We start from the raw sequence: 60,985 nt of genomic DNA, 5'->3' as shown, positions 1-60,985 counted from the left end.
CTCATAGCAGTTAGTCTGTAGGACTCCCAGCTAAAGGGGCTCATCCTTAGCTCACATAGTGATTTACACAGTTTTACAGTGGAGTTACACTGGGTAAAGGAGACCACAATGAAGCCAGGGAACTAGGGATAGCAGACGTGGGAGCGTGCTTCATTTTCAGTTGGTGCATGACAAATGTTTAGCTTTGTTATTTTCACAGCTTACACACAGAGAACTTAGATAAAAACATAAAAGACTTTGCTGGATGGTTACAACATCACTGCGTTACTTCTTAGAATTCAAAACAATAAACACAAGAACCCCAAAACAGAGAAAGACAAAGCAGGCTGCTCCCTAAAACAGAGAGGCACAATGCACCCCACCTTGCTCTCGGTGGTCATCTGCAGGCTGACTGCTGCTTGGCCTAGATTGCCCACTTCCCTACAGAGCGTGTCAAGACAAGGAAAACCCTGGAAAGTGATAGGTCACAATTATTTCAATACACCACAAGCATCATATAAAATATTCAAGTCTTCATCTGCCTTTCAGGAGAAAGAATTGCTCAGAAGATCCCAGGCAAGATGGGACCAGCAGAACAAAAAGGTAAAGTAATAAAGAACAGATAATAACTGTTTGTGCTTGAAATACCAGGAGAGATTTATAAATATTTGGATGCACCCTTCAGGGCACATTTTTGTAAAGTGTTTTATTCTCAATGAGGAAGAGCCTCTCCCTGGTGGCCATGGAGGCCAGCTTCTACATGCCAAGCAATGATCCTACAAACAGGGAGTTAAGAACAGAGACCTCTTGGCCTGGATCACCAGATGAGAAGGCTCAGAGCAAGACATTACAGAGACAGACCTAACAGAATCAGTGATTTTTAGAAAAAGCCAGATATTCTGGATTTGCTGAATCAAGCCCTGTGTCATCCCTTCCTAGTTCTGTAAAATATTCCTTTTCTCCAACAGCAGCATTTGCTTAGGTCTTTCTTTTGACAGGTTGATTGAATCCCACAAGTCAATCACACCCCTCTGATCATAGCAATAGAGAAGGGTCCTCGTCTTCTTGAATTTCTACAATTTTTATTCAGCTTTAAAATCTCTGCCCCTGGTTGGAAGGCCCCACAAACACTCCAGCAAGCAAATATCAAGCAGCAGTCCCCCTGTAGGAAAATGCCCACAGCCAGTGAAATGAGGTCAAGTCAGTAAGCCAATGTTGGCTTGGTGGGAGCTGTTTCATACCATGCTGAATGTTCGCAACTATAACCAGGCCCTTGCTAACCCTTCCAAAAGAAAACCACAAGATGATCCTTATCATTCATATACAGCTAATGTCTTTGCAACAAGGCAGGGCATCTCCCCAGCTTGCTAAGGCCTCATTGCCACACCAATGGTCTCTTTAAAGCATATCCACAATCTTAACAAACAAAACACAGGTCTTCAAATCACCCTTTACATTTTAGGCTCTCTCGCTACCTTATCTCCTAGGGGACTATGTCAGTCCTGCCTCTTGCAGCTTCCGGGCTCACTCACTCTATCTCAGCCAGCTCTCACTCATTTGCTGTCTCTTTAACCCTTTATAGCCCCAGGTGCAGCCCTGCCCCCTTAATTGGGGCAAGTGGGAACACCTGTTTTGGCCCAGGAGCACTGGACCTGCTTCAGTTACAAGGGCCAGCCATCCTGTGACAGTTTGTTCCTGCAGGAAGGAAGGAAGGAAAATAATTCATTTGGAGGGGTGGGGAAAGCTCTGGTAAGAGGTGTAGAAGGTTGAATTTTTCAAAAGCAACTAGGGCATTTAGCCATGCAACAGCTATTGGTTTGGATAGAAGTTGTGAGGCTAGATTTCCTATGGCCTGATTCAACTCCCCTTGAAGTCAATAGAGAAGTCTTTCTACTGGCTTCTATGGGGGCTGGATCAGGACTCTACTCTGCTTTGAAAGCCTAAACCAGCAAGGAAGTTAGGGTGCGTCTACACTGCAAAAAATAAGTCCTGACATCAGTTTCACTGCAGTAAGTTCCCTCTCTACCCTTGAAGAAAGGGGCAGGATTTGCTGAGGCAAACACTCAGATCAGAGTAGGATGTTCAAGTAATATACACTCGTGTTCTCCCTTTAAGAGATACAGGAGACTCTGGACCATAGGCGTGCGTAGCACATTTCATTAGGGTGTGCACACGGGGAATTTTATTATTTTATTTTTAAAGGCGAACATTTATTGAATACTCAATCATAAAGGACATTATTTTTATTCATGAAACTAAAGAAACTAAATCTTAACTAAACTTAATATTTTTTAAATTAACAACTAAACTTTACTTAAAAAATGACACACAAAATACCAAATTTTTGCTGTAGTGATAACCAGGCGTATACAAAGATACAGTCAATTTTCATGATCTTTAACCAGATAATAAACTAACCCAGACTGACCAAAACAGATTAAGGTTTCTTCATCTTCCTGTCCTAGAGAATGAGACGTCACTCACCAGGTGTTATGGACTTAAATTCCTCAATCACATCATTGTAATTAACTGATGAAGCCAATTCTTGTTCAATGTACAAAATCATGAGTGAGGCGAGACGCTGTTGGGACACTGTACTTCTTAGTTTGTTTTTTACATGTGCTAGTTTAGAAAAGGCTTGTTCACATGAACAGCTTGTAACAGGTAAGACTGCAAAGCATTGAGGAGATTTGTAAAAGGCCTGGAACGTGGAAGACAGATCCAACTCCTTTAGTCAATCAAGCCACTCTCTGTTGGTGTTCGTAGTGCTACCTTGAGGAACAGATCAGTCATCACCCCGACGCAATTCCACTTTAGCTTCCAACTCATCCAAGGACACTTTACATTTGTTGGCAATGATTCTCATATCATCCCTGCCAAAGTCTAAGCTCAGCAGTTTTCCCATTGCAGTCACAATTTTACAAGTCTCCTGTTCAAATTGCTGGTCAATGCCGGTAATCGTTGAGTCTAGGAGTGGGGAAAATAAAGTTATTCTCTCCTGCTCCTCTTTGGTATCAAAGTGATGCTGGGACTCAAACGCGTCATCAGTACGAGTGGACGTTTTTCTCATCTTAACTGGAGGGATCGATATATCATTCTCTACACACATTTTCACCCTGTCATTGAAAATAGATTGAAAATATTCTGGGCCACTTCTCATCACAGCCAAAGTGTTACACAAGCTTTTCACCTGTGTCGTTGCAGTAAGTAAATTGAGATTTGGAGCTTAGCATCAGCAAGGCCAGTTGTTTTGATAATCTCTTGTAAAGCTTGTAAAATGATGGAGTAGTTTTTTTTTTACAGCAGCCACTGCTTCTGCTCTGCATGCCCATCTTATGTTTGACAGGGACTTCAAAGTCTTCAACTGGGATCCTACTTCTTGTGAAATCTTCTCCATTACTGCACGTCGCACAGGACTCCCCTCCATAAAGTCATAAATTGTCTGAATAACACCAAAAAAATCAAAGATAGTTCTGTTTTGTTTACTTGCAGTGCATGCATCTTCTAGGGCAAGGTTCAAACAATGAGCATAGCAGTGTACATAAAGTATTTCACTGTTTCTTTCTTTACATTTCATTTGAACTCCCACAGTACATCCAGACATAGTAGATGCGCCATCAAAACAAACAGACGTCACTGATGACCCGTCAATTTTAAGAATGCCAAGGACGTCATTTAACTGGTCAAAAATAGACTGAGCATTAACCGTTAATAGTCTCCGAACAGACACAAAATGTTCAACTGGACTATGTTTTTCATTGTCAAAATACCGCACCACAATGGACATCTGCTCATGGTGTCCACAGTCAGTAGTGTCGCTGGCAATTATTGAGACCATTTTTCCATTTAGTGAAGACACAATCTTTTGTTGTACAACGTTGTGCAAGGCCATAATTCAAACATTTTGGATGCGATTACTCCGGTAGGTAGCGTTTCGAGGAGATTGTTGCACATGCTTTGCCATTTCGGGATGATATTTTTGGAGTGTATTGACAAGATTTAGAAATAAACCTTTCTCAAAACTGTCAGCTTTTTCATTGTGACCCCTGAATGGTCTTCCACCTTTCGCCAAACACAGAACAATGTCAATCAGTCGCTCCATTACACTTTTGTTATGGCACCGTTCTTCTTCTTGTTTAGACAGATAAGTCTGCTTGTCCTCATCCAATAATACATCAATAGGTTTCCCTTCATTAAAACTTGATCATGAAAAACAGCTCAACACATGAGATTTTGACAGCTGGTGGTTTTTAAAACATTCGTTAGCCCTATGCCAGTTTCTGAATCCCTTATCAATAAATGCTGGATCAGTGTGACCTTTGTTTGCTGCATCATTAGAGGAGACGAAATGGCAGTAAAAGCAAAATGCTGAGTCCTTTGATGGGCTGTATTCTAACCACCTAGACTTTTCATACCAATCGGACTGAAAACGTCTTTGTTTATTCCCTATTTTACTTCTCAGAAACATGCTCAATCTAGGCTCATAAGGACCTCTAGATAATCGAGACTGGCGTTCTATTTTTTGGAATATCACAAACCGGGTCATCAGATGGAATGTTTGATGGCTTTGAATAGGAACTATACTGACCTGAACTAAGAGACAAAGTCTGTTTCCATTGGTTATTACTCAGTTTAGTGCACGCACTGGAACTGGTGGCAGCATTCTCTTCATGTAAGTTTTTAACCCAGGAGTCCGAGGTATTTGCACTACGATCAGCACGTTCATTATCACTCAGTTTGTCTGCTCCTTTTCTTATCTTAACAACGAACACATCCATATTTTAAAATTAAAAGGGGGTATCATACGATTGAATTAAAACGTAAAGCCACGGGCTTGTTGTGCTATTTCAGCAGAGTACACGCGACAAAGATTACAAACACTGTAGACACTGTGCTGGGCACGCCTGACACGGCTGCTTATATAGGTCAAAGAATGTTCTAGAATAGTAGTCGGAGGGGGAGGGGAGGACCAATGGGAATGTGGTGCTGCAGTCGTGGGGACGCATGCTGCGAGCGAACGCGGGCTTTCTATTCATGTCTACAACATCTAGATTACGCAATTTGGCGCTTATTGCATAATCCAACAAAATACAACTGCAAAACTAAGCATTTCTGATGGTATCTTCTAGACTGAGCACTGAGTCCCATTGGATAAATAGAAAGATTAACCTAAGTAATCTAGATAGAAGCCCCTGGAACCCCATAAGATTGGGTCCCTAATCCATGAACTATTAGAACTCATTTACAAAACTTTTCTTAAACATTACATGAATATATTGTCTCACACTATACAATTAGAATTTATAATCCCTATTCCATGATGAGATATAATGTATCTTAATTAAGACTATCTCTCGATATGTTTTTTCCTCAAAAATTCAATTTAAATAAAAAAAAATCCGATATTTTTGATTTTTTTTTAAAGTCATTGATTTTTATCCACCCTAACAGCTAGGCATGGTGGGGACAGGGGGAAGGATTGGTCCCCAGCTGGAGCGAGGCAGGGGCCGGGGCAAGAGCACAGCGGGGCATGGGGGGATTGGTCACCAGCTGGAGGAGCCAGAGGAGCACAGTGGGGCATTCGGGGAGGATTAGTCCCTGCTGACTGGAGCAAGTCAGGGACCAGGGTCAAAAGCACAGAGGGGCGGGAGCTAGAGTTGGTCCCTAGAGCAAGGGAGGGGCTGGGGGTAAACTACAAGTGCAGCAGGGCTGGGGAGGGTAAACAAGATCCCCCCAACTCCTGTCCACATAGAGCGGGTACCTACCTTCTCCCTGGTTCTAGCCCATTCTCTTTGTCTCTCTCCACACCGAGCTGAGGGTGGGGGTACACTGAGTACAGGGCTGGGGATGCAGGGTCTGGAAGGGAGTTAGGGTGCAGGAGCAGGCTGGGGGTTGGGGTGCAGGGTCTGGCCAAGAGCTAGAATGAGGGAGGGGGCTCAGGGTTGGGGCAGGAGGTTGGGGTGTGGAGCACTTACTTGGGGCAGCTCCCATTTGGTGCGAGGGGTGCAGGTGGATATGTGGGCGGGAGGGTGCAGGTGCTTCCTGTTTGGTGCTCAGGGTAGGGGTGGGGATGTGGGGGGGTGCCAGAGTCAGGGCATGGGGTGAGGGGGGGCCTGGGTATGTGTGGAGGTGCAGGAGTCAGGGATGGGATCATGGGTGGGTGCAGGAGTCAGGACAGGGTGTGCGGGGAGCGTGCAGGAGCCAGGGCTGGGGTTGGGGGCTGCAGGATTCAGAGCAGAGGGCTGGGGTGTGTGAGGGGGGTGCAGGGGTCAGGGCAGAGGGCTGGGAGTGTGTGGGGGGGTGCAGGGGTCAGGGCAGGGGGCTGGGTGTGTGTGAGGGGGTGCAGGGGTCAGGGCAGAGGGCTGGGTGTGTGTGTGGGGGTGCAGAGGTCAGGGCAGAGGGTTGGGGGGTGTGAGAGGGTGCAGGGGTCAGGGCAAGGGGCTGGGGGGAGGTGTAAGGGGGTGCAGGGGTCAGGGCAGGGGGCTGGGAGGGTGAGGGGGGTGCAGGGGTCAGGGCAGAGGGCTGGGAGAGGTGTGAGGGGGGTACAGGGGTCAGGGCAGGGTGTGGGAGGGGGGTGCAGGAGTCATGGCTGGGGAGGTGGACTGGGGTCGTGGGGGTGCTCCCAGCCCCCTGCTGTGAACCGATTCCACCCCCTTTCCAAGGCCCTGCCTCCACCTCTTCTCCATGTCCCCCTCTCTCTGCCCGGCGGACCGCGCCCTGGGGGCAGGGGGCAGGGACCTGAGGCGGGCCGAGTCCGCAGCGCGCTGGGGGACAAGGCCAGGGCTTGGTTGCCGTGGAGCAGCAGGACCGAATCCGGGGCGCGCAACCCCACCAAGCTTCTGCCCCCGCAGGGGAGAGCGGGGGCGGAGAAGAGAAGCCGGACCAGGGTCCCCCGCCCCCCATCTCCAGCAGTCCCGCTGCCCTTTTTGGGTTTTTTGTTGTATTTTTTTTTTTGCACTTGGGGCGGCCCTGATCAGGGTGTGCCTGGGCACACCCAGGACACCCCATGCGCACGCCTATGCTCTGGCCTCACCAACTGGAATGAGAGGTGAGAATATCTGCAAACTCCTTTAATGTCCATTTGTTCCACCTATACCTTTGTGAGGAATGACACAACTTGAGGTGAAAAGATTTTTCAGAGAACTTAAGCACCTCATCTTCCTTTGAAGTCAGTGGTGTCTAGAGGTACTTAAAAATCAGGCCGTAAAGTCTCTCTTTCTTGCTGGGGAAAGGTGCTAATGGGCAGGTGAATTTTTAGGGATGGAAATTGGACTGCTAAAGGAATCCGTACAGAGTAGCTGAAAGATTCCCCATACTCAGGTGTTCAAGATCCACCAGAAAGGGAAACAAAGATGGTGCAAATAGTTACTGGGACATGCTGAATTTTTAATTTCCACCAGGAAATAATGAACACAATCAATCACAGATATTTGGAAAACAACAAATACTTTGTCAATTACAAGTCATTCAAATGCATGCTGATTCTTGGAGGCTTTCTTAGTGGTGATACATATTCCGCCCCTTTCATAAAAGAAGAAAAAAATCCAAAGCAAAGAAAGATGTACAACATCCTGTGACAGAAGCAAAATATATTTCTCCTCATCTGCAACAGCTGCGTTTAATCTGTTAGGGAAAATGTGCAGGTAAACCATGAAATCAGTTTGAATTACAACATCTAGAGACTGAGCTCCATGCACTGTGCTGGAAAATCCCACCTGAACCCCTGAGGGATTAAAAGCTTATACCTTTTGCTTTGATAGCTTGCCTCCAAATCTCACTAGATTGTTTCCACAAGGGACATTTCAAAAGCATTTTCAGGATTTCTGAACCTAGTTTGAAATTCCACCAGGTTGCTACTAAAAGTTTGGGGCCAGAGTCTCAGCTGGTGTATATCAACATAGTTCCACTGATCTCCACTAGCTGTGAATCTAGTTTACTGATGTATTGTTACTTTATGAGCTCTGGAGAGGGTTAGAGGATTGGGCCAAAAGAAATCTGATGAGGTTCAACAAGGGCAAGTGCAGAGTCCTGCACTTAGGACGGAAGAATCCCATGCACCGCTACATACTAGCGACCGAATGGCTCGGCAGCAGTTCTGCAGAAAAGGACCTAGGGGTTACCGTGAACGAGAAGCTGGATATGAGTCAACAGTGTGCCCTTGTTGCCAAGAAGGCCAATGGCATTTTGGGATGTATATGTAGGGGCATTGCCAGCAGATCGAGGGACCTGATCGTTCCCCTCTATTCGACAATGGTGAGGCCTCATCTGGAGTATTGTGTCCAGTTTTGGGCCCCACACTACAAGAAGGATGTGGAAAAATTGGAAAGAGTCCAGCAGAGGGGAACAAAAATGATTATGGGACTGGAACACATGATTTATGAGGAGAGGCTGAGGGAACTGGGATTGTTTAGTCTGTGGAAGAGAAGAATGAGGGGGGGATTTGATAACTGCTTTCAACTACCTGAAAGGGGGTTCCAAAAAGGATGGATCTAGACTGTTCTCAGTGGTAGCTGATGACAGAACAAGGAGTAATGGTCTCAAGTTGCAGTGGGGGAGGTTTAGGTTGGATATTAGGAAAAACTTTCACTAGGAGGGTGGTGAAACACCGGAATGCATTACCTAGGGAGGTGGTGGAATCTCCTTCCTTAGAAGTTTTTAAGGTCAGGCTTGACAAAGCCCTGGCTGAGATGATTTAGTTGGGGATTGGTCCTGCTTTGAGCAGGGGGTTGGACTAGATGACCTCCTGAGGTCCCTTCCAACCCTGATATTCTATGGTTCTATGATTCTATGAGATAGGATACAAAATTAATACCTGCTCTGGGCTAGAGCCTCAGGTACACCCACTATAACAACAACATTGTATTGATACAACATAACAATTCTCAGAAGCACTGTCCCAGGAAGTGCGGAGTGTCCAAGGCTTAGTCTATTTATTGACATCAAAACATGGGCTAATTGTGTTACCTTGCCTACTGAGGAGTCACACAAGCACAATCCCCCAGATTGCATCCCACTGGGGTAGTGAAGGGTTATTTTCTAGGGGCATTGATTTGTTTTTAGTTTTGGTTTTTTAATTGGTTTGGCTTGTTTAATCAATTAATAGGAATTCTGTGACTCAACACAATGATCTCCAAATTTACAAGCATAACAACCGGTATTAACGAGTAAGAGGATGTAATTCTTTGTGCAGTGGTTTAAAAATCTAGCTCCGATCCATCTCTCTTCTGCGAAGGAAGCCCCAACCTCGCTACCACCTTGCTCCGACTACCCTTATTAAGATGTGATTCATGTGCCCAGCTCTCACAGAAATCCAATAACTCCTTCTGGTGCTTTTGAAAACCCACCCTGAAATGAACAATCCCACTGTTGAACTGACAGTCCTGGAATTTAGGGAATTAAACTCTGATTCAGCAAAGCCCTAAAATGCATGCTCTACTCAACAAACCACTTACTAACTTTAAACACTTGCTAAAGTCTCACTGATGTCAATGGGACATAAGCATTTTAAGTGCTTTGTTGAAATGGGATCTAAAGAAGTTAAATATGATCCAGAGAGGAGAGACAAAAGTTCAAGTTGTTACCAGGCAGCAGAAGTGAATCTGCTGCTGAAAGAGTCTATATTTCCAACTTGTCAGTGAACCAGTCCTCTGGCTCTGCGTCACCACGTTGGGGTCTCACATACCTGTCTCCTGGACGTTCACAGACACTATTCGTAAATGGGCTCCATACCGAAAACTGAGTGGGAATAATTCAATCTGGGGAAATTAGCCTCTGGCACTCTGAGCACTAAGAAAATTTCCAAGACAGTGGTACCATAATGCAAACTTTATTGAGAATTTTTAACATTTCAAACCCAAATTCCAAGGACCCACAGCAACAAATAAAGACTTTACTGAAACTGGAACCAAACTCACTGGAAAATCTCCTAAACCTGGCTTTCCAGAAACAGCACTCAATCCACTCTATAGTAAAAGGAAAAGAAACCTCCCAAACCCTATAATTCCGGGAAAGTCCCAGCTGGTGATGGGTGAGCAGAACAAGGATCAGAGAATCCCATTGTTCTCATTTTCCTTAAGCTAGAGGTGGAAGACGCAGCACAGAGAGTTGAAGTGACTTGCTCATAAGAGCAAGTGCATTACACTGGCTGGTGTCCTGATGCTCCATCAGTGGGGTTTCTGCCACATGTGGTGTCTCTGAGGGATGATGAGGGCTGAGCTCTGGCCGAAGCTTTCCACGCACTGGCCATGCTCATAGGGTCTCTGTCCCGTGTGCGCTTTCTGGTGTTTAATGAGCGCTGAGTTCCAGGTGAAGCTTTTAAAGCAGCAAGAGCATTCGTAGGGTCGCTCTCCCGAGTGGGTTCTCTGGTGTTTGATGAGGTCCGAGCTCTGGCTGAAGTTCTTCCCGCACTCGGTGCATTCGTAGGGCCGCTCACCCGAGTGGACCCTCTGATGCTGGAGGAGGTGGGAGCTCTGGCTGAAGCTCCGCCCACACCCAGCACACACGTAGGGCCGTTCCCCCGTGTGGATCCGCTGGTGCTGCACGAGGTGGGAGCTCACACTGAAGTTCTTCCCGCACTCGGCACAGACGTGGGGCCGCTCCCCCGTGTGGATCCGCTGGTGCCTCGTAAGGGCGGAGCTCACGCTGAAGCTCTTCCCGCACTCAGCGCATGCATAGGGTCTCTCGCCCGTGTGAGTTTTCTGGTGCCTAATGAGGGCGGAGCTCACGCTGAAGCTCTTCCCACAGTCAGGGCATTCAAAGGGTCTCTCCCCCGTGTGGCTCTTCCAGTGCTGGCGGAGGTGCGAACGCTGGCGGAAGCTCTTCCCACAGGCTGCGCATTCGTAAGGTCTCTCCCCCGTGTGGATCCTCTGATGCTGAATGAGGTTTGAGCTCCCCCTGAAGCTCTTCCCGCACTCATTGCATATGGTTGGCCTATCGCCTGCGGGATTCCTCCGGGCGATGATGTCATCCCCTGCTGGAATAAAAAGAGAATCCAGACAGGAGTCATTTCCTGCATAGGTGCTGACTCCATGGGTGCTCCAAATTAGTGGGTGCTTAGCTCTCACCGGCAGCCAGTTCCCCTCCCCCGCGAGGGCCTCCCACCCACCAGCAGCCCCACACGCTGATCCACTCCTCCCCCTCTTTCCCAGCGCCTCTCGCCTGCTGCAATCAGCTGTTCCGCAGCGTGCAGGTGGCACTGGTGGGGAGGGGGAGGAGCGGGGCACACTCGGAGGCGGAACTGGGTGGGAAGAGGCAGGGCAGGGGCAGAGTGGGGGCAGGAAGAGGTGGGGCAGGGGTGGGGCCTTGGGGAAACGGGTGGTGTGGGGGCAGGACCTGGGGCTGAATGGGGGTCAAGCAGCCCTAGGGAAAGGAGGAAGCCGGCACCTGTGATTTCCTGCAAGGGGTGGGCAGGAAGGAAACCTGCGAAAAGGGAACTTGCAAAGCCATGTGTCCCTTTTGTTCCTACTGTTGCTACAAGTAACCCGATCGTCTGATTGTTTTCTTGTGCTCCCCTCATCTGTCTGTATCCATGTGTTGTCTCTTGTCTGATACTTAGATGGTCAGCTCTTTTCGTTATGTTCGTACAGCACCTTGCACACAGGGGTCTTGGCCCAGGCCAGGGATTCTTTGGCGCTATTGCAGTCCAAATCATACATCAGAACAGAAAGAGATGAGAAGGGGAGAGTCTGACATCTCTGCCAGAGATTGTTTCCCAGAAACAGCAGCAGCAGACATGACACTGAACAGGCTGCCAGCAGAAGGCAAGGGTGTGCCCAGAGAGGAGCGAGGGGGCCTGGGACTCTTTGGCTGTTTTGCTTGGAGGCCCATCCAAAAACCCTTCACAATATAACCAGGGGAGCAGGAAACCCCATATTTCAATTTTAAGGTACATTTTAGGACATACTGCTAGAAGGCTATATCAGAAAACGGGGTTTTTTTTTTAATTAGTCAAGGTTTGTTGCAATGGGACTGAAAATCTGGAATCGAATCCCTGAACTGTCCCCAGAAGACAGAGGGAAAGGGAACAATTCTGATGCCACACCCCTCCTGAATATATACAGAAAGGATGGGTGAGGGGACAGACCCCTGCCAGATGTGAGTTAGGATGGGTAGACAGCCCTGACTGACATCCGCCATGTGGGCATCACCCACACCAGCTATGATAGTGAAAGATAAGAGGGAGATGAGAGGACATGAAGGTGCTGTTGGATTCCCAGATCTTCATTCCACTGACAGCTCCTGAGGTGGTTTAGCCTATTCCTCACCTGTTCGAGCACCTCTTGGGATCTCCCTTTCCTGGGAGCTCTGGAGGTCTGGGACCCATGGCTCTTCCCCTCGTTCCATCTGGGAAATCACGTCAGGTTTGGGAATGGAAGATCCTGCTGAGGGAGAAAGGAAATCAGCGTCTGTCAACTATTCCTCGACTATTTGTTAGGAAGAATGGCCCCTGATTTAAACCCAGCTCCTCTTTTTGCTGGGAGGAGACGTTTTACCTCAATGGATGGGGGATGTTCCCCGAGGCCCTTGGGAAAGGCGGACAGTTGCTGGGAGAGGTGTTGTGCCCCTTACAGCTGATTCAGGGACCTGCACACACACCTCTCCCGCAGCTTGGCGTGTTGGCCAAGGTGGCAGCCAACACATCTGCTGCCCTTCGTGCATCCTGCACAGCCACCCCTGTCTTCAAGAAGGGACTCTGACTTCTCTGCACTGCTTACTCCAGCGTCTCTGCAGGGCGGGGAGGATTGTGACTGGGAGCAAACCCTGTGCCACCTCAAGAGGCTTTTGCAACTGTGTTACCAGGGGTAGGGATGTCTGGTGAAGGTGACTTGGACAGAGAAGCCAGTGACTGGTGGGCGTCTCTCTGACTCTGTGTGCGACTGGTACTGTATATGCTTGTCGAGGGACAGTGAGTGACTGGGTTTTGTGTGGGTTAGATTGAGGGTGTGTGGCTGTGACTGGAGAGCTGTGATTTCAGAGCCCTGAGGGAGACACTGGACCGAGGGGAGGCGGAGGGGAGATCTGGAGAAGATTGAAAAGAAGGGATTCTGGGAGGAGGGAGGAGACGCAAGGGGAGAACAGTGGAAGAGGAGGCAAAGAGCACCGCAAAGGGTGGGAAAGGGGGATCCAGAGAGAAAGAGGAAGAAATAGGGAGACGAGATGTAGTGAAATACAAAAAAGAGAAGAACATAGAAACTGCCAGACTGGATCAGACTCAAGGTCCATCTAATCCAGTGTCCAGTCTCAGGCACCTGAACCAGCTGTTTCAGAGGAAGGAACAAGAAATTTCGCATTAGACAAATGTGGGATAATCTGCTCCCCATGTTAGGTCTTGCCCTCATCCCTAGTTTAAACTCTGAAGCATGAGAGTTGTATAAGGCCAGACAAGACCACTGTGATCATCTAATCTGACCTCCTGTATAACACAGGCCATACGACTTCCATAACCATTAGGCAAGTGTTACAATCATTTAATCATTCTCCTGGCTCTTCTCCAATTTATCAACATCCTTCTTGAATTATGGATGCCACAACTAGACACAGTATTCCAGTAATGATCACACCAGTGCCAAACAGGGAAATAATATAACCTCCCTGTGCTTACTTGATATTCCCATTTATACAGCCTAGGACCGCATTAACCCTTTTCCCCACAGGAGTGCACCAAGAACTCATGTTCTGCTGGTTATCCACCATGATCCCCAAGTCTTTCTTAGAGTCACTCCTACCCAGTACATCTTGTAAGTGTGACCTAAATTCTTTGTCCCTAGATGTATAATTTTACATTTGGCCTCATTAAAACAAGTCTTGTTTTCTTGCACCCAGCTTACCAAGGGATTCAGATTGCTCTGTATCAATGACGTGTCCTCTTCATTATTTACAACTTCCCCAATCTTTGTGTCCCCTGAAAATTTTATCAGTAATAGTTTTATGTTTTTATTCTTATTATGCATATAAATGTCCTATCCTAAATTCTTGGCCTTAATGATTTCCTAGCCTAATTATACCTCATTTTGAATATCACACCTTTTTCATTTTGTTAACGTCCCCTTGAGAGTAGGCTGGCGAAAAGGAAAGAAGGAAGAAAACCCCAAAGGGGAGAGAGTGGGTCATGTTTTAAACATGTTTTGTAACAGAAAGGCCAGTGAGAATGTAACAATTAAATCTCTGTGGATAACATTTGCGTATAAGGGGGCGGGGAGGAATACCCACAAGGGCTCAATCCCTCCCCACCCTGCAAACTGATCGCTCATTTATGGGCTACTTGAAAGGTATTGTCTGGGGTCTCTCTCTGCCACTCCAGGCCTGGCTGGATCCCCAGACATCTACAGGTACGTCTACACTGCACACTAAGCCCAAGCTCTGACTCTGGTTTCAGCCCAAGCCCTGCTTCCATCCACACACAAATCAGTCTGACTCACATCAGCAAGCATTCAGCACCTGAGTCCTAGACCCTGCTAGTGGGGTGGGTCAGAGCTCAAGTCCTGCTGTGGCTCAGGTCCAAGCCCTGTTACTCTGAACGCAGGCCAAGCCACAGACCCGAGTCAGAAGGTCTGCATGGTGCAGTATGGATGCGTTGGTATGGCTGTGAGACCTGGGTTTTGCAATTGTAAGTCTAGGTTACAATGCAGTGTGGACACTCAAGCATGAGCTTGGAAACACCAAGGCCACAAACACTGCTCCTTTTAGCCCCACGGGCCTGAGTCAGTTGACCCAAGCTCTCAGACTTGGCGCCATAGGTTTTTCTTTGCAGTGTAGACGTACCCTAAAGGGCCTGGGGCCTGAGCCAAAGCCTCCCCTGGCACGTCAGCGACCACAGAGCTTCAAATAACCGAGAAGAGCTGAATCCTTACACAGTGAGACCAGAGTCTGGTAATTCTCCTGCATGACATCCCTGTAGAGGGCCCTCTGCATATCATCCAAAAGGCCCCATTGCTCCCGAGAGAAATACACAGCCACGTCCTCAAATGTCACCAGGACCTGAAATCACAAGCATTGCCCACTCAGTACCTGCTGGTTCATGAACAATCCCGCCGCTCAAGCCATGTGCCCCAGTGTCCCATACCTTATGCTCTGTGGCACGGCATGGCAATAGCTCACCTAAAGCTCAGGTTAGACTCACCTGGCACCACGTTCTCACGGGACCCTCAATGCAGGCCTGCTTTCCCCCAGGTGTAAGCCCACCTCGCACTCACATACCCAGCCTCAGACGTCACTGAACTCCAACATGCCAACGCTGGGAAGCCCAGAGGCAGAAAACACTCTTTGTGGCTGTGTCCTGAGCTCCGGGCACTTTTCCATTAATTTGCCCCCATCTTGGGATCTGTGGCTTCACGTTTGGGTCTTGGCAAGACTGGGAGATTCAATCAGAAACTTCTTAATGATGCTCTATTATTCACTCATCCTGCCAGAAACAATTCCCAGCAGCCCTTGCCCAGCACAGAGAGGAAAGTGCTAAGACTTGATCCAAATGCTGTAGCTCAGGGATTTCTCCCTTCCCCTAATCATCTCCTTGATCCTACAAGTCAGCCCCTGTTCTGAACACATCCTGGCAGGCAGCTTGCACTCTCTCCCCTCCTCCACCTTCCTGTGTATTTAGTCCTCTCCCTGCATAACAAGCCCCCCAGCCCCATGAAAATGCCTTACCTGAGCTGGCTCCAACGCAGCCATTTCTCTTTTCTGTCCCCCTGAAACGATCAAAAGGTGGGTGTTATTCCTCAGCTTGTCAGGGCACTGAGGGCAAATGGGGAGAGATCAGGATGGGCTCCTGAACATTTTAAAGCCCAGTCCTCTCTACAGTCTTTGTCTGCATGCAAAAGTTGCAGGCTGTGAGGGGCTGGTAAAATGCTTGATCACTTGATGATAGTGCAGATCTGGCACCTTTCGCCCGGGCTAAGAACAGCAAAATATTTTAAACCTTCCCTTTACCAGCCCATGAAAAGGCAGAATAAAAAGAAGCTTTTTTGGTGATGTTCCCCTGCCAGGCAGGCAACCTGTTCCATCAGCATGTTTACTAGACAGAAGCACGAGCCTGAGGTAGGGAAAGGTGAGGGAGCAATTCAGCCTCATTTCTCCTCCCCTGTCCACCGCCTCTGGCTGGGAGCCGGGGTTATTGTTCCACCCCTGGAAGCGCTGGACTCTCGGACCTGCATCAGCGCCAGCAAGTGCTAACAGAACTGAGAGCCTGTGTGTGTCAGCAGAGGCCACGGCCATTTTTACATAGTCCCCTTCCTGCCCATCGCCAGTCAGTGCTTGAGTTCTCTCTCCCAATTACCTGCAGAGTCCTGTGTCTCCCTAGGAGACTAGTGACAGCCAGAGACAGTCCCCACCTTGGCGAGGAACAGGACCTTGCTGTGAGATCTCTCCCAGAGCAGCTCAGGCAGGCCTCTGGGCACAGCAGGGGCTGTTGCAATTGCAAATTACAGGCAGCAGCAGCTACATCTCAGGAAGCTCAGCCCCTGCTATCCAAAGCACAGGCCTAGCAAGAGGAGAGACAGGCACCGCTTCTCCTGCCACAATAACCATCACCCTCTAGTGGTCATCACCACAGAAACCTGGACACACAGCCTCCCCCACAGAGCAGTCCAGGATCCTTTCCTCATTGTTTAACGAATAGAAAATCAGAGGGGAAATAACAGCATGGGGCAGGGATAGCTCTGTTCTCCAGGGCTGTGCAGCCTCATCAGATCAGGTTCCCGTGAGCCCAGTGTCCTTTTTAGTTCAGGATCCCCGTGAAACAGTGCTGGATCTCCCGGCCAAATCCCCTCCTCGCTTCTGTTAGAGGCTGCTATGTCTGAGGGGGTCAGGAGGTAACAATCAGTGGGGATTCCTGTCAATATCTCTCCTGTTGAGCCCTTCTTGATGGTTTTAAATGGGGTTGCTTTGTTCTGAACTGACCCTCTCTCTGTCTCCCACAAAGTCTCGGTTCTTTATAGCTAGGCTCAGAAGGATTCGATTTTTATCTGTAAATGTCAGTAAATGAGAGACAAGGAGGGTGAGGTAACATCTTTCGTTGGTGAAAGACACAAGCTTTGGAGCACCACAGTCCTGAAGAAAATCTTGTCCCTCTCATATCCTGGGGCCAACACAGCTACGACACCACAAGCGTCAATAAACATCGATTTCACCGGACACAGACCGACGTGAAAATATTTCCGTCAATAATCAAAATGTAGAGAAAGGCAAAGTACAAAAAATGCTACTTGAGAACTTTGATTTAAGGATATTTACGTCGTGTATCTTGACACTTGATGTTGACTGTTTGTGTTTCAGTGGTTACAAACCTTTAACTTTATGAATTTCAGTGTCTGCTGTCACTAAACAATTAGTGTCTGGTCCCCGCCACGTATATTTTCCCTACAACTGTGAAAATGTAGATGGATAAAAATCGAAGACAATGCTTAAAAATAAAAATCAATATTATCCATTAAAACTGTAGAAAAAAAAAAAAAGAATTCTGCCAAGCTTCTCTCTGTCTCTCAGCCTCCCCCGATCCCAGGTATATCCCACAGCAGTTCCCCTCTGAATCTCTCAGGCCCTCTCTCCCATCTCCTGGGGGGGCTGTGTAGAATTGTCAATAGCCTATTTTCCAAGGCTTTATCCAATTTTACCTAGATTTGCAATGTCCCTAGTGATGGAGGCTACTGCTCCTTCTCTTGAGGGGGAGACTATTCCACATGGCCAAAGTCTCCTCATCATTAGGAATTGTTTTCTTGTAGCCTGCCCCTCAGGGGGACTGAATAAGGGACAAATAAGCCATCCTCTCTCCTGGAGCTAGAGAACGGAGGTTGGGAGGGCAAGGAAACAGAGTAACAAGCTAGATTTCAAAAGTTTTTTAATGAGTTTTTTTATTTAAACTAGATTGTAAAGTCTCCAAACATCTCCACATCCTGAATTTCAAAAGCAGCAACACCCTGACCCAGCAGCAAAAGGAAGAGAAACAAACAATGGCTAGTGCCTAACAATGGAAGCTGAGCCTCATCTTCTAAACAAGGACATGAGAAACCAAGAGAAAACACTATATAAAAAGTAATGAATGTTCTAGAGAAGGTACACAATAATACAAGAACATGGGGACAATCAAGGAAATTGACAGGTGGTCAGTTCAAAACTGACAAAAGGAACTACTTTTATAGAGAATGAGTAATTAGCCTGTGGAACTCATTGCCACAACATGTTATAGAAGTTTTAAAAAACTAGAGAAGGAAGGATGGCCAGTGGCTAAGGCTCTAGCCTGGGACTTGGAAGATCTGGATTCAATTCCCAGTTCCCTGCTCTGCCACAAACTTCTTGTGTGACCTGGGGCAGGTCATAATCTCCCTGCGCCTCAGCTCCCCACATGTGAAATGGGAATAGTAGCACTCCCCTACCTCAAAGAGTATAAATACTTTAAAGGTTGTGAGGCACTCAGATACCATGTTAGTGGGCGTGTAAAAATAGATAGCTCTGCGGAATTTAGAGAAGGATTGTTATACGTGTAACAAGAATATCTTGTGATGTAGTAACAAAATAATAACCCCTAAAACCAGGAGTCTTGGAAATGATACAAACCCTCATGCTTCAGGACATAAGTCAGGGGTGGCAAAATCTCAGCTCTTTTACAGTTAAAGTTTGGCTCACGGAGCCCTCCACACCCCTCTCCCCAGTTCTCCGCTTACCAGACTGGGGTGGGGAGGGAGCTCAGGGCTTCTCCTTCAGCAGGAGCCCGGAGTCCCTGCAGGCACCTCCTGCAGGGCTGAAACCCCAAGACCTCCCCACCCCACAGGGCAGAAGTCCTTAGCCCCACCACCCTGCAGCACGGAGAAGCCCCGAGCCTGGCAGGCACACCTGGCTCTCGAATTTCTGAAGATTATTGTATGCAGCTCAGAGGGTCAGTAAGTTTGGCTAACCCTGGCATAAGCCAACCTCTAACTATTGGGAGTTAGGAGGAATTTCCCCTGGGTTCTCCGCTCTGTCCTCCAGACAGACACGCATGCTTCAGTACCTATGAGCATAGCATATGCTGGGGGAATCAATAGGCAGACCATGGGCCAAATTCAGACTGCCAGTAGGGCAGTTTTCAACCAGAATGCCCGGTCAAAAAGGGACCCTGGCAAGGCCATTCCTTAGTGGCAAAGCAGGGCTAAGGCAGGCTCCCTGCCTGCCCTGGCTCCGCATGGCACCCAGAAGCGGCAGCATATCCTGTGGCTCCTAGGCACAGGGGCTGCCAGGGGGCTCCACACACTGCCCCCACCCCGAGCGCTGGCTCCTCAGCTCCCATTGGCCAGGAACCGCAGCCAATAGGAGCTGTGGGGATAGCACCTGCGGGCACGGGCATCACACAGAGCTCCCTGGTTCCTCTGCCTAGGAGCCAGACATGCCAGCCACTTCTGGGAGCCACGCAGAGCCAGGGTGGGCAGGGAGCCTGCCTTAGCCCTGCTGCACTACCAACCGGGAGCCACCTGAGGTAAGCTCCACCCACCTAGGAGACAGACATGCCACTGCTTCCCGGGAGCTGCCTGAGATCAGCATCACCTAGGAGCCAGCCCGCATCCCAACCCCCCCAACACCAATCCTGAGCCCCCTCCTGCACCCAGACTCCCTCCTGGATCCCACACCCCTTCTGCACTCCAACCCTCTGCCCCAGCTCTGAGACCACTCCTGCACCCCAAACTCCTCATCCCCACCCCACAGCCCATATCCCCAACCGGAGGCTGCACTCCCTCCCACACCCCAAACCCCTCATCCCCTGCCCCAGCCCTGAGCCACCTCCTGTACCCTAACTCCCTCCCAGAGCCCACACCCTGCACCCGCTCCTGCATCCCAATCCCCTGCCGGGAGCCCCCTCCCGCACCCCAAACCCCTCATCCCCGGCCCCATCCCAGAGCCCGCACCCCAACCCTTTCTCCCAGCCCAGTGAAAGTGAGTGAGGGTGGGGAAAAGTGAGCGACGGAGAGAGGGGGGATGGTGTGAGTGGGGGCAGGGCCTTGGGGAAGGGGCGGGGAAGGAGGCGGGGCCAGGGTGTTTGGTTTTGTGCAATTAGAAAGTTGGCAACTCTACCTGCCAGACGCTTTCGAAATCTTTTTATTTACTTCTTATCATTAGTTATTATTTTTGTATTATTTTCTCTGGAGTCTGGCTCTTGACTATACCTTGGCCAAGAAATTTGGACCTTGCCAACAAATAATTGATTACCCCGGCATACGCTCCGTGGGAGCGGGTTCCGCTGAACTGCTCACAGCCTCTGCTCGCCACCTGTGCAAAATTCACAAGCGTTCCCCTAGCTGTTGCCACTAGAGGGTGATGGCTGTTGGGAAAAGACAGGAGGCTGCTTCTCTTTCTGCCTCTGCATTGCCTGTCCTCGGGATTTTAAGGATGAGCTTCCCGGGTGAGAAAGGCCCTTTTCCAGCTCCCTTCTGTCCAGGAGCCCAGAGCAAGGAGCTGCTGATCTCCCATGTCCAGGGGGCCCTGGGCTGCTGAGAGGCATGATTTAAAGTGCCCCTGCAAACCAAAAATGGGCCCCGTCCCTGGCTGTAACTACTGTCTCAGGGAAGCAAACAGATTCTACAGTCACCTTCTGAGCCAGGAACTGCAGGTAATTGAAAGAGAAGGCAGGAAAGTATCTGTAACTGCCTTCTCCTTCCCCCCTACCCCACTGCTGCCCCCTGTGTGCCTGAGCCCCAGATCCACTCACTGCACAGACTCACTGTTATTGTCCTAGCCTGGGCAGAGAGATCACACTGGAAATGTAACAGGGATCAACCTGCCAGCTGGAGGGCGAGTGCCACTGGGAAAGGAGAGAGACTGAAAGGGGCAGAAGGCGAAATAAGAGCTCCGAGATATGAGCTCCCAGATCTCGCAACTGCATCATCCTTGGGCCAGTTGGCTTTCCTTTTAACCAGAGGGGGGAACAAAAATCAAAGCCAGTTCCCTTCCTCTTCATAGTAAACACACTTCTGAGGGAATATGCTGCCCTGGGGAGCAATGTCACCGCAGTGGCTCGTTTTATTCTGTTGTTGTATGGCGTTTTGTTCATCGATGGCCAGGATTTAATATTTCTACAGACAGGATAAAATCCTGCCCCCATGACTTCAAGGATTTCCCCCTGATTTTTCTGTTTTTTTCCCTGAAGCAACTGGTTTGGCCACCATCCGGGAAGGCTGTCTGACCAGCTGCACCTTTGGTCTGACAAGTCCCGGTTTTGCGTTCTTTGTGTCTGCCTCTTTGTGAGCTCTTTAACTTCACTTCTACGTTTTGCATCAGGCTGAGGACACTGCCAAAACTTGATCAATAAAATAGGAGGGTAATTTCCCTGTCCTCAGAGCTTTCCGTGAGGACAGGAATGTCGTGCTTGAGCAGTCACTCAGCTGTACAGCATTCCCGTGTCCTCTCCACACCCGGCCTGTCCGTGGTCGCTCTGCAGATGTGGAGATGAACACAGGGTGGCTGGAACAATTTGCATAGTGGGGGTGCTGAGAGCGATTGCACCAAACTGTAAATCCTGTATGCAGTGGAAACCACTTCAAGCCAGGGTGTGCGGCAGCACCCCCCGCACCTCTAGTCCCAGCACCCATGAACAAGCTACAGGCTTCGTACTTGATTTTTGCCTAAGTCGTCAGGTCCCCTTCAGTGGGAGGGCTCCACATTTCCTACAAGGGAGCACAACGCATCTGCCAGCAGAGAGGCGATGTTCCCAGACGGTCTGGTTGCAGGACATGCCACCTCATTGCATGGCACTGCAGTCCGCTTGCCTCAGTGTCCCACACTTGGTGTAGCCAGGAGTTCTGAAATAATATTGCCACTCTTAGGAACGTACAGTTCTTCTGGCCCTTCCAGCCTCAAGCCATTCCTTCTGGCCCTTCCAGCCTCAAGGTCTCCACAAACCTCCATCTAGGGGCCGTGCTTGACTCCTCAGCCACCCATTGCCCTGGGTGTATTACCACAGGATCTCCCTAGAAGAGCTGTACCTGGGAATATGGTTGGCTGGCTCTGAGCTCCCACCACCCTCTTACAGTTTGTGGCCCACCCACGAAGCACCCAGGCCTACCCAAACGTGAGCAGGGCTCTAGCCCTGCTAGAGCATCACTCCAGCACTTGAACTGCACTCCAGCACCTCTGGTTTGTCATTTTCTGAGGAACCCCACGCTCCTGCCCAGCTCGGCAGGCGAAGCCCCCGCATCTAGCAGGGCCAGGAAGGGAGCAGGGAGGCCCCCACCTGCACACGCACCATGTGAGGTTGCGGCTGGCTGCTCCAGACCTGCAAGCAGCAAGAGCCAACAGGACAGGGCAGGGAGCCAGGCCCAGCCCCATAGGACAGGGGCTGCCTCTGCAGGGTGAGTGCAGGACAGGCTCACGCTCCAACCCCACCTCCCTTGGGGCCTCCCCTACACACCGGGCCGGGACAGAGACTGGACAGTGACATACACACTGGAGAGTGGGGCCTGATACCCCACTGGGAATGGCTTCCTCCCACCCACCCACAGGGGGTGGGGACTTGCCCTACCCATGCCCCTAGAGCACCCTTCCCCACAGAGCTGGGAGCCTGGTCACTCCCCCCACCCCCCACCCCCACTGATAGAGAGCCACCCCTGGAAGCAGAGCCCTCCCAGCGCTGACTCCTGCTCCCTGTGCAGGTGTCAGGGCAGCTCCTCAGCCTCAAGGGAGACAAGCTGCATCTCCCCCCACATTTCACTCCCGGAGTGGTGTGTGCATCGGGGGTAAATCATAGAATCATAGACTATCAGGGTTGGAAGGGACCTCAGGAGGTCATCTAGTCCAACCTGCTGCTCAAAGCAGGACCAATCCCCAACTAAATACTAGATACTGCCTTCAGCCAGTTTAGTTTCTCTTGCTTCTTCCCTAACTCAGCCCCAAGGGGTCGGCTTAGACTCGGGCAGCTAGCCCATGTCACAATGTCATCTTAAATGAGCTAGCGTGAGTCGGTCATTGCCTGCCCACTCACCTTTCCATTCCTAGCTACGCCACCAGCCTCCAAGAACATTTTCCCCTCTGTTGAGATGAGCTATACCTGCCATCAGAAAGGAAGCATCATTTAAAAACCATGCACCATTTTTGTAACAAACGCTCTGCAAACGTGTGACAAACCCTGATCTCACACACTTCCTTTCCCCTGAGCAGGACTGCCCGTTCCAAAACCGGCTGTGATCCCAGACAGAACAAGGAGAAGAGCTGTGGGTCCCAGATATGCAAGGCCATGAGGTGATTGTGAGCTGTGCCCACGCAGGTGAGGAGTAAGCTTGCACCAATCCCAAAACTCAATAAACGGAGAAGAATCGTGGAATTCCATCCAAGCTGTTGTAAGACCTCGCCATTCTGTCATCCCGCCTCCTTCACTGCAGTAACCATATCCTAGACATTCAGGGCTTCCCACCCATCCAAACTGATATGAAACAGGGGTCCTTCCCCTGGCCCAACCTTTATCTATGGCTCAGGTGGGATTTTGAGGCACCATAAGTCCCCCTCCCAGAGAAAGGGTTTTGTGGAGTTTAGTTCTAGTGACTTTTAATATTCATGACAAGCCCCACTGCCCTTCCTGCTCCTGAGGTTCTCTTTGTCCTCAGTGCAGGGAGCAAATCATGGCTGGATTCCTTTTTCATTCCAGCAGGTGATGGGATGCCGAGAGAGAATGAGGAGCAGAAGCCCCTGCATGAAGCCCCTGAGATGGTGAAGCCTCCTGTGACTTTACCCACGAGATCCCAGAGCCCTGAGTGGGGAGGAGCCCGTGAGACTCGGTGCAGGTCAGAAAGGCGGCGGAGGAACCCACTGGCGCAGAGCTGGGGTAAATCTGCTCAGGGGGGCGATGGCCTCGCCCACCAGGAAAGACCAAACACGTGTCCGGACTGCGGGAAGAGCTTCAACAAGAGCTCGTCTCTGACTGTCCATCAGAGAACCCACACAGGGGAGCGGCCCTATGCCTGCCCCGAGTGCGGGAAACGCTTCACCCAGAGCTCCACCTTCCTGCGGCACCAACGGATCCATACTGGCGAGCGGCCCTATGACTGCGCCGAGTGCGGAAAGAGCTTCCGGGTCAGCTCCCACCTGGTCCGACACCAGCGGATCCACACGGGGGAGCGGCCCTACGTGTGCGCCGAGTGTGGGCGGAGCTTCAGCGTCAGCTCCCACCTGGTGCAGCACCAGCGGACGCACACGGGCGAGCGGCCCTACCGCTGCGCGTGCGGGAAGAGCTTCAGCCTGAGCTCCCACCTCCTGCAGCACTGGACCATCCACACGGGCGAGCGACCCTACCAGTGCACCCAGTGTGGGCGGAGCTTCTCCATGAGCTCCGCCCTCATCAGGCACCAGCGGCTCCACGCAGCCGACGCGCCCCGCCAGTGCGCCCAGTGCGGGAAAAGCTTCAGCCGCGGCTCGGAGCTGAGCGAGCACCAGAAGATCCACACGGGGGAGCGGCAGCACGAGTGCGCCCAGTGCGGGAAGAGCTTCAGCGCAAGGTCCAATCTCCTCCAGCATCAGCGGACCCACGCAGGCGAGAGGCCCTATACCTGTGCCCACTGTGGGCGGAGCTTCAGCCGGAGCTCGAACCTTATTACACACCAGAGGATCCACACAGGCTAAGAGCCCAGCACCTGTGAAGACCGTAGACCAACAGCTACAGGCCACATCCCATCCAAGACGCGGCCTGGCATGGAATTCAGGGCATCTCCTCCTTTTGGGACACGTGGAGCTCTTTCCCACTCGTGTGCTGCCCTTGGGAACGCGGTGGGGTGAGGAGACAATGAGGAGATGCTGTGGGAAGGGATAGTTTGGGGTTCGGGATGCAAGGTGATGGGGACCAGGAAAGGAGGCAGAAGTGGGTGTTGTTGCTGAGTCATGAGTGGTTTGAGATGGGTGAGGGAACGGAGTAGGGTTCCCAGGTAACTCTGGGCCTGTTTGAGGATCAGTGAATTTGCATACTTACATTCTCTTTTTTCCTTTTTATTAGCTGGCAAAACTTTTTTTTCATTTGGGTTGCCTGGGGAATCCTGAGCTGTGCATGTCTTGGCCTGGGGCAGGGAGTGAGCTGGTCAAAGAAGGGTGTTCTGAGATGCCCTCCAATTAAGGAAAGTTTGGAGTGTTAAAATCCAGCCAAGCTTCTTGGGACAAGTAAACACATCAGAGGCTAAATGCATGTGAAACCAGGTAATCTAAATGGCAGAGTTTGTTGAAAACCAACAAACTGCTTTTGCAGGGGGGAAAGAAAAAGTCAAAACTAACAACAGGGCAGCTGTATTGATCGTTGTGTTCATTTTCATACCAAAATCATGAAAAGCCTCCAATCTTAATTTAATGAAACTGCCACCAAATTTCTAGTCTGCTGCAACAGAGCACTGTGGCATCCAGAGACTTTGCTGTAAGATTTAGGTTCAGCTGCTATGGGGTCTTGGATGGAGGACAGGGCCATATAGGCATTTTCAACCGGAGTTTGGCTATATAGCGATGTCAAGTTAAAATGGCCAAATTAAATAAAAACCCTCCCATTTCTCTCTTGGGGTCACTGCTGCACACAGTTAGTACCATGCAGCCTGCGTACTAACCTACGTAGTCCCACTGACTTCAGTGTGACTGCAGACATTAGTAGGTACTATGCTTGATAAGCATTGGCATGACTGGGCCCTTATTTGGTATGAGTTTCCCTTGTGCCTGTACAGAATGTGTGTTCTCCATCCGGTTTCATGTAGAAGTGTTTGCTCTGATTTCCAAAAGTTAATATGTTTGACCATTGAAAACGCAACATCGTTTTCGTACCGTATAGTGGTGATATGTATCAAGGTGGGAGTGAAAGGTTGGGTGGTTCATATCCTGTGACTGTAGATGCGGCTCTGAAAATTGACTAAATTGGGACATTCCCAGAACAGGAATAAGGACATCTGTGAATTGTGCACCTTTTACCAATCAGGAACTGAACCAACTGTATGTAGCACACTGAAGAAAAAGAAGCCCATGGCTCTGTGATGCTGCTGGCATCTGGGCCTTCACTTTGGTCGCTAAAGAAAACAGCATGCTCTCTCCCCGAGGTTCTGCCGCACTTTCCAAAGGAGTTGCCAGAGCTTTCCTGAGCCTGCTCCAGGGCTGGTATAATAAAGCTGAGTTAATCTCCACACTGACCCTGTTTGGAACTAATTAGCGAGAAGGTAAAACAAGCAAGGAAACAGAATGGGATGAAAAGACACATTAGAAAGGGGAAGCGGGCTTTAAAATATGTAGGGACCTTCTGGCTAGACCCTACCGAGCAAACACAGAACTGAGAATTTATCAGGTCAAGACTAGTTGGATGATGAAGAACCGAGGGGGTGGTTCTTTTAAGTTTGTTTCCATATTAAATAACAAGTATAAGGTGTCTCCGATTCTCTTTACAACTGTCTCCTCTTATTTGCTGCTTTAACCATACCCAGAGCCTGGACACACTGGACCTAAAATGTACACTTATACTAGTTAGTGATGGAAAAGATGCAGTGAGACTGGGTTTCAAAGGCAAGGACAATTATGCCATTAGCATATACAAATGTCTACACAGTGCTGTTTGCAATGGATACTAAAGCTGGTTGGAACATGGCTTTTCTTCCACAGAAAATTTTGAGTATTCACTCATTGAGTATTTGAGTATTGAGAGAAGACAAAAAAATCAAAAACTGAAATATTTTCTTACCAAAAAAATCAAAAACTGAAATATTTCTGTCAAAAAATGATATACAGTAGTTCAATTCTGAAATGCCACTGCGGTGCCTCCTGGGAGTTGTGGTTCAGATGTTTCATACTCCCACTGTCCTCTGTTGGCTGGACTCGCTGGTCAGACTACATTTCTCATGAGGCCTCACAATCTTCTGTCTTGGTGAGGGGAGCAGTGCATCATGACAGGGGCACCGCTGGGGATGTTCCATTTTTTTAATGAAAATTCAAGATTTTCCACTGAAAGCAGACACATTTTTGCAAAAAAATTATTTTGTTGAAAACCCAGTTTTCTTCTGAAAAATGGCTTTGACTGAAAATTCTTAACCACCTCTAAGTGATGCCCTTGGGATAATCACAGCTTTGCACTCGGTTAATTTAACAAACAATGTAGGCCATACTTACAGGATGGGGGACTCTATCCTGGGAAGCAGTGACTCTGAAAAAGATTTGGGGCTCACGGTTGATAATCAACTAAACATGAGTTCCCAGTGTGAAGCTGTGGCCAAAAAAGCTCATGCAATCCTGGGATGTCTAAACATGGGAATCTTGAGTAGCAGTAGAGAGGTTATTATACCTCTGTATTTGGCGCTGGTGCGACTGCTGCTGGAATCCTGTGTCCAGTTCTGGTGCCCCCAATTCGTGAAGGATGTTAATAAATTGGAGAGGGTTCAGAGAAGAGCTACAAGAATGATTAAAGGAGTAGAAACCCTGCCTTATAGTGATAGACTCAAGGAGCTCAATCTATTTAGCTTAAAGAGAAGGTTGTGGGTTGACTTGATCACAGTATAAGTACCTACATGAGGAACAAATATTTAATAAGGGGCTCTTCAATCTAGCAGAGAAAAGTGTAACACGATCCAGTGACTGGAGGTTGAAGCTGGACAAATTCAGACAGGAAGTTAAGCCTACATATTTGACAGTGAGCATTATTAACCATTGGGGCGATTTCCCAAGGGTTGTGGTGGATCCTCCATCACTGACCATTTTTAAATCAGCACTGGATTTTTTCTAAAAGCTCTGCTCTAGGAATTAGTGTGGGGCAGTTCTCTGGCCTGTGTTATACAAGAAGTCAGAACAGTCAATAACAATGGTCCCTTCTGGCCTTGGAATCTATGACACCGTAACACTGAATTTTTGGGGCTTGTCAGATTTGGGATTGGAATAATCACAACATTCTTGTGATTTTTTTTTATGCTTATGTCACAGGGTCTATTCACTGCTCATGGCACCTCCTGCTGGCTGTCTTCTGTGTATTAGTGCTCCCACTCCGGTGATGTCTTCTCCTATGCAGTCTTGCCCTGCTGCCCCTCTCACTCCAGGGACTGCAGTCTCCTCTTCGTGGCTTGGCCCTCCGGCCAGGTCACTAATGTCCTCCCCTTCTGGGGAATTCACCATCTTTCCAAACCCACTGGCTGGCTGGCACCTCCAACACCCTGTACCGCTTCCCGGCAGCTGGTAGGGGAACCCAGGCCTGCCCTCTACACTGGGTTCCAGCCCAGAGACCCAATAACAAGCAGCCATGGTCCATTACAATCCTACCTTTTGCTGCTGTTTCCCTGGGCTTCTTCCTACATATCTGGCTTTCCCCCAGTCAGGTTTGCCAGCTTTCCAACTCCCTCCACTCAGGGAGCGACTACAGCCTTTCCCAGCAACAGCCCTGCATCTGTAGCCAGCTACCAGACGTTTTCCAGGCCCCTCCTGTTCCCACACAGGTGAGTGGGTTCAGAGCTCTGCCACGGCACCTCGGCTAAATAGTTCCTGGTTTTCACCAGGAGAAAGAGGTGCTGCTGGCCTCCCTGGACATACAGGTTAGCGCTGTCATAGGAGGGTGCACCTGCTTTTCTGATGTTACTCGCACTGAGAGTCCTTGATTCAGCAAACCTGCAGAAGCACTTGCTTAACTTTAAGCATGTTTATGTTCCACTGACATCAGTAAGCACCTGGTTAAAGCTAATCACGTTCTCAAGTGCTTTGCTGAGCTGAGGCCAGACAGGGAGCATGGCAGCACAGGATAGGTGTGGCAAGGCAATGGTTACCTAGCGGTTGTATTACCTGAGGATTGTTCCCAGAGGACAGGAGCCACAAAGGAGGCACAAACAGAGCAACAAAGGAGGAACCAGGCAGATCAGCAAGGCGTGGAAGAGATGTTCCACTTACTGGCCCCCATATGCAAATGCACGTCCTAGGAGAAGATGACCTGCACTTGCCATCTGCTCTAGGCTAGAGGGACAGAGAGAAGACAAGCTGTCACAAACCCCAGGGAGCATCTGTGAGACTGAGAATGGCTCATTAGAATTTTCAAAAGATGGCACTGAATGTTCCGTTAATTGAGACCGCACTTGAAATGCGCAGGAGCCTCTGAACTCAGTGTCATGGGATTGGTAGCTGCTTTCCAAATACCTCCATACCCTGCTGCTTGTGCTCTGTCTGCTCCCCTGCGACCTCTTCCTGTTGATGATGCAGTGCTGGGGGGAGCTGCTGACAGTTTTGCTCTGTGTCCACATACCACACAACAGAACCACTAACCCAGGAACTTATCCTTGAAACAAAGCCCGTTGCCAATTGTGCCCACATATCTATTCAGGGGACACCATCACAGGGCCTAATAACATCAGCCACACTATCAGAGGCTCGTTCACCTGCACATCCACCAATGTGATATATGCCATCATGTGCCAGCAATGCCCCTCTGCCATGTACATTGGTCAAACTGGACAGTCTCTACGTAAAAGAATAAATGGACACAAATCAGATGTCAAGAATTATAACATTCATAAACCAGTCGGAGAACACTTCAATCTCTCTGGTCACGCAATCACAGACATGAAGGTCGCTATCTTAAAACAAAAAAACTTCAAATCCAGACTCCAGCGAGAAACTGCTGAATTGGAATTCATTTGCAAATTGGATACTATTAATTTAGGCTTAAATAGAGACTGGGAGTGGCTAAGTCATTATGCAAGGTAGCCTGTTTCCTCTTGTTTTTTCCTACCCCCCCCCCCAGATGTTCTGGTTTAACTTGGATTTAAACTTGGAGAGTGGTCAGTTTAGATGAGCTATTACCAGCAGGAGAGTGAGTTTGTGTATGTATGGGGGTGGGGGGGATGTGAGAAAACCTGGATCTATGCAGGAAATAGCCCGACTTGATTATGTAAAGAGTTGTCACTTTGGATGGGCTAGCACCAGCAGGAGAGTGAATTTGTGTGGGGGGGTGGAGGGTGAGAAAACCTGGATTTGTGCTGGAAATGGCCCACCTGTTGATCACTTTAGATAAGCTATTACCAGCAGGACAGTGGGGTGGGAGGAGGTATTGTTTCATATTCTCTGTGTGTATATAAAGTCTGCTGCAGTTTCCACGGTATACATCTGATGAAGTGAGCTGTAGCTCACGAAAGCTCATGCTCAAATAAATTGGTTAGTCTCTAAGGTGCCACAAGTACTCCTTTTCTATCTGCTGCTTTAGTTATTCCCTGAATACTCCTTATTCCCCATCTCTTCTTATCATCTCATTTGGATCCATCCAATGGGTCACACAGCATCCCAAGGCTGTATCCTTGAGTGGGATGCCATAGTATCAGTTTCACTGTGATGCACCAAGAGATTCTTCAGGGTTTGGGCTGTAATAACAGTACTTGTCATTTCACGTGGTCCAAGGAAGGAACTTCTGAAATCTTGCTTTTCTGACATGTATTCCCAATATGCTTCACATAACTGGCATTTTAATATAGCTCTTGGGTTAAAAGGCAAGCGTACCTTACAGCCTGTGCCTTCTGGGCAAATGTGCCACCCTGGAAACGTTATTTATATGTTTTTAATAGAGTAGTGAAAGGAGACATCAGCATTCATGTGCCCTAGCCTGGGTTTAATACCAATGCTGGGTTGCACACTCAGATCAGGATCTGACCTCCAGGTAACACAAGATCTGAAACTTCTTTCTTTAGGAGATAAAGGAAATGCTGGGGCACCAGCAACAACTGGTGAGCATTATTTGAGATTCAGTTCAACTCTGTCCCCTCATACAACAATTAAGAGGAAGCTACTTGAGTTTAAATACACACACACACACACACACACACACACACACACACTGAGGTGTACATTACAAGCCTCTCAGACTGACAGCAGTAAAGTTCCTCTATGTGGAAGACAAAACCTTCCCTGGGGGCAGTCCGAGACTGGGTAAATCCCCACCCCACCCCCACTAAAAATCGTCGTGATCATCATCAGCCTCCACTCCAAATAAAAGGTACATTTCTTCAACCTGCCTGTTCTAATATAAATCTGGAATACCATGAACATTAATAAACAACCCACAACACCCCACACACTGCCAAACCACTCCACTGCACACAGTCTCCCCTGGGGAAGGGATAAAAGAGAACAAACCACACATGAGAGATGTCAGTCATGCCACATAATGCACTACTGGGTATAAGAATAGAACAGAATAGAATAGGCTTCTGATGTCATGCACTATGTATCACTGATAACTTCATAAAATCAAAACCTCCTCTGGTCTAGAGGCAGTATCATGGAACAATTTAACAACAAACAAGTAGTTAGAATGGAGACCAATCTGAAGAGTACAACAATATCAAACCTGCAGTTCTTCACTGTGTAAAGCACTAGGTAGCAAATAAAAACCAGGATGTGAACATGTGTTCAACCCTGTGAAATCCTCTCTCAGGATTTAATGATCTAATCACTCTGCTGTCTTGGGGCAGGTGTAAACCATACTTTCAGAGGTTTTGCAATGCTTACAATAATTGCATATCCTTCTTGGCCAGATTGATCTTTCACCCTGACATCAGTGGAATGAAGCTCTAGCTGGAAAATAATCTCAACCCTTTGGTATAAAGGAGTTAAATGAAGAATTGCTGACACCAACACTTAAAGGAAAGCAAGTAAAATTAATGGGAAGCAGACCCGTTGGCACCAAAATATTTACTGAGTCACACAGGAGGAACAATGTGACAGGAAACTTTCGTATCAGATTCTTGAAGTTGGGAAACTGTCCACACAACAAGCCAAGGGGAAACCATTTTACAGCTGTAACGTGGAAACTGGGATGTAAGGGAGATTACAGTTCCGAGGTGGAGTTTACTTATTGTATTTTCATATGATATGAAAGGCTCCCAGGGCTGAGATGCTAACAGAGCATGAAGATGAGGAGACGAGCGAAGCTGCCGTTGCCAAGACCAGCACCAGCCATGAGGAGAGCTGCCCAGCAAACCCTCCTCGCCGTACTCTGCCTAGCAGCAGCGGTTTGTGAGGCTCAGGACACCTGCCCAGGTGAGTCACAGACAAACCTGTTACCTTTTCATAACATGGATCTGACTAGTCCCCACTTTAAGATGCAGAATTTAGAATGCACAAAATTCCTCATCAGTTAGAATATGAAGTTTAATATTAGCCCTTCTTATTTTCTTCCTTAATTAAATCACTTTTAATCAAGAAACAAGATGGCTCACATATGCACTGTATAACTAATGCCTTTCCATTGCTGTTGGGCTGTTCCATGGCATAGTATGAGACGGAGCAAAGGGGCTGTGAAACCCTCAGCTACTAGATTGGAGAAGAATGGCATTCACAAGATGAGATGCTTTTTATTACATCAGCCCTGATTTTACTCTTTGGCAGTCCTCGAACAGCAACATTCTCCAGTTAAAGAATAATCTGATTAAATGAAAATCTTGCCATGTTCCATTCTCTACTGATTCTGTCCAGTGAGCTCAGGTACTACAGTGATGGAGATGATATCAGGAATAGAATAGACCTCATAAAAGGAACAGAATATGATGCACATGATATAAAGTAGAATGGAACAGATCTGATGTAAGGACTAGAACAGAATAAGTCTGATATAAGAAGTAAACTAGAATGGGAATAGATACCTCTACCCATAGCTGCTTTTGGTTTGCTCCTAGGGAGATGTTAGTCAGATCTTTGGAATTAATGTGAAAGTCAGAAAATCTCTAAAGTTTATAGAAATTCACACATGCACAATACTCTGGCATTTCTCAAATGTTCCTTTATTTCACACTTCTTAAGAGCTGCTCAAAGACACTTTCCTCCCAGCGTCGTGAACCCTGGTTACCTATCTTTCTTGCAGCAGTACATGGTTGTAGGAAAAAGTCCCTGGGATCGTATTAATAAAACAAGGTGAAAGCAATGACTGTGGTTTGTGTTTAACGCAGTAGGTGAGGCTGCTTGGTCACATCTTGTGTAGCTTTCTTGATTTCCTCTTCCCAGATGTCGGGGTACAATCCTGTTCCCGGTGAAGCCAATGACAAAACTCCCACTGACTTCACATTTACAAGCTTTGAATTGTCTCTTGTTGCTTGCAGTCCCCACTGCTCTCATCTATCCAGATCACATGGCAGTGTGATTAGTTTTCACCCAGACCCTCTCTAATCCACCAGTTTTAGTGTCACTTGAAAATCCTTTTTGAGGTTCTCCAGTGTCTGCTGTACGGTCTGTTCTGGTGGTTAATTTAATACATGCAAATTCATGAAAGTTTTGAGGAATTAAGAGGCTATTTAAATTGAGGCTGTGGTTTTTGTATTTAAGAAAAGAAAAGAAAAGAAAAGAAAAGAAAAGAAAAGAAAGCTAGCTTGTGGAGATTCTCATTTGCAGGATTTATTTCTCTCAGGGATCTGCAGAAAGTTTCAGCCCTATGGACCTTCTCACATGTCATTTCTTTCTCCAGATTTGAAAATAGTGGGTCTCAGCGGTTCAGAGAAGCTCGCTGTTCTCCAGGGCTGCCCTGGGATTCCTGGTGCCATGGGGCCCAAAGGTGACCCTGGACGTGCAGGAATGAGAGGTATGTGTCCAGGGGCTGAGGGAGACTCTGCCTTGGATGGCAGAAAAGTGAATGAGTGATGTTAAAATAGTTCAGCCCGTGGAGATCCTTATGAGTCCCCAACATGAGGAAAAGGTGCCTCAAACAGGCTGGTCACTATGCCAGTCTATAACTCCACATGGAGGGGCCAGAACTAACAAGCTGGCTCTGAAACATTGTCGATTTCTTTTTCCTCTGACCAGAACAATGGTAGCCTGTGGGCTGTGGAAGGGAGGCCAGCTGTGTATCTTTGATGGCCACCACCTTGGCTAGCACACCAGGGATCTCCAGAGTGTGAGCTGGTAAAGCAGGAGCCAAAGGGCCAAGTGCTGCTTTCTGCTGCTGTAACAGACTGACATCCTCCCTCACCGCTGGTTACAGATCTATCTGCCAGGACTCATATATACCAATAAACGATTTGACCATATAGAGCAGTGGTCTCAAACTTTAGAAACCCGAGGACCCCATTTTGATATAAAATTTTTCACAGACCCCCTCAAGCTCCCTGCTCAGCCCCACGCCCCATCCCCACTCCACCCCTTCCCCCAAGGCCCCACCCCATCTCTTCCCTCCCCTGCTTCAGCCCTGCCCCTCCTCTTCTCTGCCTCTTTACGCTCCCTCCCCTGAGCGCACCCCAACCCCACTCCTCCCCCTTCCCCCCAGCGCCTCCTGTACGGAGTGCAGAAGGCTCTGGAAGGGAGGGGGAGAAGTTGAGGGAGGGAGTGGGAGGAGTTGATCAGCAGGGCCGATGGACCCCCTGGAGTACTCTCACGGACCACAGTTTGAGAAACGCTGATACAGAGAGATTTGTTAAAACTAAGAGCTAGCTGCTATCTGAGTTGCACCCATGACAATGGCTTAGTGGAAGCAGGGTCTGATACGTTCTCTGGGATGGATACCCCAACCGGACACTGATGTGATGTGAAAATCCAGCGGAAGGATCCTCTCTCTGGACTCTAAGTTGCAGCCTCATGACTCAAATCAGAAATGGCAGATGTGGGGATTCAGTTCACTTCTAGCTGGTATGTTTGAATTGGTCAGGGCTTGCGCTGTCAAATATTTACCCTCTTGTGTTCGTAGGGGAACGGGGAGCTCCAGGGATCCCTGGAAAGATGGGACCAGCAGGGGAGAAAGGTAAAGAAAGAAAGAACTAGTCACTTGGATTCCATCACAGTAACAGCTTCTGAACATGCTTGTCTTCAGGTTACATTTGGGAAAACTTTTACCCCAATAGAACCTCAGTTCTGAGCCCCCCATTGAAATTGTTGCACTTCAGATAAATCTTTCCACTGTTTAACCTCCTTGGACTGAAAGGTGATTGATCAATTCAAATAATTCTTCTCACTGCAAAGCTGTGGCCCTTCTGTACTTTAATGACATGCAGGGATGGCTACAGTGCAGCCGGGGGCGTGATTTGCAGTTCATGTCGCTGTACTCACATTAGCATTAATCTAGCTAGCTTGCTAGCAACAGAAGTGAACACATGGTCTAAGCTACAAATGTGGGTAGCCAGAGCGGTCAGGCAAACTTGTGCAGCATATGCTGAATCTTGTGCCACTACGTCCTCACGGCTATTGTCAGCAAGCTGCTCGGTGAAATCTAGCACGAATACGTCTTCAGGAGCTGCAAATCACATCAGTGTAGACATACCCACAGTGACAGGCATGTAAGGTGCAATAGGTCTGTAGTGCCTGCTAGTTCAAAGAGGCCTGCAGGTACTTACAAATATTTCTTAGCACTTACAGGAATTCATGCTCAGCTAATCCAATACTGTACATGAGGGAGACAGTGACTGAGGCTTGTGACAAATACCATTTCACCCTCATCTTTCTTTGCAACCAGCTACTGCATCTAGAACTTGCTCTGGGTTTTGAAGGAACATCAGGTACAATTTTCAAAAGCACCTAAGGAGTAGAATCGGTTGGAATATTTTCACCAAAGTGAAGTTTTAGTAACGGGCCATGGCTCTCTAGAGAGCAAGACTCTCAGAGGCTGGTGATCAGCACACTGGCCTGTGATGTGGAACAGAACTCAAATTCTCGTAGATTATTTCCCAGAGCCCCCCATGTGCCCTCTCCCAACAGACTATAAAAACCTCCAGGCCCTGGGGAGAGGATGGCTTCAGCTGCTGGGCTGGTGGTGCGGGGAGCTCAGGACTTCTGACCTGGTGGCAGGGCTCTGGGCTTCAGCTGAGAGGACGGGGGGGTCTCGGGGCTTAGCCCCACAGGGGTGGGGGGGCACAGGGCCTCGGGGCTTCAGCAGAGCTCTGAATAGCTCCGGGTGAATTTAAACCCTGATGTAGGGGAGCCAGGATCAAGTCTCTCCTCTGGCTGATTCAGAGCAGAGTTTTTCATCCCAGATCATCCTGTCTCAAAAAGAACAGGGACTTGAACTCCCTTCTCCCACATTCCAGTGTCTTAACCACCAGGCTATAAAGTATGGGAGAGAGTCTCTCTTGTCAGAAGTAACCAGAGAGCCCTGTACCCAAAAACCTTCTCGAATAGAAGAGCCCAGGTTTCGATCGGAACATGGACATCTCAACACAATTTCATTTTCCACAAAAAAGGTTTTGTTTTCATGCCAGTGTGGAATGAAAACAAAGTTCAAAACCTCCAGAGTTGCCGCGAAATGGAATTGTCATGCTCCGGCCAGCTCTGCTTTTTAACGGGCCGTAGGCTCGTAAGGTTTGTATGTGCTTTTGAAAATGTTACCCATTGCATCTGGCTGCCTGAAGTCTCTGAACAGTCAGCCAGGAGCAATTCTGCACCAAGCTACTTTCATCTTGTTTACCCAAGTGAATCAAATTTTTACAAATGGAGAATAAACCCCCAAATATTAACTTTTTTTTTTAAAAAAAGTGTCTACGTACTTCACACGCTTCTAAATGTAATGCTCCTCTTCTGCCCTCTTTTTCTGTATTGTACCATCTATGCCAAATTCATGCAGCTCTGGAGATGTTGGAAGGGCATTAACAATGAGGAGTCCAGTGGCACCTTAAAGACTAACAGATCTATTTGGGCATAGGCTTTCGTGGGTAAAAAAAACCCACTTCTTCAGATGCATGGCATTAGTGTATTTTCCTGCAGCAAGTCAGGCTGACGCCCCATGAGTTCTGAGGTTACAGTGTGATCTCCAACTCTTGCAAGTATTTAAACCTGTGCTCCGTTCTAGGAGAGAAAGGAGAGTCCGGAGAACCAGAAACAACAGGTAAGAACCTCTGCACTCTCCCATATAGCAAAAGAATGATTTAACTGACAGTAGCAGCTGTGTCCGCCCTGAGCTGCAGTCTGTCTCCAATCCCTCAGGAGGATGGTTAACGTCTCAAATAGCCGCCATTTCAAAACAAAACAACCTATTACCACAACACTTCCTTCTCCCGCTTCAGTGTAGGAACTACTGCTCCCACACCGCCTCCCCTACCCAAGGCACAGAATGAGTAATATTGAGTCTTATTTCAGAAAGACCCACTAACTCATAATATTATTTAAGGTGGCCGGAGCAGTCCCTGATGCCCTCGTGAAAGGTGCCTCCTGGACCCTCCTCCAGCCTGTATGGGCGTGCCAGCCAGTTCCCACTGATGGGTGGCAGGGTACAAGGTGCAGAGCCAGGGCCCTAACCCCACTCTTCTCCACGCCTTTTGTGGACATTGTTGGCATTAGCTTTGAGCAGCCCTTTTGCTCAGGGAACAGGGGGGCAGAGACAGGGCTTAGGAGTAGGGCATGAAGGTCCAGGTGCCTTCCCCTGCCCTTACGCACCTGCCAGGGCCAGGCACAGCCTCTCCCTAGTGAAAAAAGATGAAACAAATCAGCTGTCTAAACTCTGCTGAGTTAACCCCCTGGTGAGTGTGTCTTACAGGTCCCCCTCTGTGACCGATCCACACAGGATAGGAGTAGGGGTCTGGTGTCAGGGGCCTTGACCATTTAGCTCAAAGCATAGCAGTGCCTGCTTTTAGTTCTGAAGGCCCCAGTATATCAGTCAAGATCACATTGACTCTTCACCCACCCCTTGCACAATCAGATCCAGTCCCACGCTTTCAATCAATGCATGGTTAATTTTCCATTTTGTCTAGGACCCAGAAACTGCAAGGAGCTGTTAGCCAAAGGGAGAACGCTGAGCGGCTGGTACGCCATCTACCCAGGAGTTGCTGATGATTCCATCACTGTCTTCTGTGACATGGATACAGACGGTGGAGGCTGGACTGTAAGTGAGAGGGAGTGTGGCGGGGACGAGGGTGTTATAGAGAACACGTTTGATTTTAATCAGAGGTGTGAGGATTGCCACTTGCTGGCAGCTGTAAATCTGTCCTAAATTGAGGAAATGTTGAGACAGAGCTGAAATAATACATCCAGTTATGCCCCAAATATGTCATCACAGATTTCATATCCAGGCCAGCCCATCAGTTCAAAAAGGAGAAACTGAGTTTGTGGAAACCTGGAAGTTTCTGTATTTGTTAGGTTTTGGTTTATTCACATTTGCTTTTTAGGTCTTGTCTAGCCTGGAAGATTCTACAGGTGACTTCAGGTGTAATAACCTGCCTAGTGCATGTGACCATGTCTCCCTCTAGTGGCTGGGAGGGCTACACCTGGCTTTCTTTATCTGCTGACCGGGCTTCCTTTGGAGCTGGTTGTTCCTTACCTCAGCCCAGGAGGCGTGGGCACTCCCAGGGTATGTTTACACTGTAGCTGGGAACAGCTCCCAGCACACTAAAACCAGCAGTGTGGACGTAGCGGCTCAGGTGGCAGCTTGGACCCCCAAGGTCTGAGCTCGGATGGCTAGCTTGAGTCGTCACTGGAGCCATGCAGACACACCCCAGAGGTTAAGCACGTTGCCTACACAGCATTCTCAGCACCTGACAGTCTGGCCAAGGCGTGAAAGACCTTTATGTGATGGCAAAAGATTGCAAGGCCGTAACTATGTTGTATCCCAACTACTGAAGGGTTTTTATGTTCTTCAAGCCACAGAGTGAAAGAGACATGGGGCATGGAGCAGAGAGGTTACCAGCTAAGAGGGGGTTTTCAACACTTCCTGGCCTGAAGAGTTAGCTCCATCAGTCTAACGTGTAGTTAAAAGAAGTAGATAGACATGGATTTGCCCAGATAAATGAGCTGATGGGAGCCAGAGTCACTCTTTGAACTTGGCCAGGTCACATCCCATCTCTGAGCCTCCTCCTTCTCTACAGATGAAGGTAGTGGTACCCATTTTTGTAAAGCAGGACTGATCTGTTGCAGGGAGATATATTGGAAAGCATTACGTGAATGCGAAGTATAGTGGGTTCATGTGCAGGTATGAAGTAATGGTATGTCAGGCAGCTGCTTTATGATGGATAGAAACCATGGTGCAGTCTTCCACCTCTCACCCTCTCATTTCCTTACAGGTTTTCCAGAGACGCGCAGATGGTTCAGTGGATTTTTTCCGTGACTGGGATTCATACAAGAAGGGTTTTGGGAACCAGCTGACGGAATTCTGGCTGGGGAATGACAATATCCACCTGTTAACATCCCTTGGTAACAAAATCACTGATGGATTCTTTTCTGGTTTTTGTTCTCCGCCAGACCATCTCCTTGGAGACAGGATACATAAAAGCAGCAAAGAGCCCTGTGCAACCTTATAGACTAAGAGACGTATTGGAGCATAAGCTTTCATGGGTGAACACCCACTTCGTGAAATGCATGTGGTGGAAATTTCCAGAGGCAGATATAAATATGCAAGCAAGAATCAGGCTAGGGATAACAAGGTTAGTTCAGTCAGGGAGGCTGAGGCCCTCTTCTAGCAGTTGAGGTGTGAACAGCAAGGGAGGAGAAACTGCTTTTGTCGTTGGTGACCCATTCACAGTCTGTGTTTAATCCTGAGCTGATGGGGTCAAATTTGCAAGTGAACTGAAGCTCAGCAGTTTCTCGTTGAAGTCTGGTCCTGAAGTTTTTTTGCTGCAGGATGGCCACCTTTACATCTGCTATTGTGTGTCCAGCGAGATTGAAGTGTTCCCCTACAGGTTTTTGTATATTGCCATTCCTAATATCTGATTTGTGTCCATTTATCCTTTTATGTAGGGACTGTCCAGTTTGGCCGATGTACATAGTAGAGGGTCATTGCTGGCACATGATGGCGTATATTACATTGGTGGAAGTGCAGGTGAATGAACCAGTGATGGTGATGGTGTGGCTGATCTGGTTAGGTCCTGTGATGGTGTCGCTGGTGTAGATATGTGGGCAGAGTTGGCATCAAGGTTTGTTGCATGGATTGGTTCCTGAGTTAGAGTTACTATGGTGCGGTGTGTCGTTGCTGGTGAGAATATGCTTCAGGCTGGCGGGTTGTCTGTGAGCGAGGACTGGCCTGCCTCCCAAGGCCTGTGAAAGTGAGGGATCATTGTCCAGGATGGGTTGTAGATCACTGACGATGCATTGGAGAGGTTTTAGCTGAAGACTGTTTGTGATGGCCAGTGGAGTTCTGTTTGTTTCTTTCTTGGGCTTGTCTCGCAGCAGGAGGCTTCTGGGTACACGTCTGGCTCTGTTGATCTGTTTCCTTATTTCCTTGTGCGGGTATCGTAGGTTTGAGAATGCTTGGTGAATATCTTGTAGGTGTTGGTCTCTGTCTGAGGAGTTGGAGCAAATGCGGTTGTACCTCAGCGCTTGGCTGTAAACAATGGATCATGTGGTGTGTCCAGGATGGAAGCTGGAGGCATGAAGGTAGGCATAGCGGTCGGTGGGTTTTCGGTATAGGGTGGTGTTAACATGACTGCATGAGGAAATAAGGAAACAGATCAACAGAGCTAGATGTGTACCCAGAAGCCTCCTGCTGCAAGACAAGCCCAAGAAAGAAACCAACAGAACTCTACAAACCATCCTGGACAATGATCCCTCACTTTCACAGGCCTTGGGAGGCAGGCCAGTCCTCGCTCACAGACAACCCGCCAGCCTGAAGCATATTCTCACCAGCAACGACACACCGCACCATAGTAACTCTAACTCAGGAACCAATCCATGCAACAAACCTTGATGCCAACTCTGCCCACATATCTACACCAGCGACACCATCACAGGACCTAACCAGATCAGCCACACCATCACCATCACTGGTTCATTCACCTGCACGTCCGCCAATGTAATATATGCCATCATGAGCCAGCAATGTCCCTCTGCTATGTACATCGGCCAAACTGGACAGTCCCTACGTAAAAGGATAAATGGACGCAAATCAGATATTAGGAATGGCAGTATACAAAAACCTGTAGGGGAACACTTCAACCTTCCTGGACACACAACAGTAGATGTAAAAGTGGCCATCCAACAGCAAAAAAACTTCAGGACCAGACTTCAACGAGAAACTGCTGAGCTTCAGTTCACTTGCAAATTTGACCCCATCAGCTCAGGATTAAACACAGACTGTGAATGGGTCGCCAATGACAAAAGCAGTTTCTCCTCCCTTGCTGTTCACACCTCAACTGCTAGAAGAGGGCCTTAGCCTCCCTGATTGAACTAACCTCACTATCCCTAGCCTGATTCTTGCTTGCATATTTATACCTGCTTCTGGAAATTTCCACTACATGCATTTCACGAAGTGGGTGTTCACCCACGAAAGCTTATGCTCCAATACGTCTGTTAGTCTATAAGGTGCCACAGGACTCTTTGCCCCTTTTAAAGATCCAGACTAACATGGCTACCCCTCTGATACAGGACACATAAAGTGATTCATCTGCTTGTATTCCTGGGGTTGGACAGACATGTCTCAACCCCTCCTTACAAAGATCAGACAGAACGTTCATGGAACGTGATTGACATTTTTGTTTCCGTTTTGTCTCTAGAAACTTGTGAACTTCGTGTCGATCTGAGTGACACGGAAAACAATAAATCCTTTGCCCACTATGAGACCTTCAGCATTTCAGGACAATCTGACAAATACAGACTGAACCTAGGAAAGTTTCTTACAGGCACTGCAGGTAAGTTTGGGGCCCATTCTGCACTTTCTGTACAAGGGAGGTATCATGAACAACCATCAAAAGCACAGAGTATCTCTGGCAGTTCTACCAACTCAGAGATTACCTGAAAGGGGAGGTGGGAAGAAAGTCCATGCGACATTCCAGTGCAGGCCATCAGCATGATGTTTTCACCACACTTGTGAATGTTAACTGGAGTTGAACTCAGAATTCTTGGTCCTCCAGCGTCCAGAAAGAGGATGTTTGGTTGGGGGAACTTACTAAAGTGAGGCCCTGCTGGGTCTTTTCCCCCACAGCTAGCCTCCTATTTTTAAATATTGTTTGGGAAGGGAAAGGAGCTATTAGAGGCATGCTACATATTAAACAAAAGGAACCATAGCTGTATAGCCAAAGTGTGGAATAGAGAATCCCTGTGACTTGATTAATAGTCAAATGCAGGGGACCAGGACATCTCTCAGAGCCTGAAAGTGCTTTGTACACACACAGCCATGTTCTTGCTTCTGATGTTTTAACAGGTGATTCCTTGTCTGGCCATAAAAATATGACGTTTACAACCAAAGACAATGACAATGATATGCATTCGGCGAACTGTGCTCTGCTGTACAAGGGCGGCTGGTGGTACAATAAGTGTCACAGTTCCAATCTGAATGGGCTGTACCTGCTGGGGCCCCACAAGAGCTACGCAGATAGTGTCATCTGGGCAACAGGCAAAGGGGCTCACTATTCCTACAAAGTCTCAGAGATGAAGTTCAGGCCGGTTTAGCACCAGGAGAGTGCAGCGGGAGGTCGCTCTCCAGCAATGTGTGGGAATGGACCCTCCCAGGTAGTTAGATGCCTTAAGCCCATTGATTTCCACGGAAGTTAGGTGCCTAACGGATCTGGGCCTTAGAGCCTGATCTGAAGCCCAGTGAAGTCAATGGGAGTCTTTCCATTGACATCAGTGTGTGCGGATGAGGCCCATAGCTGGAAGCACCCAAGCAAACACACTGATGTTTAATACCAACCTTTTCCTTTTCCTGGTCACGTTGAGTTTCATAGATCCTAAGGTCAGAAGAGCCCATTATGATCATCTAGTCCGACCTCCTGCACAACACAGGCCACAGAATCTCACCCACCCACTCCTGCGAAAAACCTCTCACCTATGTCTGAGCTATTGAAGTCCTCAAATCGTGGTTTAAAGACTTCAAGGAGCAGAGAATCCTCCAGCAAGTGACCCATGCCCCATGCTACAGAGGAAGGCGAAAAACCTCCAGGACCTCTGCCAATCTGCCCCGGAGGAAAATTCCTTCCCGACCCCATATATGGCGATTAGCTAAACCCTGAGCATATGGGCAAGATTCACCAGCCAGACACCCAGGAAAGAATTCTCTATAGTAACTCAGATCCCACCCCATCTAACATCCCATCACAGGCCATTGGGCCTATTTACCATGAATATTTAAAGATCAATTAATTACCAAAATCATGTTATCCTATCATACCATCTCCTCCATAAACTTATCGAGTTTAGTCTTAAAGCCAGATAGGTCTTTTGCCCCCACTGCTTCCCTTGGAAGGCTATTCCAAAAGTTCACTCCTCTGATGGTTAGAAACCTTCATCTAATTTCAAGTCTAAATTTCCCAATGACCAGTTTATATCCATTTGTTCTTGTGTCCACATTGGTACTGAGGAATTAAATAATTTCTCTCCCTCTCTGGTATTTATCCCTCTGATATATTTATAGAGAGCAATCATATCTCCCCTCAACCTTCTTTTAGTTAGGCTAAACAAGCCAAGCTCCTTGAGTCTCCTTTCATAAGACAGGTTTTCCATTCCTCGGATCATCCTAGTAGCCCTTCTCTGTACCTGTTCCAGTTTGAATTCATCCTTCTTAAACATGGGAGACCAGAACTGCACACAGTATTCCAGGTGAGGTCTCACCAGTGCCTTGTATAACGGTACTAACACCTCCTTATCTCTACTGGAAATACCTCGCCTGATGCATCCCAAGACCGCATTAGCTTTTTTCACGGCCATATCACATTGGCAGCTCATAGTCATCCTGTGATCAACCCATACTCCAAGGTCCTTCTCCTCCTCCGTTACTTCTAATTGATGCGTCCCCAGCTTATAACTAAAATTCTTGTTATTAATCCCTAAATGAATAACTTTACACTTCTCACTATTAAATTTCATCCTATTACTATTACTCCATTTTACAAGGTCATACAAATCTTCCTTTATGATTTCCCGGTCCTTCTCTAAATTGACAATACCTCCCAGCTTTGTATCATCTGCAAACTTTATTAGCACACTCCCACTTTTTGTGCCGAGGTCAGTAATAAAAAGATTAAATAAGATTGGTCCCAAAACTGATCCCTGAGGAACTCCACTGGTAACCTCCCTCCAGCCTGACAGTTCACCTTTCAGTAGGACCCGCTGTAGTCTCCCTGTTAACCAATTTCTTATCCACCTTTCAATTTTCATATTGATCCCCATCTTTTCCAATTTAACTAATAATTCCCTATGTGGCACGGTATCAAACGCCTTACTGAAATCTAGGTAAATTAGATCCACTGTGTTTCCTTTGTCTAAAAAATCTTTTACTTTCTCAAAGAAGGAGATCAGGTTGGTTTGGCACGATCTACCTTTTGTAAAACCATGTTGTCAGGAGCTCTCTGTTCAAGTTTGAATGCCCAGCCCGTTCCATTCTACTTCTGTTAGAACCAAGGCAGAGCCAGTGCTGCCGGCAGGGCAGCGGCCAAGCTGTGAGCTGCTGCTGCGCATTTGTCACAATTATTGAGCCACATCCTGACATCCCTTTTTTCATTCCTGCTAAATTAAAGGAAAATCCCTCTGATTTCAGTGACAGTTTTGCCATAGTAAGAGCTGAGTGAAGGTTTTAAGATTTGGCACTTGGTGATGAAATTCATTATTGCATCAGAGCTCATAGCATGATGATGCATCTGCAGTTAATTGCAGAAGATCAAAAATTTTTAACCAGTTTTTTTTTTTAAGATCATGAGCCTGGAGAAAGCAAGATATTTGTCCCATGCTAATTTGCATTTACACCAAGGATATTTACACCGTTTACCATTTACACGAAGGATATTAAGCTCGCCCCACTTCCCAACAAAGACTGAACACCAGGAGTGAAATCCAGGCACCAATGAAGTCAATGGAGGTTTTGCCATTGATTTCAGTGGGGCCAGGATGGCACCCAGAGCTTTAGAGTTAAGTCTTAAATTACTAAGACCCCTTTATCTCTACAGTAGTGCTATGCTATACTATGAAGCATAATCCTCACTGGTTAAAAGAAAACTGCATATGTCACAATAAATTAATAAAGTATGTTTAACGAGGCATGTAAAGTACATTTTGTGTGGTATGATTACATCTTTTGCCTTGCTCTAGTTTTCTTACTGGTTTATGCACCATGGCCCTCACGGTCATTTGCGGGGATTATTATATTAGTAACATAAAACAAATGAAAATAAATACTGGGTTCTTTTCATCAGAAGATCTCAAAGGGCTTGACAAAGGCAGGTGAGTATCATTATCCCTGTTTTACAGACAGAGAAATTGATATAGTGATGTAGTTTAGATGATTTGTCCAAATTTATACGTATTGAATCAAAAAGAGTCATGGGTAGACACTGGTTTGTAGCTCTGTGATCCAGCCCCTAGCCACAACTGTCTGCCTCACAAAGGTTGCCCTCTGTGCTCAAGATCCGAAGAGCAGAAGAAATTCTCAGGAAAGTAGCTGCACTTTATTGACTATACTATAGGGCTGTCAATTAGTCGCAGTTAACTCACGCAATTAACTCAAAAACATTCATCATGATTTAAAAAATTAATCGCGATTCATCACAGTTTTAATCACACTGTTAAACAATAGAATACCAATTGAAATTTATTAAATATTTTGGATGTTTTTCTACATTTTCAAATATATTGATTTCAGTTACAACACAGAATACGAAGTGTACACCGCTCACTTTATATTATCATTTTTATTACAAATATTTGCACTGTACAAAGGATAAACAAAAGAAATCGTATTTTTCAATTCACCTCAAACAAGTACTGTAGTGCAATCTCTTGATCATGAAAGTGCAACCTATAAATGTAGATTTTTTTTGTTACATAACTGCACTCAAAAACAAAACAATGTAAAACGTCAGAGCCTACAAGTCCACTCAGTCCTACTTCTTGTTCAGCCAATCGCTCAGACAAACAAGTTTGTTTACTTGTACGGGAGATAATGCTGCCCGCTTCTTATTTACAATGTCACCAGAAAGTGAGAACAGGCGTTCACATGGCACTTTTGTAACTGGCATTGCAAGGTATTTACATACCAGATATGCTAAACATTCATATGCCCCTTCATGCTTCAGCCACCATTCCAGAGGACATGCTTCCATGCTGATGACGCTCATTAAAAAAATAATGTATTAATTAAATTTTGACTGAGCTCCTTGGGGGAAGAATAGTATGTACCCTGCTATGTTTTACCCGCATTCTGCCATATATTTCATGTTACAGCAGTCTCGGATGATGACCCAGCACTTGTTGTTCATTTTAAGAACACTTTCACTGCAGATTTGACAAAACACAAAGAAGGTACCAATGTGAAGTTTCGAAAGAAATCTACAGCACTCGACCCAAGATTTAAGAATCTGAAGTGCCTTCCAAAATATGAGAGTGACCAGGTGTGGAACATGCTTTCAGAAGTCTTAAAACAGCAACATTCTGATGCAGAAACTACAGAACCTGAACCATCAAAAAAGAAAATCAACCTTCTGCTGGTGGCATCTGACTCAGATAATGAAAATGAACATGCATCGGTCCACTCTGCTTTGGATCGTTATCGAGCAGAACCCCTCATCAGCATGGATGCATGTCATCTGGAATGATGGTTGAAGCATGAAGGGACATATGAATCTTTAGCGCATCTAGCACGTAAATATCTTGTGACGCCGGCTACATCAATGCCATGCAAACTCCTGTTCTCGCTTTCAGGTGACATAGTAAACTACAAGTGGGTGGGCAGCATTATCTCCTGTGAATGTAAACAAACTTGTTTGCCTGAATGATTGGCTGAACAAGAAATAGAACTGAGTGGACTTGTAGGCTCTAAAGCAGTGATTCTCAAACTTATTTTTTCGTGGAACACTTGAAAATTGGTGAGGGTCTCGGCGGACCACTTAATGATCTTTCCAAATGTTGTTTGTACTGTTAACTAAGTATTGTAAAGTACTTTGGATGAAAGCACTATATAAAAAAAACCCTTAATAATAATAAACATTTTTTGTTCTACAAATAAAAGCACACAACTCATATTTTAATATCAGTAGTCTTACCTTTCTAATGTGATGGATGTGCCCTCTCTCCCCTGCCGCGGCAGCCCCCGAGCTGGGGCTGGGAAGGAGGGGGTCTCTCCCCCGCCACAGCAGCCACAGAGCAGAGGCTGGGAAGGAGGGCCATCTCTCCCTGGCAGCCACAGCCCTGGAGCTGGGGAAAGTCGCCTCTTTCTCTGGCAGCCGCAACCCTGCAGATCCTAAATTCTCCCCACCCCCTCTTCTCACCCCACTGCCCCTTCCCACCTACCCCCTATTCCCAAGGCCACCACCTCACTTCACATGTGCGTCTTCTCCAGGGTCCAAGCACCTAATTAGAGGAGCCACACCTGCGCAGCTCCACTAATTAGGTGGGTGGCCCTTCATTCTCTCGTGTGCAGCCACTCAAGCGCACACCTTAGAGGGAACTATCCGCAGACCACCTGAATGGAGCTTGCGGACCACTGGTGGCCCACAGACCACAGTTTGAGAACCTCTGCTCTAAAGTTTTACATTTTGTTTCATTTTTGAGTGCAGTTATTTTTTGTACATAATTCTACATTTGTAAGTTCAACTTTCATGATTAAGAGATTGCACTACCGTACCTGTATGAGGTGAACTGAAAAATACTTTTTTTTGTTTTTTAACAGCACCAATATTTGTAATCAAAAATAAAGCGAGCACTGTACTCTTTGTGTTTTGTTTTGTAATTTAAATCAATATATTTGAAAATGTAGAAAACACCCAAAAATATTTAAATAAATGGTATTCTATTATTAACAGTGCAATTAATCACACCATTAATCGCAGTTAATTTTTTTAATCTTGCGATTAATCGCGATTAATTTTTAATCGCTTGACAGCCCTACTTTAATAATGAAAAAGAACTACAAATATGTTGACAGGCATTGTTTATGGAAGACTACGTAAGGTTGTGAGTAGACGTCAACATACAGGAGGAAGTGGTGATATGGAAAAGTAACCGCGATTGTATCTTTTGTCCACTCTGTATTATGGGCTTTGTTCTTTGTTTTGTTAAACTCTGACACATTTGAGAATCATTGACACATTCCCTGCAGTGCCTGGGTAAGCAAAGTGAGCTCAGCACCACCTTCTGCTAAAAAGCAGAAATTCTTCAAAAATAAGGAAATTAAGAAAATGAGAAAAAAAAATGTTCACAGACATTTATTGCATTTAGAAGGGAATTCATTTCTCTTGCTTTAGCTTTCCCTGAATATCATACTGAATGAATTTACTCTCAGGAATATTCAGAACGGGACTGTGAGTGAATATTCACTGAAAACCACTTCACAACGTGTACTTGTGTAACCTACTGGTGCGTGTGTGAAACAGGTCTGTCTCAGTGCCCAACCCACAGAGGACAGGAGTCTGGGGAGCCTTGGCTCATTAGTTCAAGCTATAGCAGCTCATGCTGTTAGCGCTGGAAGTCCCTGTTTCAGTCCCTGGTGTGTTGGCCTGGATTGCAGCCTTCACACTCGCAGTGGAAGCCTCATTCTCCAAGTTACGTTCATGAGATATGTATTTATTTCCCACCTCCCATCTCTCTGCACCAATCAGTTACATATCCCATCGCTATGGTTAAGGTTCCTTAACTATCCACCTTTCCAATCCTCCAGCAGTGGAGAATTGTTCTCCGTGTCATTGTGCAGAAGTTCAACAGCCCCCCAGCTGAGTTCAGTGCGGTAATTTGCCTAGGGACTGGGTGGCGACAATAAAAAAGATCCCATACAGGGAGCCCTGTTGCTCCTTTGAACATTGCAGCCAGACACAGCCGTCCTGGCAGCCCCACGGGGACAAGTTTTTTACTTCCTGCTTTTAGGATGAGCAGGCCAGGGGACAACATTATGAATTCCAACAGTGAGTAACACAAATGGTTAATCCCTCCCTCAGTCAGAGCCAATTGCAATCCCTGAGATTCTCACTCCTTCAGATGCATGGAGTGAAAATTACAGATACATAAATATACTTTTATATATTTATGCCTGTATCTGTAATTTTCACTCCATGCATCTGAAGAAATGAGGTTTTTTTTACCCATGAAAGCTTATGCCCAAATAAATCTGTTAGTCTTTAAGGTGCCACCGGACTCCTTGCTCTTTTTGTGGATACAGACTAACACGGCTGATACTTGGCACCCTGAGATTCTCAGATTCTAGCCCCTCACAGCCTCAGTCGAATAAATGAGGAGACAATGATTCAACCAGAAAGCCCCTCGGCCTCTTTAAGTGCATCTTCTCTTTGGCCATCGTGACCTTTGATTAGACTATCCCCATTTGCCCTTTCACTAATTTCCCTTGACAGTCCATCCCTTCCAATTTATTTGGCATTACCTTCACACTGCTGTTCATCAGGCAGTTAGCATGCTTGGGTAACAAGCCTAAGAGAGCCTTTAATGATCCATTTTGTATGGAAAATCCAACAGGTAGTATGACCCAAGAACTCCCTAATGCCAACTGGCAAGGGCATTACAAAAATATCTTGATTCTAGTATGTTCATTCTGGTATGCCAGAGAATGGCATGTGAGGTTTTCAAGGAAAGCCAGGATCACACCGGTCATTAATATCATTGTGAAAGATATGTGCAGATACTATGTAAGGAGTTAGGTATATATACTGAAAATATGTTTTTAAAGTCTGTATCAAGGCTTTAGTCACCAGCAGAGGTGGAGAACAGATTTTCTTCCAGACAGAAGGTAAGTAATGTATCTCTCTGTTGGGATATAAATTGAGTATTGTATACTAAGACAATGGATGCCTATTTACATACAAAGTCAGATGTTAATGAAGAGATGTGAAGTCAACAGGAATGCACCACACAGGAAAAACAAGCCATGGGTGGTTACCCTGTCTCTGAGGAAAAGTCAATGAACTTTGTGGGTGTACAAAGGAGGAAGAGAAGACACCCCCTCATCTTGCATCTGGGAAGTAGAGGACAGTTCATTTACATTCATGAAAATAGGATCTCAGCCAACATTCGCTGAAAATGCTGCAAATACTTTGGGTGAAATAAAACTTCTGTAGACAGTAAACTATCCTAGTAGTTACATTTAGTCTCTAGAAAGTGTGTTATGATTTTGGTTTTGCGTAATCTTTTATTTCCAATGTTCTTACTATCACTTGAATCTTTGATAATAAACATATTTTTGTTTTCACTATAACTATATCTCAGTGCTGTGATATCAAGAAAAGTGCTGGTCCAGAGCTGAAGCTTACAAGTTGGTGTGTACACTGTTCCTTTGGAGACAGCGGAGAGCTGGTATTTCTTTCAGTGTTTAGTGCACAAAGGGCTGGACACTACAGGGGAACTCTTCAAAGGGACTCAGGGACTAGGGTTCACCTACTGTTAATCTGGAAGGCAAATTAAGGGCTGGCAAAGCCCAGAGGAGAGTGCTTGAGTGGCTCACAGGCTGGAGATGTTAGGCGGCCTCTGAAGCTGGGGGCTAGTTTCCTAACATCCTCTCACCAGTGGCTGACACTCCCCTGAACTATAACTGCAAGGTAAATTGACCCTTGGACTCTTGCTATGAGGCTATCCGTAAAAAGAAGAACAGGAAGACTTGTGGCACCTTAGAGACTAACAAATTTATTAGAGCATACGATTTTGTGAGCTACAGCTCACTTCATCGGATGCATCAGTTACAAAGCTACATGCACCAGTCTCCATAACCTATTCAGTCCTTTCCCTGGCTGCTGAGACTGGCCGTAAGAGTGCAAGTTATGATGGTTGTTTTGCAATGTACCTGTCCACTAGGAACCGCACTGAGACCTACCAGCCCATTTTGCATAAGCTGGAATTTGTTTCCTTTTTGAATCATTACTACGTAGTATACACAATAAACCTGCGCCAAATTTGCCTGCAATATTGAGTGCTCTATGTCTGTAATTAATTCTGTCTCTTAAAACTGAAATTATCTAACTGTGCTGCAAGAATCTGGCTAATGTGCATGTGTACCTCTGCCCTCTCGTGGCTCAAGGCCGACAGAAGATAAAAGCTTTTCCACTGCTAACCAGTAAGCCTATTTTCCCTTATCTCAAGTACTTGTGCAGACATCCGTCTTGTGTTCTGTGTCTGGTGCCTCCAGCAGATGACTGTGACGTGTACCTATGCCACTATGAATTCAGTACGGGACTGGTATGGAGTAACAAATGTTGCAGCATCTGGAATAATAGCAGACATAACATTTTGACAACAGACATTTCCTTGTTTAGGAATTAATCTGGCCTAATAGTTATAATTAGGGTTTGAACAGGGTTAGATTTTTATCAGTAAATGTCAACAAATATCAATTTCACTGTACACACAAACTGACAAATATTCTGATCACTAATCATCAAAATGTACAGATAGGCAAAGTATGAAAAGTGTTGCTTGAGAACTTACCAGTTTGCTTTAAGGATATTTACTGTATATATTGTGACAGTTTGTGTTTTAGCCTTTATAAAGCTTTAACTTTTTGACTCTCAACATCCATTGTCATTAACGAATTAATTGTCTAACCCTCCCAAAATCTCCCACAATTGAAAATAAAATGCTTAAAACAAACACCAAATAAATACATGTCAAAATTAGAAGAAAATAAAAATTGAATTCTGCCAAGCCTAATTATAGTATAAAAAGTAAACAGAGAACTCTATTTCTAACCCATTTAAAATCAATTTAACCCTCTAGTCTACAGTTCCCATGTGGGGGGCTAGGAATTATAGAATCATAGAATATCAGGGTTGGAAGGGACCTCAGGAGGTCATCTAGTCCAACCCTCTGCTCAAAGCAGGACCAATCCCCAATTAAATCATCCCAGCCAGGGCTTTGTCAAGCCTGACCTTAAAAACTTCTAAGGAAGGAGATTCTACCACCTCCCTAGGTAACGCATTCCAGTGTTTCACCACCCTCCTAGTGAAAAAGTTTTTCCTAATATCCAACCTAAACCTCCCCCACTGCAACTTGAGACCATTACTCCTTGTCCTGTCCTCTTCTACCACTGAGAATAGTCTAGAACCATCCTCTCTGGAACCACCTCTCAGGTAGTTGAAAGCAGCTATCAAATCCCCCCTCATTCTTCTCTTCCACAGACTAAACAATCCCAGTTCCCTCAGCCTCTCCTCATAAGTCATGTGTTCCAGACCCCTAATCATTTTTGTTGCCCTTCGCTGGACTCTCTCCAATTTTTCCACATCCTTCTTGTAGTGTGGGGCCCAAAACTGGACACAGTACTCCAGATGAGGCCTCACCAATGTCGAATAGAGGGGGACGATCACGTCCCTCGATCTGCTGGCTATGCCCCTACTTATACATCCCAAAATGCCATTGGCCTTCTTGGCAACAAGGGCACACTGCTGACTCATATCCAGCTTCTCGTCCACTGTAACCCCTAGGTCCTTTTCCGCAGAACTGCTGCCTAGCCATTCGGTCCCTAGTCTGTAGCTGTGCATTGGGTTCTTCCGTCCTAACTTATCCTTATTGAACCTCATCAGATTGGCCCAATCCTCCAATTTGTCTAGGTCCCTCTGTATCCTATCCCTCCCCTCCAGCGTATCTACCACTCCTCCCAGTTTAGTATCATCCGCAAATTTGCTGAGAGTGCAATCCACACCATCCTCCAGATCATTTATGAAGATATTGAACAAAACCGGCCCCAGGACCGACCCCTGGGGCACTCCACTTGACACCGGCTGCCAACTAGACATGGAGCCATTGATCACTACCCCTTGAGCCCGACAATCTAGCCAACTTTCTACCCACCTTATAGTGCATTCATCCAGCCCATACTTCTTTAACTTGCTGACAAGAATACTGTGGGAGACCGTGTCAAAAGCTTTGCTAAAGTCAAGAAACAATACATCCACTGCTTTCCCTTCATCCACAGAACCAGTAATCTCATCATAGAAGGCGATTAGATTAGTCAGGCATGACCTTCCCTTGGTGAATCCATGCTGACTGTTCCTGATCACTTTCCTCTCATGTAAGTGCTTCAGGATAGATTCTTTGAGGACCTGCTCCATGATTTTTCCGGGGACTGAGGTGAGGCTGACTGGCCTGTAGTTCCCAGGATCCTCCTTCTTCCCTTTTTTAAAGATTGGCACTACATTAGCCTTTTTCCAGTCATCCGGGACTTCCCCCGTTCGCCACGAGTTTTCAAAGATAATGGCCAATGGCTCTGCAATCACAGCCACCAATTCCTTTGGCACTCTCGGATGCAACTCGTCCGGCCCCATGGACTTGTGCACGTCCAGCTTTTCTAAATAGTCCCTAACCACCTTTTTCTCCACAGAGGGCTGGCCAACTATTCCCCATGTTGTGATGCCCAGCGCAGCAGTCTGGGAGCTGACCTTGTTCGTGAAGACAGAGGCAAAAAAAGCATTGAGTACATTAGCTTTTTCCACATCCTCTGTCACTAGGTTGCCTCCCTCATTCAGTAAGAGGCCCACACTTTCCTTGGCTTTCTTCTTGTTGCCAACATACCTGAAGAAACCCTTCTCGTTACTCTTGACATCTCTCGCTAGCTGCAGCTCCAGGTGCGATTTGGCCCTCCTGATTTCATTCCTACATGCCTGAGCGATATTTTTATACTCCTCCCTGGTCATATGTCCAACCTTCCACTTCTTGTAAGCTTCTTTTTTATGTTTAAGATCCGCTAGGATTTCACCATTAAGCCAAGCTGGTTGCCTGCCATATTTACTATTCTTTCGACACATCGGGATGGTTTGTCCCTGTAACCTTAACAGGGATTCCTTGAAATACAGCCAGCTCTCCTGGACTCCTTTCCCCTTCACGTTAGTCCCCCAGGGGATCCTACCCATCCGTTCCCTGAGGGAGTCGAAGTCTGCTTTCCTGAAGTCCAGGGTCCGTATCCTGCTGCTTACCTTTCTTCCCTGTGTCAGGATCCTGAACTCAACCAACTCATGGTCACTGCCTCCCAGATTCCCATCCACTTTTGCTTCCCCTACTAATTCTTCCCAGTTTGTGAGCAGCAGGTCAAGAAAAGCTCCCCCCTAGTTGGCTCCTCTAGCATTTGCACCAGGAAATTTTCCCCTACGCTTTCCAAAAACTTCCTGGATTGTCTATGCAATCCTAGGGGAAGTTTTTTCCTGACTTGATTATTTTTCTATCTGTAACTGATCTTTACTTGACTTTTTTTTAATTTAATGTTAAGGCCAAGCAACCTGATTCTCAGAGGTCCTGAGCACCTACAACTCCTGCTGCAATGAAAGGGCATTGTGTGAATTGAGCACTTGCAAAATCCTCTCCATTTCTCTTTTGCAGTCCAAATACACTTTAGGGTGCCTGGCTTTGTACATGCAAGTTGTGGGGTGGCCTAAATATCTCTCTTCTAGCACGTTTTAAAAGGGTATGAGCCATCCCTGCACGCCAGCTCTGGCTCTGCAGGTGAGCCCTGCCTTACTTTGCCCCAATTGGGGCATTAAAATATTCTCTGTAAAGGATCCAAGCCAGTAGAAGCCAAAAAAACCCAATCAAAGTAATAAGATTTAATAAGATTTTTTCCTTTAATAGGATTTCAGGGAAGGAGCAATTACTACAAACTGTTCTTGAAGATCCTAGTTCAGGGCTCCCAATCAAAGCCTCTGAATCTGGTCAGGTTAGTCTTCCTGAACCAGAAAAATTGCTCATCATCTCTTGTAGACTGGATGCCTTTTCATCCTCTCTCCTACCTAGGTCTCTCTGGCTTTGCAGGTTTGCCCAGCTTCCCCCAGGTCTCCTTGTTACACCTGCTCCTTCTGAGCCTGCTAATCCCCAATGATAGCCCAGCTAGATAGGGAGCATCTGCACCCCCATCAGCTGCAGCTGGTTCATGCACAGAGCAGATGGGCCCCAGGCCACTGGCAAAGGGGAAGTGTCTTGTCTTGTTTAATCTAGTTTCTTTTGTTTAACAAAATTACTTAAGTAGTGTGAATATATCAGCCCCAATCACAATGAAAGAAATGCAAAGTAACAGTTCTTCAGACAAACTCAGCCCAGTTCCTTCAAGACACAAATATAGACCATAGAGCCCCTCTAATTTGTCCAAATTAAATTCACTCCATCACACGTGGTCTCTGCCTGTTGCTCAGAGAAGGTACAGAAGCAATCTCTGCTGGCATTTACATTAGTGTAAAGCTGGAATTACTCTGCTGAAGCCAGTGGAATTAGCCCACATTTGTAGCAGTGTAACTAGGAGCAGCATTTGACCCTCAGTATCTGATTGTGGTATTGAGTTCTCACACTGCTAGGACTTTGTTACCGATACAACATACGCTACAGAAAATACACAGGTAAGTTCTCATTTGGCTTGTGTTCAGTGGGGCAGGAAGTTAGGGACCCTGGTGGCTCCGGTCAGCACCGCTGACTGGGCTGTTGAAAGTCCGGTCGGCGGTGCTGCGGAGCTCAAGCAGGCTAGTCCCTATCTGTCCTGGGGCATCACGCTGTACCTCCTGCCCCCCAGCCTCGCTGGACCTGCTGGCTGCTTCCAGGGCACAGCACAGTGCCCCATGACAGGTTGAAACTAGCCTGCCTTAGCCCCACGACACTTCTGACCAGGAGCCATCCAAGGTAAGCCCGTACCCCAACCCTGAGCCCCACCCAAACCCAGAGCCCGCTCCTGCACCCCAAACCCCTCATCCCTGGCCCCACCCCAATTCCTCACCCCTTCCTGCATGCCAACCCCCTGCCTCAACGCGCAGCCCCCTCCCGCACCCCAAATCCGTCGGCCCCACTCCCCAGCCTCAAGCCCCCTCTTGTACCCCAAACCCCTCATCGCCGGAGCCCTCACCCCCTCCCACACCCCAACTCCCTGCCCCAGCCCAGGGCCCACTCCCACACCCTGAGCCCCTCATTTCTGACCCCACCCTGGAGCCCTCACCCTCTCCCGCACCCCAAACCCCAGCCCAGTGAAGGTGAGCGAGGGTGGGGGGAGAGCGACCCACCAAGGGAGGGGGAATGTAGTGGGGGGGGCATCAGTGCAGGGCTAGGCTGTTTGGTTTTGTGCCAATAGAAAGTTGGCAACCCTACAGGAAGGGCCTTCTGGGACAGGGCTTGGGGTCATAGGGTATGGTCTGCCCAGGTTAGTATACACACACTCACCTCCAGCCCATGGCTCACTCATATTACTCTTGCCTTTTGCAGCAATAATTTGCATGGGAGCCTTTCATGGCTCCAATCCAGCTCGCTTGTACTTCTTTTTATGCACGGAGGAGTCGGAGTTGGAAGGAAGGGGAGTGTTTCCTTTAATTGCCCAGCGGTTACTGAATTCAGCCAGTCGTTCCCAGCACGCGTGCATGCCGTAGGTGTGTGCATTTCACCTGAACCTTTGTAAGCACAGACCTAGTGTAGCTAACTGGGTTTCTGACTCATTGGCAGAACCGTCTTAAACGTGACTTTCAGAGCTACTCTGAAGGAGAGAAGCAGACTGCAAGTTCCCGCTAGAGAGCAGGCTCATGGGCAGAAGCAACAGGAGTCCAGTACATTTTCAGTCCGACAGAGAACAATTCACTTCAGCATGGATGGTACCGTTTTGTTAGAACCATACACTTAGTTAAAATGCTATGGATGTCGGTTGGGATACTCAAGGGTATTTAGGCACCTAACTACCTTTAAAGGTCTGGGCCTATGTGTCTTATTGAATGCTCATAATCTCGTTTGGAAATCTCAGCCATGATATACATCTCCCCTCATCCAGCTCATCTCTTCTTCTCCTTCTGCAACAAGGGCACAAGTGTCAAAATAATAAATTCTACATATTTTGTCATGGATTCAAAGCCATTCAGCCACAGTATCATCTGTGGGTTTGTTCTATCCAGGAGCTAGAAGCTGCCAGTAGCGTTTAGCCAGAAGGAATGGCCTGAGTGGTACACGGTCTACCCCAGGGCTGTGCTACCGTGGCTGTATTTGGTGACATGCAGACAGATGATGGGGGAAGACCTATAGGTATGAACAACCATCATGCACCATCTTTAGTCAGCACACATTCCTGTTCCAGAAGCGGTGCAGGCCCCTGGCCAGTGGGTTTATGTACAGAACTTACAGCTCCAGCAGGAAAGTAAAATACAAGCAAATCCATAGCTTGAAGCTAGTTCTTAGGTAGGTTACGCTCTGAAGAGTAACACTAAAAACCGGCTCTTCTTTTCAAGCACAGGTCCTCCCTTTGTGCATTCGCAGTCAGATCTGATGGATTTATTGCCCAAAATAATTACTACCAAGTGCGAGCACTCTTAGCAGTTCAGAGCCAAGGCACCCATGGGAGAGAGAAACGCAAACTGCTCTTCTCTCATACATCATCAGCAAAACTTCTAAGCAAGGTCCAGTGCCCCATTCTGCCCTCAGTTACTCCTCTCCAAATGAAGAGAGAATTGAGCCTGCTGCAAAATCTTTATTATTGCAGATGATGGGTGAGCAGCAAAGAACCCCTCACATCCCAGCCCAAGGGTGCTGGGCTGGCAGTCCCGGATTTTACTTGCAGACTGAGCAGCGTTGAGCTGAAGCAGAGCTGGTTGGGAATTTTTCGACAAACTGGCATTTTCTGACGAAAACCTCTCTGTCAAAACTGAAAGCATTCGCGGCTTCAGCTTCATCCTAATGCGAAAAGGGAAAAAATGTCCAAAACTCTCAAATATTCATGGGACCGGAAAATCGTTTCCTGCCCTGCTGTAATCTGGAGTCCCAGAGACAATGGCTGTGGGAACGCCACAATGCTACTTTTCCAGCCAGTTTATAGAAGAGGCTCTCAGTTTAGATGGAACTCAGATGGAGTTCACTGCTGCGGACACTAGGAACGTGGGTGGGCATCATTCTGCAGGCCGGCCTGCTGCTAGTGACATGTTGTGGGTTCTTCCCCAAGCTTGCCCTTCCCAGGAGGCCAAGGCACGGCTGACATATGTCTCCCTTGATGGTGGCTTATGGATGTTGCCTGATTTCTCTCCCCCTCTTGAAAGTGCGGGGATAAAAACCTCAGAGATTTTCTTCTCCCCTCCTCAGGGGTCCTGCATTGAAAACTTGCCCTGGGAGGAGTTTTTCCATTTAAAACTTTGTGGAAAGGGACCACTCAATGCACAAGACCACCACAACACTCTACTTACAGCCCAGCAGGCTGGGAATGTGCTGCTTTGTTCAGCTAAGTAACAATACAGGGAAACTCCCACTAACTAAAGGGGCAGTGGGGGAGGAGTGGAGCATGGCTCCCCAACCCATAATATTCAGTTAACTGCTTTGCTACAAAGCTAACACAAAAATGTGACTGCAGGTTTCCAATTCCAGAGACAGGAGGATGTGTGGGTGGGTTTTTTGCATGACTGGAATTCCTAGAAAAGTTTTGGCACCTGGCTCTCTGGATTCTGGCTAGGGAACAATATTCATGTGTGAACAGCCCATGGTAAGGAAACCACTCTGATGCAGTTTTGGTTCCACAGTCTCTGCGAAGCTGTCTCCCTGCCCTTGGTGACAGATAAATCTGTCTCTCTCCTGGCTCAAATCAAGATGGGTTCAATGTAAAGATGGGCTTAACGTGCCTGAAGAGCAAATATCCAGCATTTGGATTTCCCCCAAAACTGTCCCTGGGTATTCCTGAACTGGGCAATGTCACATCATTCATGGAAATAACCCCTCCAAAATGCCAATCACTCCCTGAAATCATTATCCCTCTTGTCAGGGTTCCTTCCCCACTCTGAACTCTAGGGTACAGATGTGGAGAACCACATGAAAGACCCCCCCCCCAAGCTTATTCTTACCAGCTTAGGTTAAAAACTTCCCCAAGGTACAAACTTTGCCTTGTCCTTGAACCGTATGCTGCCATCACCAAGCGTTTTAAACAAAGAACAGGGAAAGAGCCCACTTGGAGATGTCCTCCCCCAAAATATCCCCCCCAAGCCCTACACCCCCTTTCCTGGGGAGGCTTGAGAATAATATCCTAACCAATTGGTTACAAAATCATCAAAGACCCAAACCCCTGGATCTTGGAACAATGGAAAAATCAGTCAGGTTCTTAAAAGAAAAGTAAAAATCATCTCTGTAAAATCAGGATGGAAAATACTTTACAGGGTATTTCAGATTCAAAACACAGAGCATCCCTCTAGGCAAAAACCTTAACGTTACAGAAAACAGGAATAAACCTCCCTCTTAACACAGGGAAAATTCACATAAAACAAAAGATAAACTAATCCACCTTGCCTGGCTTACCTCTACTGGTTGCAATATTGGAGACTTGGATTAGGATGGGTTGGAGAAGATGGATTTCTGTCTGGCCTCTCTAAGTCCCAAGAGAGAACAACCACGTAAACAAAGAGCACAACAAAAAGCCCCCCCCCCCAAGATTTGAAAGTATCTTGTTCCCTTATTGGTCCTTTGTGTCAGGTGCCAGCCAGGTTAGTTGAGCTTCTTAACCCTTTACAGGTAACAGGATGTTGCCTCTGGCCAGGAGGGATTGTACAGCACTGTATACAGAAAGGTGGTTACCCTTCCCTTTATATTTATTTATGACACCTCTCCATGGGTTCTAGTTCTGGGAATGAGAGAAAAGCTCATCAGACCCTCAATGGGCAAGAGAGTCAGCCGGTAGCGATATCCCTAACCCAGCTGTGAGATTCCAAACACACTTGGGCACCCAGCGTTCCCGGACAGCTCAGCTCTGTCTCTGGTTCCATTCCTTCCCCCTGCCCTTCCCCTTGTTCCTGATGGCTCCCTCCTGCCTCCCTTAGACTTCAGATCCAGAACTCCAGCCTAATCACTGTGACGGGAAGTCCCAGGAGAGCCAGGCCAGGAGCTGCCTTTGCCTCTTGCTGGTTTACCAAAGAGTGGTGCTGGAGGAGGCCAAAGCAGGATGGATGCTACAGATTCAGATCTCTTTAGTGGGGGAACAAAGATTTTTCACTGAAGGGGAATGTGAGATTGGGGGGCTGAACCTGGACTAGTAAAGGCAGAGTGAGCACACAGGTGACAGGCTGGTGCCCAGGTGGGCAAGTGTCGCCACAAATAAACCCAGCATCGGGCAAAGTGTTAATGGCACGTAGTGAATATTTCACATTGCTCCTGTGTTCACCAGGAAAGAACAACCTGCTGCTTGACCTCGGACAAGATGTTGAAAACAAGACCTATTTTGTCAAGTACGAGTCATTCAACATTTGAGGAGAAATTGAGCAATACAAACTGATTCTAGGGAACATGGTGGAGGGTGACCCAGGTAGGTGCTAGATGTGTTCATTGCAGAGGACAAACATGCACATCCAGTGGAGACCACTGATCCATCTAAGCTCTGCGCGTGTGCGTGCACACACAGATCCTAAACTCCATGCACACGGTGAAACACCACACGCACAAAAAATGAAATACTACATCGGAGCCAGGCCAAAATATCATTTACGGGCGACTTTTGACATTGTTTGCCCGCCATCTATCAACACAGCCAGATTCTACTAGCTGGCCGGGGCGGAAAGGAAAAGGAGGGCAATGAATCGTACCCTTCCCCACCAGCATTTCAAACATAGAACGTTGATCACGTTGGGATGGCCGGGACCCACACATCTCCTTGTAGTCTGTTCATTTGGCTGTGTACAAACTCAAGTATGTGCGAGTAAGTCAAAAAGCCTGGCCGTAGTTGCTAAGGAACTGCAAAGATTTCCCAGAAATGAACAAAGGTAACTGTTGTTTTCGTGATTGAAATCTTTCAAAGGCGTTAGACTTCGCACATTTACTTGTGATGTTTTACCATTTTCCCACATTTTTTTGCCACAGATGCATGGATGTGATCGGAGCTATGCACAAACTGCCGGTATCCTGATCTGAATGATCTCCCATTTGCCCTTTTGTCGAGTCATGCTGTTAAGCGCATTGAAATAGTAGCCATATAATAAAAGCATTAATTTTAAATAAATCAATCTGGTAAAAAAAAATCAATCCCAAAATGTTACTGTCTAATCGCCTAAAGGGTAAAAGAACAGCGACTTCATTTAAATCTGGATGCCTGGATGAGACTATAGAGACAGTTACACCAAAGTCACATAGTGTAATGCTTGTTAAACTTCGACATATGATGAGGACAACGGCGTGGTTTGTGTATGTTGTCGAGATGCCAGAGTTTTGGGAGAATTTTCAACAGGAAGAATGTGGAACAATGTATGGAAGCTGGATTTCTTAAAGCGTCATCTGTCAAGTAAGCCTCATATAGATGGTGTAACAAAAACCCTTCCTTACAGAGTGGATTGCTTAGCATGATTCTTGAAAGTGCAGCTGAAAAGCAGAGGAGGCAAATTAA

At 47.2% G+C, this 60,985-nt stretch overlaps 3 protein-coding genes across 18 annotated transcripts; 2 read left to right on the top strand and 1 right to left on the bottom strand.

Moving 5' to 3' along the window:
• Positions 1-9,789: 9,789 nt before the first annotated feature.
• Positions 9,790-16,469, bottom strand: LOC125623629 (uncharacterized). 11 transcript variants are annotated; one of them, XM_075120391.1, is made up of 6 exons: positions 16,250-16,463; positions 15,622-15,662; positions 15,098-15,328; positions 14,829-14,955; positions 12,243-12,359; positions 9,790-10,951 (listed from the first exon to the last, which is right to left on the bottom strand). In XM_075120391.1, exons 4-6 carry the CDS (start codon positions 14,887-14,889, stop codon positions 10,143-10,145), a joined length of 987 nt encoding a protein of 328 aa, XP_074976492.1. In that variant the 5' UTR covers positions 14,890-14,955; positions 15,098-15,328; positions 15,622-15,662; positions 16,250-16,463; the 3' UTR covers positions 9,790-10,142. The 11 variants fall into 11 exon arrangements, with proteins under 11 accessions (XP_074976492.1, XP_074976493.1, XP_074976490.1 ...); XM_075120392.1 differs by having other exon boundaries at positions 15,175-15,328; XM_075120389.1 differs by lacking the exon at positions 15,098-15,328 and having other exon boundaries at positions 9,790-10,948; positions 16,250-16,469.
• Positions 16,470-20,333: 3,864 nt separating this feature from the next.
• Positions 20,334-26,327, top strand: LOC125623631 (uncharacterized). Of its 6 annotated transcripts, none has more exons than XM_048823271.2 (3): positions 20,334-20,548; positions 23,092-23,197; positions 23,579-26,327. In XM_048823271.2, exons 2-3 carry the CDS (start codon positions 23,158-23,160, stop codon positions 24,544-24,546), a joined length of 1,008 nt encoding a protein of 335 aa, XP_048679228.2. In that variant the 5' UTR covers positions 20,334-20,548; positions 23,092-23,157; the 3' UTR covers positions 24,547-26,327. The 6 variants fall into 6 exon arrangements, with proteins under 6 accessions (XP_048679228.2, XP_048679227.2, XP_048679230.2 ...); XM_048823270.2 differs by having other exon boundaries at positions 23,576-26,327; XM_048823273.2 differs by lacking the exon at positions 23,092-23,197.
• Positions 26,328-30,241: 3,914 nt separating this feature from the next.
• On the top strand, positions 30,242-44,765 carry LOC125623638 (ficolin-2-like). Its single transcript, XM_048823281.2, has 8 exons — positions 30,242-31,932; positions 33,350-33,463; positions 34,562-34,615; positions 36,653-36,688; positions 37,551-37,681; positions 38,856-38,985; positions 41,280-41,414; positions 41,927-44,765. The coding sequence occupies exons 1-8, from the start codon at positions 31,800-31,802 to the stop codon at positions 42,172-42,174; spliced, it is 981 nt and encodes a 326-aa protein (XP_048679238.1). The 5' UTR covers positions 30,242-31,799; the 3' UTR covers positions 42,175-44,765.
• Positions 44,766-60,985: the final 16,220 nt, after the last annotated feature.

This window comes from Caretta caretta, chromosome 16, assembly GCF_965140235.1.
Source record: "Caretta caretta isolate rCarCar2 chromosome 16, rCarCar1.hap1, whole genome shotgun sequence".
Lineage (NCBI taxonomy): Eukaryota > Metazoa > Chordata > Testudines > Cheloniidae > Caretta > Caretta caretta.
The sequence above is the reverse complement of the archived record's forward strand: the minus strand, read 5'-3'. Positions and strand labels throughout refer to the sequence as shown.

Excerpts from the sequence above, each read along its gene's own strand:
- LOC125623629 (XM_075120388.1), bottom strand. The coding sequence starts at position 15,645 with ATGGCTGCGTTGGAGCCAGCTCAG. Across the intron at positions 14,956-15,621 it reads CTGCGTTGGAGCCAGCTCAG|GTCCTGGTGACATTTGAGGA; the intron begins GTAAGGCATTTT and ends TTGTGATTTCAG. Across the intron at positions 10,952-12,242 it reads CCCAAGAGGTGCTCGAACAG|CAGGGGATGACATCATCGCC; the intron begins GTGAGGAATAGG and ends TTTTTATTCCAG.
- LOC125623631 (XM_048823270.2), top strand. The coding sequence starts at position 23,158 with ATGCAAGGCCATGAGGTGATTGTGAGCTGTGCCCACGCAG. Across the intron at positions 23,198-23,575 it reads TGTGAGCTGTGCCCACGCAG|CAGGTGATGGGATGCCGAGA; the intron begins GTGAGGAGTAAG and ends TTTTCATTCCAG.
- LOC125623638 (XM_048823281.2), top strand. The coding sequence starts at position 31,800 with ATGAAGATGAGGAGACGAGCGAAGCTGCCGTTGCCAAGACCAGCACCA. Across the intron at positions 34,616-36,652 it reads GGGACCAGCAGGGGAGAAAG|GAGAGAAAGGAGAGTCCGGA; the intron begins GTAAAGAAAGAA and ends GCTCCGTTCTAG. Across the intron at positions 37,682-38,855 it reads CAGACGGTGGAGGCTGGACT|GTTTTCCAGAGACGCGCAGA; the intron begins GTAAGTGAGAGG and ends ATTTCCTTACAG.